We start from the raw sequence: 72,089 nt of genomic DNA, 5'->3' as shown, positions 1-72,089 counted from the left end.
ACAAATAAATATTAAATGTAATTAACTAAAATATCTAAATTAATTAAAATAAAGAAGTTAATTAGTTTTTTGATTCAGTGTGGTTGCAATTGGAGTATATGGTATGGGCATTAGATCTGGGGCGTTTGATTGAGCTGGATGGTGATTTAAGGGTTAGATTTTGAGGGACTATGGTAAGCTAGATGCGCTGAATCACCATCTTAACTCACTATCATAACAAAACACAAAAAAAACAAAAAAAACATTGTTAGCCTCACCTTCGCTCTCTCAGCGTTCCTCTCTCGTTCTCCCATGTTCTCTCAACTCTCTCCTTTCTTTTTTTCAGAACAAACACAAACCGCCACCCATCACCGCCGTGAGAACTCAGTTTCCGGTTGAGTATCAACCGGAATATTCATACATTCAAACACAAACCCGGAAAATCAACAAAACAAAAGAACTCAATCGACTCTAACCCCTTCAATTCGAACAAACACAAACAAACAGATGCATGCAATCGACTTGGTGTTTAAAGCTCGAAGCTAAGTTTACTCGTGGTTACCTTTGATCTTGATCTCTGAACGTGTATGCTTCCTCCCTCGTGTTAATCCCTTCTCTTCCTTTCGTTTGCAGGTGCGGAGGCGAGGCTTCGAGTGCTGGGTTCGAGTTCGCGGCGGAACAAGAACACCTTAGGGTTTCTGCAGATTTTCCCCGACCCCTCTTCCCTTCTGATTTCTTTTGTTTATATAGTTAGGGTTAGTATTTAGATTAGGAAATGTTAGATTAGATTGAATTAGTTGATTTGTTCTTGTCATCTTCAGCTCTGATTGTATTCGTTTCCGATTAATAAAAAAAAATTTGATTCTATTTATGTTAAGATTTGATTTGTGTTTGAATATTGATTGAAGATATTGATTCCGTTTGAAGATCCATCCATGGGCCTGGGTACGAAACTTGCATTAGGGTTTGTGGAGGTGGCCGCCGCTGAGAGTGAGGTGGTGGCTAGGGTTTCCGTGTGGGAGAAGGGTGAACAGGATTGGGTTTCGGGTTGACCCGACCCACTTGGTCCACACGCGAGAGGAGAACAAAACCGGCCCACATGACCTTTTTTCTTTTTTTCGGCCCATCACAACTATCAAACAAAAAAACTTAATGAACTCAATTAACCAATTTAATTTTTTAATTAACCTCTTAATCACTTGTGTTATTAATATTATTATTATCAAGTTTAATACGATTAATAATAATATCTAAAATAATACTAATATTATCTTAAACATTAATAATAATTAATTTAATTAAACCAATAATAACATACTAATAAATCTAAGAATTAGTAAGAAAAATAATAACATGACAAGAGACAAATGGCCCCAAAATAAACTGAATCTCAAAGGCTTGCTATCCACACCTCACTTTATTTTAATTGATTTTTTTAAAAAAAGGGTTTTATAAGAGACCAAATTTAATAGTAGACATATTAAACCATATGGCTCTTACAATTTTTTTTAACACCCTTAATATATTAAAGCGAGAATTGTATCGGGTAAATTTTGGGGTATGACACTTATAGAGAGAAATTTCCTATTTTATTCTATTTATTTTATTTTCACTAAATCTCTTAATTCTTAATTAATTTTATCTAACTCTCACTATTTTATTAAAAATCTCGATATTAACCCAAAACTTCTAAATAATTGTAATTATTGGAATTCTCTAATATTTCTAATATTTTTAAATAAATAAGCTCTTAATTTATTGTTATTGTTACTCTAAAAATAATCAATAAATATTTAAGAAATAAACCAAAAATTAAACAATATCCTAAATAAATTTTTGGGGTGTTGCACCTTACGCTATGATCATAAAAAAAAAAAACATCAATGCATGACTCAATAAATTGAGAATTATGAGTGTAACTATAACCTAATGTACCGTAAACAATCTATTTAAGTAATGCATGCATCAACTAATCGTTAATTGGTCCAGTGGTGATTGGCGTTGAACTTGGTAGGAAGAACCACGGTTCGATCCCCCGCAACTGCGATCGGGAGGGGGCTAGACCCACTTGATGCTAGAACTGGCCTCCGAACTGGACTATATTGGTGGTGTTAAGTAAAAAAAAGTAATGCATGCATCACAAATCAAAAAAGTCAGAAAATGAATAAACTTACCAAATGTGAGAAGTGGAAGCTCTTGGATTGAATATAGTGGAGTAGAGATTGAGTAATGTCCTGAAATTAAATGCAATTTCAAGAAACCTTGAAAAATGATGAAAATGGGTGATGCTCACAAGCTCTTTTTTTTTGTTATGAGTAAGTTCTAAAGAAAATGAGGAAGAGGGAAGGTCTGGCGCGATAATATAAATTAAAATATGTTCTGAGGTATCTTTTCGTAATTTTTTTACGAAAGTGTACATACTGACTCACCCTTTTATAAATACAGAGATACATTTCTGGGCTAATTTATGGCAAAATGATGGTGGCAATTAACTTACAAAGTGATGTAGTGTGAATTTTTGGATGCATCTAGAAGTATAATTCTAAACTTTAGGGACATTTATGGTTTTTCATGAAGGTGTATGATCACCACTAAGGGTGCATTTACAGCCAAAAAACATTTATTCACACCAAAACAATTATTTTATATGTGAACTTAACTAACGTAAGTTTTAATTTTAATTCTTGATGTCTATTAAGGTACAATCAGAATTTTTAATTACACTCTTCAATTCAATACTCTTTTTTTAAAAAATATAATTATTTTTTGATTGATTGAAAACATGACGTTTTGGATTGTGAAAAATGAAGATGCAAGTAATTTTTATTCAAGATAAGTGTCTTGAAGCATTGAAGGGTGAGGCATTGATGTCTGCACATCTAACAAAACTGAGAAAACCGAGATGGTTGATAAGGCCATGAGTGTTATTATCTTAGGTCTTGGGGATAAAGTTCTAATGGAAGTCGTTAGGGAGAAGATGACAATTTCGATGTGGGCAAAACTAAAATTATTCTATATGACCAAGTATTTACCTCACGTGTTGTTCTTGAAACTACAACTCTATTTATCTCGAATGGTAGAAAACATATCTATAGTGGAGCAATTGACAAAATATCACAAAATTATTGATGATCTTGAGAATATTAAAGTGAAAATGATGAAGAGGACAAAACTCTAATATTGTTAAGATAATTACTCAGATTTTTGAGCACTTCAAGGATTCCCTTGTTAATGGTAAGGAATATACTACTATTTTGGATAAAGTCCTGACGACACTGACATCCAAAGAATTTTCAAAGGCGAAATATTTGAAGAGTGACGATAGTGGTGAAGGCTTGAGTGTCTTAAAAGAAGGAATTGGGTGTGGAAGGATGTCCAAATCAAAGATATTTAACAAGTCAAAGGTAAAATGTTTTGCTTTTCAAAAAATCACTGACTTCACGAGGGATTGTCCCGAGATGATGGGCAATGACGATTCTTCAAATTGCAGTTGCCTCAAATGAGGATAGTTATGAGAGTGATGGTGTACTAGTGATTTAAAGTTTGGAGACTGGAGAGAGTTTAATCGTGGACTCAAGTTTCTTTTTTCATATGAATTCCATAAAAGAATACTTTAAGACTTTGAGGTTGGAGCAATGTGAAGTAGTTCTCCTTGGTGACAATAAGACTTGCAAGCTTTATATTATTGGTACGATCAGACTTAAAATATTCTATGAACGTTAATTTCTTCTCCATAATGTGAGGTATGTTCCAGAGCTCAAGAAAAATTTATAATTCATAAGCATGTTTGATGATCTAGCCTATTGCACTAAAAATGAACATGGTGTGTTAAATATTTTGCATTGTGAAAAGAGCATAGCTAAAGGGTCTTAAAAATGTGAATTATATATTTTAGAAGGCTTCAATAACATTGTTCATTCATCATCCTCTAGTGAACACTTGCATGACAAGAACAAGAAGCTATTTGATTTGAGGTAAGCCATGGTATATGCTTGAAAGTTTTTTCATAGCACTTTAAAGAGTTTTGCATAAGACAAGAGATAAAAATGCATGTATTTATGGAGTAAGGTTAGTGTCAAAGCAGCTTACCTAATCAATTGCTCTTCATTTATAGGAATAAAATTACAAACACCTATGGCAATTTGTAGTAGTAAACTTGAAAACTACTCTTATTCGAAGGTCACCTAAGTTTTGCCTACTATGCAAATCAAGCTAATTTAGATTGATGGTAAAGTTATGGATTGTATCATCAGGGGCTATCTAAAAGGTGGGAAAGATTATGAGCTTTTGAGAGTGGAACCTGAAGGGTCGAAATTCATCAATCACATATGTGTTACTTTTAGTGAGTCTTGCAGGAGGAAGAAGAGTAAGGATCTAAGGATGAAGCTTTTAGAAACTATGACGGAGAAGATTTAGTTTGAGGTGGAGTTTCCTACTATGGATACTAATAATAGTGAGATAATGATTACAGAGACCTCTGGTTATCATTTAACTCGTGATACGATAAGGAGGAAGATTGTACCATCTCAAAGAGACGGTTATGGTGGCCTTGGGTGTTATGCTTTGAATGTGACTGAATGGTTACAAAATTGAGAAACATGAACCTTCTAGGAGGCATTTAAAAGCAAGGAAAGAGTCCAATATGGTTGAAGAATCATATTTGTGGGCTTGTTAGATTGCCTAAGAAGGAAAAGGTGATATGAAGCAAATGAATGCAAGTGGCAAGATCAAGGTTCAAGTGTGGCTTGAATTTAATCAAAGTTATTAAATAGTGATTCAATATGGTAGATAGCAGCAAGGTGGTGTACCCACTACAACACGCTGGGGCTTTAAAAGCGCTTTTTATGGGCTTTTAAAGCGCTTAAAAGCGCTGTGAAAGCCAGCGTTGGCGTAGGTAACAAAAGCGCTTCAGAAAGCGCTCTGGTAGGCCCCCCCTATAAGAGCGCTTTTCTGGAAAAAGCGCTCTGGTAGGCCCCCCTATAAGAGCGCTTTCCTGGAAAAAGCGCTCTGGTAGACCCCCCTTTAAGAGCGCTTTTCCAAAAGCGCTTTCGTATGTTGCGTTTTTTTTTTATGCTTTTTTATTAATCTTTGGCAGCGCTTTTACTAAGAAGCGCTTTTGTAGGTGGACCTTTAAGAGCGCTTTTTAAAAGCGCTGTCGTTGCTAAATGAGGTATTTTAATGTGCAGCCTGTAATTTAATCCTCCCAGTCGACCTGTAATATTTTCGACCTGTAATATGTTTTTAACCTGTAATATTTTCGACCTGTAATATATTTTCGACGATATAATTTCAGCCATCAGTAAGACAATATATATACTAATATAATACCATTATAATATCCAAAATTATATATATACATCATTACAACATAAATAATATTATAGTTCAAATCGACACAAATCCTACATGAAAAATTGCTTAATATAATATTGACACAAATCCTCTTTGATTTCTTCCAACTTAAGTCTCGGGTACCCAGCAGCACGGAATTCGTCAAGGTACTACAAAACAAAAACATAATATGAATGATATATTTAGTTAAATGTAATAAATTATATGAAATTATCTTAAGTTATAAATTCATACCGTGAGCGGAATCTCTAATTGATTCGCCTGAAGGATTTCTTTCATAAACCTCAAAACAAAGTATCCGCAATCTGAACTGTTTCGCTGTTGCGGACACTACATAGAAAAACAAATAAGATTTTATAGTTGTCTTGTTTTATCAAGTAGCATGAATATTATAAGCAAAATTGTGAAAAATAATGTACCTGCACTTTGATCCAAGTAATGTTGTTTGATTTAGTCCGGGATACCTGTGCGTCCCGTTGACTTCGGAACACTTGTATTGATCTAATTAACAAATATATAAAAGCATATGTTTAGATCAATCCCACAAATAAGTAAATATATAAATATACACGAATATTTAGAACGATCCCACTTACAAATCAACGATTTCCTTCATAGCCGGATAATTGGTCCAGTCACCATTTACCGAATTCAGATAATACACGACTTCTCTTATAGGGTTGATAGCAAGCAACAACTAGTGTGCTCTATAAATTAAAACAATAGGTTATATGAAAATTTTGCTATACACAAAAGAAACAGAGATTAGATGAACCAAGAATGAGAAACTAACCCTACTGGTCGGGTATTATACGCCCAAAGATGCAGACTTTCTGAATTGCCGGTGGACATGAATCTATCGACTAAGAGCTGTCTAACTGATTCCGGTTCCGAAGCAATTGCCATTCCGCTGCAATAGGCGGAAGACACGAAACAGAATCTGTTAGACAATGCAGTCCCGCGCAACACTCTGTCATACAACAACCTTAAATAAAAACATAATAAACATTAGATTATTTTCATTGAAATGTGTAAATAAATTATATTGTGGGACTAATTAAATAATATATCGGATGAGTAAATATTACCGGATGTATGAGTGCATATTACCGACGCCTAGTTGTTCATGCGTAAAAATCTCTTCCAAGTCATCAATTGCAATATGTGACTTGAATTCAATACCGAAGACACTTTCATCCATATTGATTTCACGTAAAGCACCATCCTTCAAATCGGACATATCAACCATTGTTGCGAGCGTCGTCCGGTATCGAGGCACAAAAGCACCGCCTTTTTTTGCCGCTTGCTTCGGAGGACCAGTGGGTGGTACGCTACGAACTTGCTGCGTCACTTGTTGTGACTCCCGAGCGGATGCCTAAAAATCATATAAGTTAGGTAAAATAAAAAATCATGCAGATTTAGATTCAGATTATATATTAACACTTTAAATGTACCTCTTTTAGTGATGCAAGAGACTCCTCCTCCTGTAAAATCCCTTTACCCTTAATTGCGGGTTTTATAGAAGCAGTCTAAAATTAAAATGTAAAAAATAATTAATAAACGGTTTAGAATTGACATTCGAAAACTAAATGATTCATAATCGTTTTCAATATACCTCATCACTAATGGTAATGAGCTCCGAGGGCCATGCAACAAATGATCCTATTGCATCTCGCAGCAATGTCGTCTCTGAGACCATGTCAGGTACCGGTAGCATCGCATCATGATCTAATACAACATCCACCGATACTTTCAGGTGTCCATCCGGGAGCGGTCTATGGTGAAGTAAATCTCCCAAAGTGTTGTGCACTTTTCCCTTGCCAACTAGTCGATAATTCGGTGACGATAAGTATAGTTGGCAAGATGAAATGCCCTAAACCAATAGTAAATATAAAGTCATTATCATTACCTTGGGAAATTTCCTTTGACAGTTGATACTAGCCTTATCACTAGTTTCTTTCACCGATGAAGTGTTGCACTTTTCTCTCATATACATATCTTTATCTCTTTGCAATTCAGAGACTTGTGCTTGCAATTCCTGCAACTTTTGCAACACTTCTTCATTGGTAAGATTTGATCTTCTCCTAGGACTCTTGTAAAAAGAGGTTGGAGTCACACCATGACCCTTACCCCTCACCCGACCGGGATACTCAGGAGCATCTAGTGCTCTACTAAGTACGCTCCCCTCACCGGTGGATACCGATTGCGACAAGGTCTCCTGTAATTCATTTACATTTCAATAATTATTAGTGGAGATAAAAAATTATTTATATATTAAAAAACATTTGATTTAATTAAAGACACAGTATTATACTTACACATTCAGTATAAACTCTCTGAACATCGGGATCGACAGCTTGATTCTTGCCCACACGAGCTTCCTTCCACAACACATGTACAGGAAGTGAAGTTTCCTCACTTTTAGTCTCCTCTAAATATGCATTGACACAAATGATAAAATCGTCAAATAAAACATGCACATTTAGACAATTAATTAAAACGCATTTCTATTTACTTACAATTTTATCCTCTAAGCGTGCATATCCCAAACGCCCTTTTTTGTATGGATACGCGGGTTTGGATGCTCTCGCACTATTCGTGGCACTCCTTTTCCGAAAATCTTCATCTCTTTGCTTTACAAACTCAGCCTAATCTTTTTCATCAATGAAGATCTCATACTTTTTTGGCCGTCCCGGTGCCTCTTCAAGAAAGTTTCCATCTTTATCCTTAAGATAGGTGTTTGTCAAAAAAGCTTTCCACCCTCTATATCTTTTGCCGGCCAAACTAAGTATGTAGCGTCTACGATCATCTGGTATCTCAAAAGTCCTCTGCAAAAAAACATACGCATAGTGTGTTAGTATAAGTAATTTAAACAATTTATCGTCAAGATAATAACAACAATTACCCATATATGATATATACCTGAAGCTCGTCCCAAATCGCTTTTTTTTCGCATCCAACTCTAAACTTTTCAGATTCCATTTAGCTACGGAGACCGGAATATGCATACGAACAAGTGTACCAATATAACTTGTCAACTTTGCAGAATTAGGACCAATTGCTTGATTTTCAGAATTCCATTCCAATCGGTATACTAATCCTTGGTCTCTATGTCGAATGATTCCCTTCATAATGGTGATGCCTCGTGCAACTTCTTTTGCTTCAGTATCAGGTGGAGCATTTGTATCCGGAGCATCTCTTTCTTGAGCATCTCTTTCTTGTGAGTTTCCTTGTGAGTTTTCAGGTGGAGCATCTCTATCCGGAGCCATTGAACCTGTATCAAACAAACTAAAGCACATTAGTACACTATTAATAAGCTAACAATCTATACAAGTAAATCGGAAATGAAATCGGTACAAATCAAAATAAGCGTCAAAAAAGAAAGTTGTCGGAATTGAACGAAATTTACATGGCTATGGTAAAACGTCCCCACGGGCTCAAAAATAAAGTCGGTTTTCCGAAATTCAGACCCTAAGCCCGACTTTTGATTACGGGCAGAAGCAAAACCGATAAAAAAACAGTCCCGAAATGTAAAGATAAATGCATGAGCAGCTCCGGAATCGTCAAAATAGTATAGTTACATGCAAAGAAGTCAACAAACGGATACATGGTTCAAAAGTTATGTACAAAACGAGAATATGCACCAAAATTGAATAAGTACTATACTATTGAATAAAACAATCGGTACAAATTGAATAAAGCAAATTAGTCGGAATATGTATACTATTACCTTTATCACTAACGTCTCTTTCTTTTCTTGGTAGGATTGTGTTCTACGCGTCTCTTAACAACGCGGACGGTTGGATTGATCCAAATACCCTCATTATGATCATTTCTAGTACAAGATTCATTCTCATTTTGATCGTTTCTTGTACAAGATTCAATGCCAACACCATTATCACCTTGATCTTCAATGTTTTCATCAACTATTTTGTTAGATAAAAGCACTATAGACCATTTCGTACTTGTCGGATCATTGACATAGAACACTTGTTTAGCTTGAGAGGCTAGAATGAAAGGCTCATCTTTGTACCCTACCCTATTGAGATCCACTTGCAAAAATCCTGACTTATCCATTCGTATGCCACTATTATTTTCAACCCACTTGCAACCAAATACAGGAATCTGAAACTTCGCGTAATCAAACACCAAAATGCGCTCGATAACCCCAAAATATGACAAATTTGCAAATTTCGGATTTAAGTCATTCGCACTTGATATGTGCATTGCTTCAGCTACCAAGGTAACACCACTATTTTGCATAGTACTTTTATCATCCTGTTCTTTGGTATAAAATGTGTATCCATTAATTGCGTATGCGCTATAAGAAAGCACAATTACACTTGGACCATAGGCTAAACATCTCAACCTTTCTGTCACTGAAGCAGGATCAGAACGATAATTTGAATAAATATGATCCCTAAACCACGGTATGAAACTTCGATTGTGCTCTCGTACTATCCAGTTCTCATTTCTATTTGGATTTAAATCTCGGAGAACAACCTAGTGCATTTCAACATACGGCTCAACCTCAATCTCATTGTGCAGAACATACAAGTGCGCTTGATCCCGTTCGACCATTGATACTGTCACAACTTTATTTCCAATTAGCCTTTTTCCTTCTTTTTTTTCGACAATATGAGATTTGGGGAGTCCAATTGATTGAACATTTGACAGATATTCAGTACAAAACTCAACCGCTTCTTCAACAACGTATCGTTCGGCAATACAACCCTCCGGTCGACTTCTGTTTTTCACGTACCCTTTTAATATTTTCATATAATGTTCAACAGGGTACATCCATCTCATATAAGCTGGTCCGCACAATTGTGTCTCTTTCACAAGATGAACGACTAGATGAACCATTATGTCAAAAAACGAGGGAGGAAAATACATTTCAAGATCACATAAAGTAACAACTATCTCTTTTTGCAATGTCGGTAAGATCGCGGGATCGACCACCTTACTTCAAATAGACCTGAAGAAAAAACACAACTTAGTTATTGCGCTTCTTACTTTTTCTGGCAGAATAGAACGTATACCTATTGGTAAAAAATGTTCCATTATAACATGGCAATCATGCGTCTTCAAACTCTTTAACTTGAGGTCTTTCATGGACACAAGTCTTCTAATATCTGAAGAGTAGCCTTCTGGAACTTTAACTTCACTGAGGAACTTACACAATGTTTTCTTCTCCTTTCTAGATAGAGTGTAAACAGCAGGTGGCAGATATGTTCGTCTTCCTTTCGTCACGGGTCCCAATTCAGTTCTCATTCCCATGTTTACCATGTCCTTCCTTATGTTAAGGCCATCCTTAGACTTTCCTTGTATATTGAGTAACGTACCTATGACGCTGTCAAATACATTTTTTTCAATATGCATAACATCCAAGAAATGTCTTACGTACAACGACTTCTAATATGGAAGTTCAAAAAAATTGACTTCTTCTTCCACCCACCCTTGACAAGTGAATGTGCAAAAGGCTTGCCAAACTGAGTGCTCATATCTTTCACCTTTTCAAAAATTTGATCACCTGACAAAAAAGGCGGGGTTGTACCATGTTCGGCCTTTCCATTGAATGCTTTTCTCCACCCACGGTAGTGATGATTAGAATTTAAGAATCTACGATGGCCGAGAAAGACATTCTTCTGACAAAGCTCCAATCGTGTCGTATCGGTTTCGTCTTCACAAACAGGACACGCCTTTTGACCTTTATTGCTGTACCCGGATAGATTTCCGTATGCTGGAAAATCATTAATTGTTCCAAACAACATCGCCCTCAAGTTGAAACTTTCCTTCCTATACCCATCGTAAACCTCCACACCGTTCTCCCACAAAAACTTTAAATATTCGATTAAGGGTGCCAAGTATACGTCTATGTCATTCCCTGGTTGTTTAGGCCCAGAAATTAGCATAGATAACATCATGTACTTACGCTTCATACATAGCCACGGAGGTAGGTTATAAATCATAAGAATCACAGGCCATGTGCTATGCGAGATACTTTGAATACCATGCGGGTTCATCCCATCAGTAGACAATGACAACCGAAGGTTTCTTGCTTCTTTTCCAAATTCAGGATAATCAGTATCAACTTTCATCCATTGTGGTGAGTCTGCCGGATGTCGCAACTTTCCATCAATAATTCTTTCATCTGCATGCCAAGTCAAGTGTCTTGAATAGGTCTCACTACGATACATGCGTCTAAATCTCGGAATTATAGGAAAATACCATAAGACTTTAGCAGGAGACAACTTTTTCTTATATCGAGGGGCACCACATTTAGGACACTCATTCAACGCTGCATACTCGTTTCGAAACAAAACGCAATCGTTTGGACATGCATGTATCTTATCATAGCTCATGCCAATAGAGGACAACATCTTTTTGGCTTCATACGTTCGATTGGGAAGAACATTATCCTTTGGTAGCATATCTTTCATAAGGGCTAATAACTCTGTGAAACTTTTATCCGACCATCCATTGTCCGCCTTTAAGTTGTACAACTTTAACACCGCAGACAATCTTGTGAATTTTGAACAACCATCATACAACGGTTTCTCTGCATCGCTTACCAACCTCTCAAACATTTTGGGACAATCCGCAAGATCTTCTTCAAGCGCTTCTGCAATCTCTTCGACTCGATCGCAATCGTATGTGTCTGTGCAATCGTCGTTTGAAGCATACTTCCTATTACAACTCGACTCAGCATTCCCGTTACTTTTCTCACCATGCATTGTCCAACATGTATAACTTCTATCAATTCCAAACCGTAGTAAATGGGATGCCAACTTATTCCCGTCAACCTTACCCCCATAACAGCAACCCAAGCAAGGACACGGCATTCGAAGCGGGTCTTCGGAGTGCGCAACCGCAAACTCAACGAATTCCCATACCCCTTTCTCGTACTCTTTCGATAATCGGTTTGAATTCATCCATGTCTTATCCATGTCTTAATTAAGCTAAACAAAAACGGTCAAACTTTCACTCTTCACAAGTAACCCCTATGGCGAATTCAATTCACAAAGTTAGTAAGTTCATCACTTAACGATTAACGAAATTGACATCAAGAATATTCCACATGTCGGAATAATGAGTATTACTTAATATAATATAAAAGTTACAAAGTTAGTAAGTTCATCACTTAAAAATCAGAGAATATTCCACATGTCGGAATAATGAGTATTACACTCATGTCTTAATTAATTAAGCTAAACAAAAACAACTAATTATTAAGGAACAGAACGGTATAATGCATTTCTGTCAAAACGCAAAGGATACACGGAATGAATCAGAAGCAATAAAACGCAACATATTACTTTGGCGAGAGAGAACAATTAATTACCTGTATAGTAGTAAGCAACTTCTTGAATGAGATCAAACTTTCACTCTTCACAAGTAACCCCTATCTAGCAAAGATATTCCTAAAAAATATAAAATAAAAAACTTAATTGAAGAATATAAAAATTAGGTCATAATTCATAGCTTAAAAAAATCAGCATTGTATCATTATGTCAAATGCATTCAAATTCAAGTAAACTCACAAACTAACACAATTTTCAAACCAAAAATGAAACAAGATGCAAGAAGTCACATTGTACCATGAGAAATTGGGTTCAAAACAAGTTCTAAATCCCTAAACCAACATCCCGGACAGCCATGATATACGTATAAATTGGCTCTCAAAATTCACTTCAAACAAGTTCAAGATGAAAGAAAGTAAACTCAACCATAGCCAAAAGATCTATCGATCAACCAAAATCATGCATATTCAAATATCAAAGCTCAACGATGTCTTTAGAATCAAAATCAAATAATATCAATACAAAATATGACTTAATTCCACCTCAAAACATGAGATCAATTCCAACCACCTTTGAATCAATTAACTTAGAAACCGGGAAGCCACTACACCAACCTATTAACGCATACTTAAGTTCACTTCAAACATGTCTACACAACGAACTCGGGCAGCCATGAACATGAACCAAAACCAAAACTCAAAGAGAAGCACAATATCATTCAAACCCAATCTAATACAATATATGGATTATCAAACACTTAGCAAAAAGAACCACCAATAGTTATACTCAAACCCGACACATAACTATGCTAATGTGAGTATTTCGAGCCATACAAAACATGAGAATTGAAGGCGTGCTCTAAAGTAAGGTTAGAAATACAACTGCCAAGTTCTTTATGTTATAGTAGTTAGCTTTACCGGAATTCTAATGAAAGAAAAGAGGGTTGAATTGGGTATCTTTAATCAAACAAAAACGTGGGATTTTGGTAACAGCAAAATTTACTTTAGAATAATAAAAGAAGAATTGTGGGTAAGGGATGTTTTACGAAGCACTGATACAGCAGAACCAAATACAATTATTTTCTATCCCAACACTCCAATAGAGCCACACAGTCACCATTCGTAATTCATACAAGACTCAACCTTAGAGTTATCCAACAACCATTTCTACTTCGTAACAAAATACTAGGAGCTAAGTAGGGAAAATATATGCATTCCAAAACTCCTAAATAGTCTAAACCACATAGTAGGTAAATTGAATGTATCTCAGAGAAAGAACCTTTACCTGTATGTGTCTCTCGAATAATCTGAACAAAAGCCCAGAGTTGAACAAGCGACGAGCAGTGTCGTTGAGAAGAAGACGATGAGAACAAGCAAAGAGCAGAAGACGATGAGAAGAAGACGATTGAGAACGGAGAATGGTGGCTCACGATTTTATGAGATGGTGAGTTTTCTGAGTTGAAATGGTGGGCAACGATGGAAACGATTTGAATTCGATTTTCAGATGAAACGATTTTCTGAGTTTTCTGAGTTCAAAGATTTTCAGTTTTCTGTGGGCAGCAATGAAGAAATTAGGATTTGGAAACGATGAAGCGCGTTTAGTATAATTTGTTTTTAAAAATTTTAATTTTAAAAAGGGTATGACAGCGCTTTTGAAAAGCGCTTTCGTAACTAAGGCTATACCAGCGCTTTTTAGGATAAAAGCGCTCTTGTACCCCACCCCCTATAAGAGCGCTTTTGAAAGCGCTTTCATAAGCCCCCTATAAGAGCGCTTTCAGAAAGCGCTTTCGTACCCCCCCACTATAAGAGCGCTTTTTGAAAGCGCTTTCGTACCCCAGCCTATAAGAGCGCTTTTTGAAAGCGCTTTCGTAACCCCCCACCTTTAAGAGCGCTTTTTTAGCGTGTTTTTTTATTTTGTTTTTAGCGCAACCTATACCAGCGCTTTTTACTAAAAGCGCTTTAGTAGGGGTGCTGCTAAAAGACAAATTTGGTATAGTGACCAATATGTCTATAGTGACTTCTATTATGTCTTGTTTACTTTTAAGCTAAAACACTTTGCCAAGCTTCATGTTCGGGGATTGTGTGTCAGTATGTTTATGCTGACTTCTATTACTCCATTTGTAATGGTTGAGCTCTGAGATGTATAGATAGAGGCCAAAAAGAGATGACAGTAGAAAGAACAAGATACTGAGAAACTAGTGAATGGCAAGTTCAGTCGATCTCATAAATAGTACAAAGACTTAATAGACGAGTTCTTTAAGCTTAGTGTAAATTATATAACTTAATCAGATCAAAATTTTAATTTTAATTTATTTATTTTCCGGTCTAATTTCAAGTTATCTAGCTGAATTGAGTTTGAGTTATCAAATTATCCGAGTTATTTGCGAATTTTGCCTAGTCAAATTCAACCCTAATGTAGTAATTGATCCATTAGATCAATTATTATTAGGGACAACTTCACCTTATTATTATAGAAGATATAAAATGGTGACAAGGATCCGACTTGTGTGGCATATCGTCTAGCGCACCGTCCTTGGATGCATTACATAGTATGCACAAACCAAAAAGTAAACGCCACGAAACTTAAATAAAAACACTTTAAACATTCCTACTAGTACTATTTTTCTTCTTCCCAACCATGCAAAAATTCATATGCCCCTCCCTCTTGTATACACCTTCCGCATATGTTGCCAACAATCCCATCTTTCCGGCAACTATTCTGTCAAATTATACCTTCTCTAACAGACATCTCTGCTTCAAAATATTGATACTCACGCTCTTAACTTATAAATTATTAATTTATAGTTTTTACCAACATAGATTTTAAACTCTCGCGCAGTCGCATAAAGGTTTTTGCAATTTCAGTTAACATATATGTTGTGACACTGATTGCAGTCGTCAAAGTGTGAATTAACCATAATTTATTAAATAACTTAAAAACGGTAAATAACAATATTGATATCAGTGTTTTGTCGCGTTCCTTTTCCCCCGTCGCGAACGTTTTTAAAACTATAACTAACAATGAAAAGTAAACGCTTTTTCTGAAGGTGCATGCATCAATATAGAAAATCAAATAGCTATAGTATACCCTTTTTCAATCTCTTAATTCTTATTGTCCTCTTGAAAAAAAAAGAACAAGTGTCATCATACAATATTAATACAGAAGTGATACAATATCAACGTGGAACTTTCTTTCCACAGCATTCTTTCACTGTAACTTGCTTGCGCTGAATGTATATATAATCAATATATATAGGTATATCTATATAATAAATATAGTGAAGATGACACCTTTTAGGTACATAATTCCTCAAGGTTGTGACGAAGAGAGATGGCAGTGGAATGACATGGAATTGGGTTGATCATTGTGACAAGGTGAGGAGCCAGAAGGAGGAACAAAACCCTTGGGAAGCATGACAGAGAAAGGTCCTGGCGACTTCATCATGTTCTTGTTCTTGACTATCTTCTTCTTCCTATGTTTCCTATGCTTCTTCATCATCACGTTCTTGTTGTTCTTGTTTCTGTTCATCCTCCTCTTCTTGATTCTTTCTTGTCTGCTCAGAAACGTTGGAGGGTCGGCGTTAGGGTTGGCGTTCTTGAGGTAGAACACTTGATGGTAGTGAGATATTTGAGGGATGTGTGAAGAAGGGTTTCGAGGTTGAATCTGTTGGTTGTTATTAGAGGAATGTGAAGATGAAGAAGAAGAAGATGAAGATGTGTGAGAGATCATGAAGAAGAAGATGAAGAAGATGATGATGCATTTGAAGGGAAGAGTGAGATTTGCCATGTGTGAGAGAAGAGGGTATAGGAAAGTGGTGCATTTGTGTGGTAAAGGAAAGAAGAGTTATGGAAGTGAGGTTGCACTAAGATTGAGAATTTATGGGAATTCCAATGGGTTAGTGTGGCTTTTTAGATGAAAAATAAGTAAGCAAAGAAATGGTCAACTTGTGGGATCTTGATCAATATGAAAAGTTTATATCGTATGATTCAGTGTTAAACTAGAAAAAAATTCAAACATTGTGTAATTAGGTTTTAGATTTGAATTCAAATTAAGATAAGAATATTATTGTCTTCTAGTTCGTTAAATATTTTTGTAAATCATATTAAAGTGTTAGTAATAGACTTACAAGTATAAATTAATTTTAACACATTTTCTAATTGGTTGTGAAAGTACTAAGAATTATCTCAAAAAAATTATGAAACCCTTATTAAAATAAAATAAATTAACTTACAATTATTTTAATAAGTAGATTTTTATTTTATTTTTCTTAAGATTTAGTCATTTTGTTTGATTTTTATTTAAGAATTATCTTGAATTGGGCCCAATCCTTCATTTGATGAGTTGAAGAATTGGAGCTCAATTTTTTTTTTTAAAAACAAAAGCAAGTACAAAAATGAGTGTCTGAGTAAAGGCAAAACCTCAAACCTTGCAAATTTCAAAATTAGGTAGATCTTGTTTGTTTCTCCTGAAATCTATTAGATAAAATTTAATTTTAAAATTATGATTTGGAGTAAGTTACTCTTAGAGAAAGCTGATCCCCAATATATATATATATATATATATATATATATATATATATATATATATATATATATGGAGCGTATCCGGTGAGAACGATATCTATTGTGAGAAACAAGAATTAATAATATCAATCATCGGATTTAATTAACGCTTAAGATTTATTTATTCATATAGAGAAAATATTTTCTATTATACTTAAGATCTTAACAAGAAAATCTTCTCATAAATATTTTTCTATTTGTTATTCTAATATTTAGAATAAATCAAGGACTAACTTTTTTTCTATTTTTAGATTTGACAAAATTAAATAAGTAACAGAATTTAAATTTTTAATTTTTCCCAACATCCAATATGCAGCACAATTACTATAATATTGTTAAAATGGTGGAAGTTATTTGAAATTCTCCAAATTATAGAACTTATATAAATAAATAATATCCTAACTTGCAAATAAACAAATTAATCAAACTAAAATATATTATCTAATATTTTTAATCAAATTAAAATATAAGTAATAAATAATTAATGTATTTTTATTAAAAATGGTCACGATAACAAAACTTGTAAACATAAAAAATTTCCTAACTTGTAGATAAATAAATTAAGCAAATTAAAATATAATAATTTCACATTCTTTAATATATTTAACCAAATGAAAATATATCAATGTGTTTTTATATAAATGGTCACAATGGTAAAACGTTCAAAATAAAAAGTTGATTTTATTTATAATATTTTTAATACTTTAAAATTAATATAAGCCTTAATTTATATTTTATAATTATAAATTTTATTCATTACATAATTATAACTATGGGTCTGTTTGGTAAAAATAGCAGTTGACTGATAAGCTAGCTGATAGCTTATAGCTTATGAGTAATGGCTGATGACTGATGACTTATAGCTTATAGCGGATGGTTGAGACTGATAGCTTATAAGCTCATTGAAGTGTTTGGTAAAATTGGCGGTTTAATTAACTTATAAATGTAAAATGACATAAAAATATTTAATAGATAATTATTTTATTTTAAATTAAAATAAATTATAAGGGTTAAAAATGAATTTTAATTAAAATAATAAGGATAAAATAGGAAGAAAAAATAATAAGCTATAAGACATAAGCTAAAACGCTATTTAAAATAGCGTCTGGAAAATAAGCTATAAGCTAGTAAAATAAGCTATAAGCTCGTGATGAAAAGACCGTTACCAAACGGGTCTAAATTATCATATGAGCTTATAAGACATAAGACATAAGCTTTTTTTTTTTTGACAGAAAATAAATGATATTCATTCATTCAAATCGATAGAGTACATCGTTGCAATACAAATTCAAAATCGCCAAAAACAAAAAGGATGAATCTGCGAACAAATCCACAGCATCCATGTTAATGGCATAAAACAGCAAATTGCATATGCCTACAAATATTAATGTATTGACTGTATTGAGATGTCCGAAATATTCATGCTTCCGGATCTGTAGCGTTGACGGCACCAAAGTCATTGATTGAATCTGCACTAGATCGAAACTAATCTTTCAACCTGAAACAAATGAACACCGCACAAAAACGGAAAAACAAAATACCCGCACAAAAAAGAGAAACCAAAATACACCACAGAAATATGGGAAATCAAAACAAACGATGACCCACGAAATCACAAAAAAGACAAAAAGAAAAGGTGTGAAAATCACTTATTTAAGTAATAGATAAACAAAAACGATTTGGAGGGGTGATTTTGGATCAAAATTGATCATAAATCACCCCTCTTTGAGAGAGAGGAAGGAAAAAGAAGAAAAGTGACGGTTAGGGTAGAAGAGGAGGAGGAAAAAGAAGAATTTTATTTGAATGACATAAGACATAAGCTATAAGCTCAAAAAGATGTCTTACCAAACAGAGCTTATATTGATCTATAATTTATTTTCATGAAAAAAGTTGAATGTTCTAATATATTGATCTATATTTTACAGTATAAATAAATATATGATAAATAAAATCAACTTTTTATTTTTGAATGTTGTACTATTGTGACTATTTTAAATAAAAATTCATTATTGATTTATTGTCGATTTATTCATTTGAATAAAAATATTAAAGCATTTTAGGTGATTAACTATTTTTTTTGTTTTATTTTTTTACTTTTAAAAGTTCTATTACTTTGATCCTTTTAAATAAAATCACATTATTGATTTATTGCCTATTTGCATGTTAGGATATTATTTATTTTTATAAATTCTATAACTATGATCATTTTAACAATATTTTAATAATTGTGGCGTGTATTGGATATTTGAAAATTAAAAATTAAAAGCCTACTATTTATTCAATTTTGTCGAATAAAATAATAGATAATGTTAGTCTTTAATCTATATTAAATATTAGAATAATAAATAAAAAATTATATATGGTAAGATTCTATTATTATAGAATTTATAAATTAAACATAATTCGATAAGGTGATCTCTGTATGGAATAAATAAATCATAATCGTCAATTAAATCTGATGGTTCAGATTGTTAGTTATCGTTTCTCACAACTGATATCAGTTCTCACCAAATACGCTCCCTATATATATATATATATATATATATATATATATATATATATATATATATATATATATATATATATATATATATATATATATATATATATATATATATAAACTATTATTATTACTTATTATTTTAAGGATTAAGATTTTCCCAATATTTTTGTACGGCTGTGATTGCACCGACCATTTTATGTGGTCTAAAATGAATCCAAAATTGTATAAATAGGGGTCATGTGTTATTAAGAAAAACATCTTACAATGCCTCAGTTTTTGTTTAGGGCATAAGTGTATTTCAACGAGGTGAAACCTCCCGTTGAGTTTTTACTCACGAAGGGTATCACATGTCTCGGCGTCTTGAGATCTAAGTTAAATGATATGTTGCCCGACACCAAGAATAGAAAAGTGAGTAATATCGAGTTTATTGCACCATGAATTGATACTGATGGAAGTATGAAATATGATCGTATTGAGCATAAGAGTGATAGAGATTTGAAGGGTTATGTCCAGAACATATCATCGTAAGTTAGCTAAGACCAATCGAGTTTAATGCAATAATTACTAGATATGTCGACGACATAATCAAGATATTGAAATGTCCATAAACATCTGATAATGTTTAGGTTTTCTTATTTGTTATTGTTTTGTTAAGTTATGTAATCGTATGTCTAAGTTATGTAACAATTTATCATATGTTAAGTTATGTTCAGCACACATCTATGGAAGTGCCAAAATGTTATCTAATAAACCGTGATGTGCAAAGTGTTGAATATTATTGAATGTATAGAACTATATTTCTCTAAGATTGTGTGTAACTCAACTTATCTAATGATAAATAGTGTTGAATGTAGGTTCTTAAGCATTTGTAACACTTGATGTACTAAGAATAAACTATTTTCTGTTTGTTGTTATTTTTCTCGATCCTTGCTATAAGCTTAATTAGTATAGTAAAATGATGTTGGTTATCTTAAACCCTAGATGACTTGGTCAAGATTTGGGCCATGAAAAGATTATACAATGTGGGCTGTAAATTAGGTACACATGAATACAAGATTAGGACAAATATAAATACAACATTGACAATAGGGGTGGCAAAATAGACTGTGGCCCGCTGAGATTTTGGGTTCTTCGTCCACCAAAGCTCGTCCTGCCAAAACTCGTCGCCCGCCAATGATCGCCCCGCCCGCCAAAACCCACCCCGCATATTCGTTCAGCCCATCCCGCCTTAAACCCGCTATTTTTTAGTTAATTCTAGTAATTCTAATTCTTGATGGTTTCACTTTATAAATTTATTTGTGAATATATTCAACATTTTTCTAAGTAAAATTTGTTAAAAAGATGCTTTATAAAAAAAAATTCTAAATAAGTGAAATATTTAATTGAAAGATAAAAATCTATTAATCTATTAAAAAATGAAAAAATATGCAGGCAAGCCCGCCAACCCGCCACCTTGGCGGGGCGGACTTGATTTTTATGCCCATTTCTACTTGGCGGGCTTGCCCGCCGCTTTTTTTTTTGCGGGCTTAAGGCGAGGCGGGGCAGGATAGGGTGGGCAGCGCGTTTTGCCACCCTTAATTGACAACACCGGTAAAGGTGATTTGAACCTACATACAACTAAAAAAGATGAAGTGTAATTGATTATTTGAGCGAGTTTTGATTTACCCCATCCATAATTAAAAAACGTTAAAAAATTATAATTTTTTTAAATTAAAAAAAAATTCACGTGGATTTTAAAAAATAAATAAATAATTAAAAAATTCCACCTAAACAAAAGCCACGTCACATAAGGGGCCAAATAAATGAAATTTAAACATTACAAGGGGAAATCCAATTTTTTTATTGGGAGATAAATCGAAACTCGCTCATATTGCAAGAGGTAAAGTCTATTTAACTCCAAAAAGTGAGTAATATTCATAGAACCATAGTTTCGATCACCATCTTCATTAACAAAATGTGTCTCAATCCTTATATTTTTATTTTCCAGTGATATTTGTGTTATGGTGTACGACAAATGCGACTCCAATGACCTTTTCCTCAACAAAGATAACAAATATTTTGTTTAGCTTTTCTACTCGGACTACTCTTTTCATTCTTTTCAAATATTTTTCCAATTTTGGTGAAAAAACATGTTCTTATTATTACCATTGCGATTGTGATCAAAATCAAGACCACGACAAAAATTTTATTATTTTGTTCGACCATAATAAGATATGATATCAAGTCAAATTCTTTTCCTCGATATTGCTGTTGCGGGAGCACAATGGATACATGAAAACTGAAAAATATTTTTTCTAACATATCATCTTCAATTATTTTTTTTCCACATAATATCAATTTAGAAGTTATTCTAAACATTGCAAAATTATAATCACTAACACGTTTAAAATCTTGCAAACGTAAATGCAAAATTATTTGGTAGAATATATTTTTTTATGATCATATTTTCCGCAGAATATGTGGGTCAGTTACATCAAGATATTCATTTTTAAGGTCCTCGTACGAAGGAATATCATGATTTTTTCTTTTTGTTGATTAAACTATATAATTCCCCTTTAATAGTATCATCGTGACCTTTTATGCTTAAATGGATTTCAACTTCTAGAGCCCAAGACAATAATTATTTCTCAAAATGTCAAGAACTCCAAAATCAAGTTTTCTAAGATTTAACATACTTAGTTCTACCCTAAATTTAAAATTAAGAAAATATTTGTTACAAGCATTTTTAACCAGCATGCACTTAAGAAAATAATTTTAGCTAACACCTAACATTTTTAATAAGCATGCATTTAAGAAAATAATATTAGCAATTGCAAGAGAAAAATTATATTAAGGAATCAACTTTAAAACATTTTTATGTTCTTACAATCCATCCCAGATAATAGTGTTGTACTTCATGGAACTGCTTTTATTATCATCGTTTGCATTATATTAGAATTGCATTTCAGCACTTCGCATTCAAGATAAATCATTGTGGTGTTCATGTTCTAATTGGTTGATGAGGGGTTTATGCGGATCGCTGATATTTCATGTGGATTGATGAGTTGACGATATCTTGACCATTGTTACTTTATAATTAGACAACAAAGATTCGTTACTTATAAATGAAAAAAGATAAAATGTGTTATCAAATAGTTTTCCCCCCGGTTCCTCGGTTGGAAGTTCAATCGATGGAATATGTCATAAATAAAATATTAAAAAAATTAAATGCCTAAAAATGTAGTTGCTGAGATTCGAATGAGGTTGATCAAAATATTTCCCTTCAGTTGCCAGCTCATCCAAGGAAATAAGTCATGAATAAAATATTTTAAAAAGTACGCTAAAATGCAGCTACTGAGATTTGAAGGGAGATTAATCAAAACTTTTCCTCTCGATTAGTAGCTCAACTGACGGAATAAATAGTATTTTTTAAATTGAAATGTGGCGCGCCTATAATTCAAACCTCGGCCGTTTAATGGTTGAGGTGAAATCTTTGTCATATAATATATTATTTGTTGTAGTGACACAAGATTTCAATTTAATAATTAGGTGAAAAATGAAAAAGGTGAAGGATAGAAAAACACTTAGAAAGGGGGGGTTTGAATAAGTGTAGTCTTAAAAACTTGAAAGATAAAAACAATTTGCACAGTTATTTTTATCCTGGTTCGTTGTTAACTAAACTACTCCAGTCCACCCCCACGGAGTGATTTACCTCACCTGAGGATTTAATCCACTAATCGCAACAGATTACAATGGTTTTCCACTTAGCCCACGACTAAGTCTTCTAGAGTATCCTGATCACAACCTGATCACTCTAGGAACAAATGCTTAGACACAAGCTAAGACTTTCTTAGAGTATCCTGACCACCATGTGATCACTCTAATTACAACTGCTTAGACACAAGCTAAGACTTCCTAGAGTATCCTGATCAACACTTGATCACTCTAGTTACTTACAAATTAATGTAATCAAATAAGAGTTTTACAATGCTTCTAAAAAGCTATAATCACAGCAGTGATATTTCTCTTAACGTTTAAGCTTAATCTCACTAATATATTACAACAGCAATGTAGTGAGCTTTGATGAAGATGAAGTTTCTGAGCTTTGAATTTGAGCAGCGTTTCAGCAAGTTAATTGTTAGCGAAATCGTCAACCTTGCTTCTCATCAGAACTTCATATTTATAGGCACTTGAGAAGATGACCGTTGGGAGCATTTAATGCTTTGCGTGTTCCGTACAGCATTGCATTTAATGTTTCATGCTTTTGTCAACTACCTCGAGCCTTGTTCACGCTGTGTCTACTGACGTTGCCTTTAATAGCTTCCAACGTTCCTTTTGTCAGTCAGCGTAGCCTGCCACCTGTACTTTCTTCTGATCTGATGTTTGTGAATATAATATTTGAATATCATCAGAGTCAAACAACTTGGTGCATAGCATCTTCTTGTCTTCTGACCTTGAAGTGCTTCTGAGCGTGATACCATGAGAACTTCAGTGCTTCTGCTTCTGATCTCAAGTTCTTCTGATGCTTCCATAGACCCATGTTCTGATTCTGCCTTGACCATCTTCTGATGTCTTGCCAGACCATGTTCTGATGTTGCATGTTGAACCTTCTGAGACAAAGCTTCTAAGCGCTGATTTGTGCATACTCTTTATATATTTCCTGAAAGGGAATTTGCAATGTATTAGAGTACCACATTATCTCACACAAAATTCATATCCTTGTTATCATCAAAACTAAGAATATTGATCAGAACAAATCTTGTTCTAACAAAAGGGAGTCAATGATTTCAATATTAAAATATGGTACCTCTCAAAAGATTTCAAATTTGATCTTATTTCTATTTTCTGCCATCCTTGAGTTTGTTAGTGAACATGATGACTCTGTTTAGATCATGGCTAGTTCTTCGCCACAAAAGTCATTTTGGGTTTCGAAGGCTTGCCTTTTCTTATCACTTTCATGGACATCTTCATCTTTCCCTTATGCGTGTGGAGTGAACTTAAGGCCCAAGTCAATTTTATCGTTCCCACGGTGGGTATCAATTGTACTTGTGAAATATAATAAGAGGAAAATGGATCATATAGTAGACAAGGGTTTGTTGAGAAACAAGTGACCCAACAATAGTATTATAGCCGATAGTTCGAGATAGAGATCGACTCCTTGTATTGAAAGTCTTCCTGATATGGTGGTGGTCAGGTTGCGTGTCCCGTCGAAGTGTCCATGATGAGATAAGGGCATCTCTAAATGGAGGTACACACATGTCGATGAAAAAGCTCCCGCTTTAGAAGGAGTATAGTGGATGAATGATAAATGGTTTTCACATCGTATATGTTAATTGTTTTCCTTCTTCTTTTTTTTTTTTACTATTTTTCGTCCAATTATCTTTGTTTTTATCATGTTTTATGCTTTGTATTCTATTTCTAGTGTTTTTCAAGCCTAAATAAGTGTTACGAATGAAAGAGGAATCGAAAGAAGAAAAATGCAAAAAGTCAAAATTTCTCCATGCATTTTCCAGAAGGCTCATACGGGTGGCCGTAACAGCTGTTACGGGCCGTAGCAGCCATTTCCCTAGTCCCCTACAAATTCCACATCCCTATTACAGGTAGTCGTAGCAGGCATTCGAACTCTCCCCTCTTTTTCTTTCCTTTTCTGGATCTTTTATTGTTGTTTTAATATTTATGTAGTATTGGATTTGAATCATTCTGATTTTTATAGGCATTGAACACTATTTAAGTTTTCCTTTCCTAGAATTCGCTATAAATTCTCATGGTTTGTATGAGTTTGGGATATCTCTTATTTTAGTTTTTACGTACAATTTAGAATTTAACAAAAAGCTATTGTGCTGAAGTCTCCTTGGAGCATTTGAATTATTATTATTTTCAAGTTAATATGTTGTTAGTTAGGTTTTATTTATCCCTTTTATTATAATTATCATATTATTTATACTATTTATCATGATTTCTAATTCGATTATTGTTTTGTTTGTAATATTTCTCACCATGAGTGAGTAGTTCTCTAGGGACAAAGGGTCAAGAGACTTGTCTCATGACGTATCCATAAGGATTCTTACAAATCGATTACGAGAAAGTTGTCTACGATTTATTTTAAAACTTGAATTTCTAAAACTATATGTCTTACGAAAGTAAAGATTATCCAGGTACCGATCATACACTGAAAGGGTATGCTTCAGTACCAGAGAGCAAATTTTTAAGCAACTGAGTACGAATCACAAGAGTGCCCGAACTCGACTGAGAAAAGTCCCAATTTTTATAGCCGTGTGGAAAAAGAATCTCTGATAAATAATTTGGCTTTGCAAAAGCAGACGAATTATTTATCTCAAATAGGATAACATGTTGCGGAGAGTACGTGTTATCCAAAATTATCTACTTTTCTATAATCGTACCAAATTTCTCATAGTTGAAATCATATAATACATGGACGTGTCTGAGCAAGAATCATGAACCCTAAGTTCTATTTGTCTCATAATATTTAAGTGCTTTTTGTTTAAGATATTTTCAATCAAGTGCTTTTTATTTAAGTTGTTTTAAAAAAATACAAATTTTCATTCGCTTTAGATTTACAAAAAAAAAAAACGATTCGATAACTCAACATTTGGTCTCTGTGGTTCGATAATCTTTTTATACTACTTCGCATTAGTGTACACTTGCAGCGTGTCAATGGACTCACACTTCAGGAGGAGATTATTAAGAAACAAGTGTGAGTTGTGTTGAGAAACAAGTGTGAATTCTAAGTCCCACATTGTTTGGAAAAGTGAAGGTTGAACACTTTATAAGTGAGAGAACCCATATATATCTATCACCTTAAAATTTTGGGTGAATATGTGGCGTCTCTCTCATTTGTTTGAGCGTCTTTGACATTTAGTTGAGTGTTTGACCCAATGTGAATATTTCTCCCTAAGTGATGACCCATCAAGATTTGGGTCAGACTATCTAGGTTGCAACCGAGTGACCCAAGATGACGCTCTCTCGATTCTTTCTTTGCTTTTCAGACCGTTTCTCTTCAGATCCTTTGAACTGCTTCATTTTAGGTCCAATAAAGTTATCGATCCAAATATCATAAGGATCCTTTCAACCAATTTGAGAACCTGTTGACTTACTATTACACGCTTTTCAAACTATTTCTCTCCGTGTTCTTTGATCTGCTTCATTTTATGGAAAAATTCTTAGGTGGACACGGACATAAGAAATTGTTTTACACACAACCCAATCACACAATTTTAATTAATTAAAAAACAAATCAAGAGTTTTATCTCTCCTTCATAATCTCAACCACCCCATGAATCTAATTAAAAACAAAATTAAAATTAAAATAAATTAAAAAATTACTCTCTTCTTATTGATTGTTCATAAAAATATGAATTTAAGGTCGTTTCTATGCCAAAATTTCTCTCATTTTATATCCAATAAAATTATCGAACCAACTATCATAAGGATCGTTTGAACCAATTTGAAGACCTGTTCACTTACTATTACATGATTAAATACAATTAGGCTATGTTTGGGAGTTTGGAGGGGAGGGGAGGGGAAGGCTTCCAAAAATAAAATTTTAACAAAATATAGAAAAATATTTGGCATTTTTTGAAAAAATGATTTTGCTTAGAATGATAAAAGAGTCATTATCATTAGGGGTGCTCGCGGTGCGGTTTGGGCGGTTTTGACAAAAAAAATCATCCGAACCGCAAGAGAAAAAATAGTGCGGTTTGGTTTGGTTCGATTGGCTTTTAAAAAAAATCCGAACCAAACCAAACCAAACTAATGCGGTTTGGTTCGGTTCGGTTGGTTCGGTTTTTTACAAATATTTTTTTGAGCCATACATACACATATAGATCACAACATAATTTTGTATTTAGACATTCATACACTATCAAATAACAACAAAACTCGTCATATTTTGACAACAATTTTCCATTTAATATGTAAAAATTAAATTAGACAAAAGTGGAATATTAAACATAAAATAATAGCATAAAATAATATAAAAGTTATTATAATGAAACAAAAAATAAAAGAGACGAAAAATTAGTGAAGGTGAAAAAGAAAAAAAATGAGAGATTAGAGAAGAAGATGTGCGATAAAAACGAAACTGAAATACGGAACATTTACATAAAAATGAGAAAGTGAAAAAGAAAGAATATAAGAGAGTAGAGATTATAGAAGAGGAGGGAAGATGTATGTGGCAAAGAAGGTGTGATAATGTTATTAGAGATTTGAGAAGACCGGGACTGAAATTATATGTGTAAGGATGAAAAAATTGTTCGTAATCATAAGGCTAATGTATAATAGGTTTAAAGTTTGCGTTGGACGTGAGTTAAGTAAAATTTAGGTTGTAACATAATGCGGTTTGATTCGGTTTACAAAATACAAACCGCAAACCGAACCGAACTGTGCGGTTTTGTTAAAAAATGACCCAAACTAATCCGAACCAAATGCGGTTTTTTGCGGTTTCGGTTTGGTTTGGTTTGGTTTGCGGTTTTCTATTGGGTTGGTTTGGTTTTGATCAGCCCTAATTATCATTACTAAATTTTTAATTTTCAAAACACTATAACAACCTAAAAGATATTTGGAAAATTTATGTAAGCCCTTCAAAACCCTCCAAAACCCTCCTTCAATACAATTTTTGAGTTCCGCCATTTTATGGGGTTTTTGGTGTTATGAATAAACTCAGAATTTTTCTTCACCCACCTCCTAACCTTCTTGCCCACCCTTGGTGAATTTACCACAATACCCCTTGTTTCGGAAGTTCATTTCCGAAACTGTACTTTTTTTCTTAAAAAAGGTGTTTTCGGAAATGTATCTCCGAAAACGTGTTTTTTTTAATATAAAATATTGATTTCGGAGATGCATCTCCGAAATAAAGTTACTTTTCAGAAAATGTGGTGTTTCGGAAGTTCATCTCCGAACGCACCCCCCTTGGAGAATTCGGAAATGAACCTCCGAAAATATGTCTGGACAGAATAAAATGAAAAACAACAACAATTCGCTTTATTTAATCGGGTGAAGATTACAACGATAATATTACATAAAATTAAAGTTACATATTGTTGAACACGGGTAGGTGGGGATGAGAGAGTGGTGGGGAGAAAAAAAGGCTTCCAAATTTCAAAAGGTGTACTACTGTAAGTAACAAATGACGGAGGAGGTGTAACCGGGGCCGGAACATATGACGGAGGAGGTGGATGTCCGGAGGAAGAAGAACCGGAGGTACGTCCACCGCGAGACAAAGGAGCCAATCAATGTAAGCTATAATTTATCATTATCATCAGGGGACGTCATTACAAAAAATTGGGAAAAAAATCTTATTATTTTTAATCTTGATTTTTTAGAAATGACGTCCCCAGATGATAATGATAAACTATAGCTTACAATGATTGGCTCCTTTGTCTCGCGGTGGACGTACCTCCGGTTCTTCTTCCTCCGGACATCCACCTCCTCCGTCATATGTTCCGGCCCCGGTTACACCTCCTCCGTCATTTGTTACTTACAGTAGTACGTATTTTTATTAACATGATAAATCCAATACAAAAACATTGTGCGATACAATCCGAAATCCGAACAAAACAAAACAAAACACGTCAAACAAAACAAAAACATGTTATTCTGCCCGACGAGCGTTACAAAATACACATCAAACAAAATAAAAACACGTTATTCTTCTCGACGAGCGAACTCCTCCGAATGAAGATAATTATACCAATCTTCATCCCACTCAGTATCAGAACCATCAGCGTTGATCACGCCTGAAGGCTGAGCCTGCGCGTCCGAGCCATGGACTCCCAGGGGACGAGAAGTAGAACCAGTCAAAAGCTTCTTCTTCTCCTTCACCTCCTTCACCTCCTTCACCTCTTTCACCTCCTTCTTTGAAGAACCCTTTCTTCCCTTAGCGCCCTCTTTAGAAGACGCAGTCCTGCGTGCTTGTTGGTTGTCTGACATGTTCCTGTAAACAGTTGAAATCGATTAATATGCGAGACAAAATAAAAAACAAAAAAATTTGAACTTCTGATACAATTCGGAAGTTCATTTCCGAAAACTGGGAGGGAGGTGTTTTCGGAAATGAACTTCCGAAACACCCCTGCGATGCACTTTTCTGCAACTTCCATGGCAGACCCCTAAACCAAACTTCAAACCAAATCAAAATGCTTCTAAACAACCTAAATACTACTAACAACCTAACCATATACTCCCTCCGTTCCTTTTTAAGTGTCGTTTTAGCAAAAAGCTCTTCAACCAAGATAGTGGATTATTAGAGTTACTTTTCCTATTATACCCTTATTTATTTTTCTCTTTCCAAATAAATTCAATCATTCACTCTCTTTTTTCAATAATTAATGGAAAAATTTGAGGTGGAGTTATTGAGAAAATAAGGGTATAAATGACAAATTGTAACATTAAATTATAAAACGACACTTAAATAGGAACAAAAAAATTCTTCTAAAACGACACTTAAAAAGGAACGGAGGGAGTATCATTTATGCAATTAAAACCCTAAATAACATGCATTTCAATAATAGATCTAAAAATTTCAAAACTTACAAAGTGTTAGGATTGAGGGCTTTTGAATGTTGTTTAGCAGTGTGATTGGAGCCTTGATGCAGCTTTGGAATTCTGTTTGCACAAATTTTCGCCTTTGCCACTTTTTGTTTTGATTTAGGGTAAATGATTGGGGGAGGGGGAGTGTTTTGATAAATCTGCAGAAATCGCAGTATTTCGGAAGTTCACTTCCGAAATAATGTTTTCGGAAATGAACTTCCGAAATAAGTCAATTTTAAAAAAAAAACGCTTTCGGAAATGAACTTCCGAAGCAGGGGTATTTTGGTATTTTCGCTGGGGGTGACCCCCATAGGGAGGTGGCCAAAGAAATTTTCTAAACTCAAACCCTCCAAAATCCTCCTACCCAAAATCTTTTTATCCTTTTCACTCCATTCTTCTTATTTTTCAAAGCCCTCCCCTCCCTTCCCCTCCAAACTCCCAAACATAGCCTTAATGTTGCCTTATTACCATAAAAATTGTCTAGCTCGATGACAAGGTTAAGGTCCATTTGATGCAAGGCTAGTTAAAAGTTGCTTTGTCTTCATAGCAAGGCTAAACGTTGATTTGATGCATGGCTAATTCACTAAAATAATGATGGGGGCTCACCACCATTCAATGGAGCAACTAAGTGCTTAGGCCAATAAAAATAACACCTAGCTAATGACAATTATTTATCAATGACTTGCTCCATTGAGCTCTTTAAATATTTGAAACCCTTTACTAATGGTTTATTACTGATTTTAAATGTTATACACAGCTTATCAATAGTTAATAACTATTATAGTAAATGTTTTTCAACAACTTTATTGCATTGATTAATTTTAATATCTGAGAACACTTTCTTATATTTTTTTATTCGCGGTGCGGTTCGAGCGGTTTTGACGTAAAAAATATCTAAACTGTAATGAAAAAATGCAGATCAATTTGGTTCGATTGAATTTTAAAAATAAAACCAACCAAACTAATGCAGTTTGGGTTTGTTCGGTTGATTTGATTTTTTACAAAAGTTATTGAATCATATATAATGACAATATAGCTTTGTATTTAATTATTTATGAGCTATCAAATAACAACAAATTTTATTATATTTGGACAACAACATTTATTTAATATACAAAAATAAAATAAGACAAAAAAAGAATAAAAAAATATATATAAAATAATAGCATAAAACAATATAAAAAACATTATAATAAAATAAAAAAATACGGAGATTAAATATTAGAGAAGATGTAAAAGAAAGAATACAAGAAATTAAAGAAGAAGTACATTTAAAATGTACTTAGAAGAGAAAATAATAAAATAAAATAAATATGATAGAAAAGAAAGAACATAAGAGGTGATAGACTAGAGAAGAAGATGCAAGATGTACTTGAAAAAAATGGGAAGAATGCGTAATTGCGCTATTAGAGATTTGAGAAGACTTAAACTGAAACTTTAAGTGTGAGAAAGAAAAAAATCAATCGTAATCCTAAAACTAAAGCATAATAGATTTGAGTTTGAGTTGGATGTGTGTTAACTGAAGTTTAAGTTGTAACATGATACAGTTTGGTTCGGTTCGGTTTGTAAAATACAAACCGCAAACCAAACCGAACTGCCGTTTTGTTAAAGAATGACCCAATTACATCGGAATTATTCACAATTTTTTACAATTTCAATTTGAATTGATTCAATTTTATAATTTTCTATTGGACCGATTTAATTTTGAAAACCTCGAATATTTTTTACTGGCATAATTTTATCCAGATTGCGAAAGAATATTGACGAGATACACCTAATAATAACCAGCTAGAAAATACATAAAAGAAAAAGGAAAATTATAACGTTAGTCAATGCGAAAAATAAAAAAAACGAGGAGATATAATAATCTGAAAGCACCTCGCAAACGGTGATCTCAGACACTGATTCTTGTTGTCGCGTTACATTCGATTATGCTACACACTTACATGCTCCTCCGCAATTGAATTTTCATATTCACCTAAGTTGTTGTTGTTGTTGTTGTGTTCCGATTAGAATTTGTTGGATCTGATCGGATTGGGGGATCCAGCATGTCCAAGTCTCTGCCCTACTCCAGAAAAGATGTTGACTACGATAACGCCAAGTTTCGTCACCGTTCTTTCTTCAAGGTTTGCTTCTATCTTCACTCTTCAATTCATTCAACACCGTTTCTGTTTCTCTTGTACTTTTTTACTTTACATCAATTTCGTTTTTGCTGATTTCTGTTGATTCGATTAAGTTTGGGGGCATGTTCATAATTCCTCATCTAAATTAGTTGCTTTCTATGTTCTGGAATATTCTAATATATATGTACTTGTTTCATTGTGAAATTCTAGTTTACTTTTGATTCAATGGCTGCATAGCATAACTAACACAAAAGGATTCTTGTGAGATGAGATGAGATGATACTTGTGAGATAAGATGAGATGAGTCTCTTTGAGCTTAACTGGTGATCTCGGGTTCAAATTAGAGTCTTGTGAATGGACCTGCTTTAAAATCCTTCCGGTTAAGATTCATCATCCATATTTAACACATGTGAGTTTTTATGAGATGATCTGATCCGAGTCTCGTTCAGCTTAAGGCGTGGCAAAGAAAAGGAAAAACAACTCAGGGAAATAAGGGAAAGAAAAAGCTTATGAGGTAGAAAAAGGAGAACTTAGCCCTTCTTATGCCGATCTTCCATCTCCAATCACCACCGACCTTTTACTTCAACTTCCCATCAAGTTTATTTTAATTTGTAAACGTGTTTGTAGAACACAGAATACATTGATGATCCACATTTTGCCAACAAATTTCTCTTTCAGGTATAGCGATATGGTTTTTGATTCTCACATTTTGGCAACAAATTGCTCTCGGAAGCAATATGTGAGAATAAAAAAACTATATGGTGGTACCTTAGGAAACAATTTGTTGGCAAAATGTGAGAATCTAAAAACCATATGGTTATACCTCAAAGATCAATTTGTTCGCAAAATGTGGATTTGAAATCCATGTGTTCCATGTTCTACAAACACATTTACAAACTAAAAGAGACTTGATGGGAGGTCGAAGCAAAATGTCCGTGGTGATATGAGATAGAAAATCGCGAAAGAAGCGCCAAGTTCTTGACTTTCTACCTCATCAGCTTTTCCCCCCTCTTTTCTCAGTCTTAGCTGAAGCCACCGAGTCACTTTTCCTTTTCATAGCCACACTTTAAGATGACACGTGTCTCTTTGAGCTTAACTGGTGATCTCGGGTTCAAATTAAAGTCTGGTGAATGCACCAACTTTAAACTCTTCAAGTTAAGGTTTATCATCCATATTTAACACATGCGTTTTTATGAGATGATACGATACGAGTCTCATTCAGCTTAACTAGTAGTCTCAGATTCAAATCTATGTCTTCGGAAAGTAGCAGTTTTAAAATTCTGAACTTTAATATTTATAACTCATATGGTCCTACCAGCTCAAGTAATAGGAATACGTAGTTGCGTGTGCGGATATCTCATTTATACAGAAAATATATATGTGCATAACTACTGCCTGCCTATAATCTTTTTTCACTTCCCTCGATCTTTTAAATTTTACTTAATGCTCATGTGTTGTTAGTTTGAGGAGTGATTTATTCGGAATGTTACCCTTCTTGTGTTAAATACTAGTATGTTTTTTGTTGCTTCTTGAAAAGTAAAAGGAAAGAGACAATTGTTTTCTTCTTCTTTATTTTCCAGGTTATTACTCAGACCTTCCTCACAAGTAACCGAAAGCGTGATTGTATTAGCTGTAGTACTGGGAAGTTTCTGTTCTTGATATTGATCTTTGGTCTAGTATATGTTGGGCTGACACATAACCCAATTCCAAGTCGTGTAGTTTCTCGAGATCAAGTATTTGGAATTAGAAAGAATGAAGAAAATAACAGCACTACTAATAATGGTGTCGAAAGGTTAAAGAAGTTCTGGAGACGGGCGCCGAGGCTTCCTCCTCAATTACCACCCGATACTAAAAGGAGTAATAATGGTATTGATCATGTACCTGAAACTACAGATGTCAAAGCATTGTGGATTACTAGGCAACAGAAAGTTAAAGAAGCTTTTACTCATGCGTGGTCGGGCTACAAAAAATATGCAATGGGTTATGATGAACTTATGCCGGTTAGCCAACATGGAACGGATGGATTGGGGGGACTAGGGGCGACAGTAGTGGATGCTCTTGATACAGCTATGATAATGGGTATTGACGAAGTCGTTGCTGAAGCGGGATCCTGGGTTGAAGAAAATCTTTCCGAGAGAATTAGCAATAAAGGCCAAGTAAATTTATTTGAAACTACAATACGAGTTTTGGGTGGGCTTTTAAGCGCATATCATCTAAGTGGAGGGGAAAAAGGAATGAACATAAGTCATGCCGGACCTAAACCGTCTGTTTATCTAGAAACTGCTAAGAATTTGGGTGACCGTCTGTTATCTGCTTTCACATCCAGTCCGACTCCCATTCCATTTAGTGACGTTATTCTGCATGATTCTTCATCACATCCAGCTCCTGGTGGATTGAGTAGCACATCTGAAGTTTCCACGTTGCAGCTCGAGTTCAATTATCTCAGTTTTGTATCTGGTGATCAGAAATATAGTGTGGAGGCAATGAAAGTCATGGAACACATAAAGACTCTTCCAAAGGTTGAAGGACTAGTTCCTATCTACATTAGGTTTGTGTTCAATTGCTTCTTTTATTGCCTTAGTTTATTTTGTTGCTTTCAGGTGTGGATCTTCCTTTTCTTTCTCATTATATTTCTACTAACATTTAGATATTTCTGTTAACTAAATGCAGCCCTCATTCTGGCGAGTTTAGTGGAGACAATATTAGACTCGGATCTCGTGGTGACAGTTACTATGAGTATTTACTTAAAGTATGGCTTCAGAATGGAGCTAGTACAGATAACAGTACATCGTATTTATACGACATGTATAAGGAAGCAATGAATGGTGTTAGGCATCGTCTTGTTCAGAAATCTGTTCCAAATGAACTAGTTTTTGTTGGAGAATTGCCTTCTGGACCAAATGGTGGTTTCAGCCCGAAAATGGATCACCTGGTAGGTATTTCCTAATTTTGTAGTTTGTTATTGCATGAAATTTATTTAGTGCTTTAGTTGATTGAACATATAGTTGAGTAGAAATAGTGCAAAAGAACTAAAAGACTTATTGCTCCGTATGTAGTATACCACACTTGTTATGTATTTGTCTGATTATCTTCAACTCTGATCATTTTTTTTTCTTTAGAAGTTATCGATTTGTATTTATGTTCATGAAGTATCTGTTTCAGTTTTGTTTTTGCCTCTGATGTCATAATACTCTCAACCTATGGGATGACTTTTAAACCTAAGACATAGCATAGACTTCTGTCACTGTACTGTAGTTTATTATATACCCATATAATGCTATCTCATGCTACATTATGTCCATGGTTTAAACTTCATTCCATAAACACTTGAAATGTCTCAATAATATGTTTTACGTGTGAGGAACTGGATTTTATAGTTATGGGAAAGTATTTTAGTTATTTAAAAGTTAAGCACCAACTCGCATTACGTTTTGTCACATAAGTGTATCATGTTTAATCTTGTAACAGTCTTTATCTTTCTCTTCTCCTTCTTTTTCTAAAACGCATAACTTCAACCATAACTAAGAGGTACCTGGTTAATGTTGACATTGACCTACTAACATTGAGGTAAACTTTGATGCTGTCTACGCAGGTTTGTTTCTTATCTGGAACTCTTGCACTTGGTGCCACTAAAGGCCTTACAAAGAAACAGGCAATGGAAAACAATATGCTTAACTTTGAAGACCTAGAAAACTTGAAGCTTGCAGAAGATTTAGCTAAAACATGCTTTGAGATGTACTCAGTGACTTCAACTGGTCTGGCTCCTGAAATTGCTTACTTTCATACCCAGGTTAGTAGGACTTCTATGACATTTTGGACTTATTAAATTATAGTAGATCACATTCAAAATCAGCATCAAATTTCATTATCTACTCGTGTCTTCTTCTCAACGATGCTGCTCATGATTTTATTTTCTCATGCTGCGTTATATATAGTAAAAATGGAGACCTAACATGTAGCCTCTGATGTATGCTTTTGAAACCCAGGAATTTTCTGAACAAGGTCATGAAGGAGGAAATAAGAGCTCAGAATATATTAACGACATCATAATAAAGCCTGCTGACCGCCATAATCTCTTGAGACCCGAGACTGTGGAGTCGCTCTTTGTTTTATACCGTATTACAGAAGATCTAAAGTAAGCTTTCCCCCTCTTACTTTAATGTTTTTATTTCTCGTCACCATACACAAGAAACAGAAAATATGGTCTTCCTTTGATTTTTTCCTAAAATAATCATATATGTATGTATTGTTTCACAGATATCGTGAATGGGGTTGGCAAATCTTTGAAGCCTTTGAAAAGTACACAAAGATTGAAACTGGTGGATATAGTTCTTTGGACGACGTAACTATTATTCCTCCTCCTAAAAGAGATAAAATGGAGACTTTCTTCCTAGGAGAAACACTTAAGTATTTATACTTGCTTTTTGGGGAAAGCTCCCATATTCCATTGGACAAATTTGTTTTTAACACAGAAGCACATCCTATACCAATCAATTTGAAGAAATGAGTTTTATTCATTAGAGGCTTTCAATAGACGGTTTTTAGAAATCCAGATTGCGTTGGCACAATGTTAGATGCTTCTTTGAAGTTACTATGGCATCTCTCTGACTCTGATCAAGAGTGCTTCTGGTTGTAAAGGAGTTAAATAGCTTGGATCTCAAGGAAAATAGAAACTATCCAATATTGTTTAAAACATACATTACATCAGCAAACATGCTGCAGAGGCTGTCACTCAATTATATGACTTTTTTTTTTCTTGGATTTACTACTAGACTTCTTGATGAGTGTAAATTGTTTCAACAATCATAAACCAAGAGCACCTTTTGTAATTGATTTGTATGATTTTCCAATATCTTGATGGAATACTTGGCATTTTCAAAAGTAGATTATACCATTGTCATTATGTTCCTAAAGGTACTACTTATCTTCCTATATACAATGTTAACGTCATGTACTCAAATTGTCGCTATTGCTGCCTAGAAGAAAGAGATGGTCTCCATCTCGAATGACATCAATATCGTCTATCTCTGCATTCTCTTCATTAATTACTTTTATGGCTTTGAAGCCGCCAAATTTTTCACCTGCAATTTTGCAAGTTAATAGTTAGAAGTAAAAAAGTAAGTTGTACAACAAAGTTATACATTCTGTGTTTAGAATTGCATTTGATTTTAGCAGCATCACTCTTCCCTTGTCCCGGCAAAAACCATAAGAAGAAAGAGAAAAACAGATATCACACTCCATTCTCTCCCGTGTGCGTGTGTTTGACTAATTACTGCTTCTCGGTTATAGGTTGATCGATTAATCTTTTTTGGGACTTGTGTGCAATGCTTACCAGCAATTTTGAGCAACTCTTCTAATGAATCTGGTAGGATTATGAGTTTTCCGTGTTGCTCATGCGAGCTACTTCTCCATCCACTTGGTGAATGGATTGTTACCCTCTTCTTGGCGAACCTTGCAATTTCTATTTCACCCGGACAATTTGAATTTCTCGATTTGGAGTTTGTGTATGCTTTCTCTAATGGGAAGTTAATAGTTCTAATACCATCATCCTGTTTACTGTTTCTGGTCGAGCCATTCCTGCCAAGTTTAAGAAGTTGTGGTTCAATAATCTCTATTCTATGTTCATCTGATTTCTTCCCGCTTTCACAATTCATCGTAAGATCAGAAACACTCTTGTTTTTTAACTGTTGTACTAGAGCTTTTTGAGTCCACCCTATGTTATTCGGGATCTTTGCTTTTGCATCTCTTTCAAGCAGGATTTCAACAATATCTAGTTTCCCCTTATGCAGAGGCAGCACAGCAGCATGAAGATCACTTTTACCATCCTCAGGTATCATGTTATTAGCGACTAAATGAACCTCATTAGTCACTGTATGCAAATTATTCTGCGAGTCTCTGATATTTATGTGTTCTCCTTCATGCATTAACGAATGGCCAGATGGATTATTTGTACACTCTTGAGAAGAGTATTCTGTTGTGTTACATCCATGAAGCAGTTCATGTAGAACCAATCCATGATCTGTATGTGGATATTCAAAGCCGAGTCCTTCACGCCCCTTTAATCTCTGTCAAATATAGATCAGAAATTATCAGAGGGGTATATGATTGATAAATATAGTTTATACACTTTATTCTCCGTGTTGAGTTTAAGGCTTTGAGTATCCTAATTACCGTTAGAAGGTTATCCATTATAATCTGTGCGTCTGCTGGATTTGCTTGTAAAACATTCATTAAAGATGTTTTGTTGACTCTTAAAATCTGAGAAAGTTCCGTGGTACGAACGGTGAAAGGCTGCAGTACATGATACAAAACTCCGAACTCTCCAAATGTATCAACTGCAGTTGCCTTGCCAAGAACCACCTGAATTGTTAATATTGAGATAGGAAGTTATAATCAGTTGTTTGATTGTTTAATTTGAAGAGACAAAAAAACACAATCTGTTTGATTATTAGGATGACATACTTGATCGTTCCCATCGTTGTAGTGAACGAAATTCTGCAACAAGTAATCATTGAAAAGATTTTTTAGAGTTAGTAGACATTCTTTAAGATTCGTGTAATGTTACTAGACTATCGATGCTTTAGTTAACTCACCACTGCTCCTGTAACCAGTATATAAAGGTCTGTCGGAGACTCGTTTTGTAGTATCACATCTTCGGTTGGTGGAAAATATTCTGCTTCCATTTCTGAAACCTATATTATATTTATTGCAGGAAGGAGAGGAGAACACATAAGGAAAAGTTAGAAAAAGCAAAAAGCGAAAGAAACAACATGACATGCGGGGTATTATTACCAGTTGGAAAATGAAATCGTGAGAGACTCCTTGGAAGAGGTAAACCTTCTGCATGGCAGGAAAATACAGATGGTGCGCTATGCTTGAACGAATAGCCTTTGGAAGATCATTTAACGCTTCTTGCTGCTTCAGTCCTTCTGTTTTGAACCTCAAACATATGTGTGCCAACATTTGATTGTGTACGCGATGTGGCAGATGATTTCTTGAAGCAAACTCCGAAGCTGCTTTGACGGTATCCCTCTGTGAGAAAATGAATCCTCTCTTATTTATAGGGAAGAAATAAATTTCCTCTTATCTGAACGATTTTTGTTTTTGAAAAGACACAATTAGCTTTTTGAACATTGGTTTGATAATGACTTTGAAGGGCATTGTTGAAAGATAATACTGAGTTTAGTCCAAAATATGTGTAATATAAATGAAAACCGTCTTAACAGGTGGTTGGCACAGGAAAACGGAGCAGCAGTAGAAGAAGCTTTTAAGATTGAAAGTACTTACAAAATTTCTGGTGCGGCTTGTCCAGTGAACTACAAGGTTAGTCATGTTTCCAATGATGTATGATGTTAAACCCAAGTTGAACAACATATAAGCGATATCAAACAACATCTCTATGGTGTTCTCTGCATGTAAGTCTCCATAGCCAGTCGTAGTAAGCGTAACAATGGACCAATATATTGAAGTTACATATCTGTCCCAAAGACTCTCTTGTTTAAAATTCGGAAACATAGCACCTATCCAAGTTCTCTTCGAATCAGGGTACCTATCTGCAATGAGATAGTTAACGCATCCTGCACAGTGCACTGCAAACAAGGTTACCTGAAATTTTTTGAAAGTCGTAAATTCAGTTGTTGGATGTATCTTGAAATTCTAAAGAAAGAAAGAAATTTATGAGGTTTAGTAGCTTACAGCAGTGAGCTTTGTGCACCTAACCCAGAAGTAGTTGAAGCGAATGTCCTTTTCGAGTCTGAAACAAAGCAAAGGTGTAAGTGAACAAGCACCGGCATATTCTAGTAAATAGAAGAATCGATGAAACCAGAACAATGAAGTTAAATATGTTATGCCGGCAAACCTTGCAAACAGAGAACTGACTCGTCTCAGGCGCCATAGTCGCAACATGTTAAGAAGTTTGAAACCGAGCTCACTGTTATAGTTAGTGAAGAGGAGGCTAATGGTCTCAAGTGGTGCTGTGGAGCAGATATCCAAAGCAAACCAGGTGGATAAGTAACTGCATGTTGTGTAGAAATACGAAAGTAAGTAAGGTTTTTGGACATTCACTTTAGTTTTTAAGGAAGAAAAGTTTTATATCGATATATGTATATATCACCTGGTTGCAATTTTCTTTGGATCATCGATGAGAAGATACGAATGGTTATCATGGTATGCAACGAAGAATGTAAGCACAATGTCGATGGCGAAGAAGCCATTGACAATGTTGTCTATGATGAATAATCCATTTTGCTTATAAATCAGAAAGGCAAACTCAAAGGGACATATCCAAGCTGAGTATATGACTAGAACAACCAGCAACAACTCCCAAACCCTGCAATATATATACGAAAACTTGAGAAGATGTATCACAATATTCACGAGTTATGTTATATTGTGACAATGTAAAAGGTCATCATCACCTATACTTAGGATTGAACGGATAGATAACGTATTTTCGGCGTTTAGTTTCCTGGTTTATTTGAGCGCCAAGAGACGGTAAAAGATCACTAGACAAAAAGCTACTATGTGTATAGCTTCCCATTTCCATTTCGTCCAACCAGAACCTCTGGAAGAAGGCTCTGACTCTCGAAAATGGCATGTTATGAGTTTTGAATTCGAATCCTCGAGGCTACAAAAGAGGTATATATAGTAGTTTGGTGTCTCAATTCTTGAGGTTGAATCCTATGGACTAGGCCGTATTTATAGCCATGGTTTTAACCATGTCACGCTTTTTCTTCTGTTGCTGAAATAAAGCAATAAGCATGAAGATTATGCATCTAATCTAATGACAAATAAAGTTTAACAAGAGTGGTAAAAACGTGTAGGGAAAATCTTCCACTTTGTCTCAACAAAATAAAGCCTTCGAAGAAAAAAAGGTATATGGTAAAGTTCTGCTAGTGGCAGACACAAGATTTTCTGATATATGCAGTTGCAGACAATTTTGTATGTCTAAGAGAAGCTACAATGAAGAAGCAAATAGTGTTTGTTGTTCTATATAGGTTACTCTAATGGTGGTTGTTCCATTCCATCAAGTGAAATGGAGGAGAAGATTATATATATATAAAAAAATGAAAAATGGACCCTAGTTTTGAAGGAACAGATTCAGTTTGAGACATATTGGTTTGTGTTTACATTTGATATGATATCTAAAGATAGACCAGACAGACAACCATAGCAGAATTAGTATGGGTTATTAGCAAGTATCACATGTGGACCAATGAGGATTTTTTTCCAAGGGTTGTAACACACTAACACTTGTCTAAATCCCACTAACAAAAAAAAAAATACAATTATTAAGCTTCTGATTATCTTAGTCCACGTTGATCAATCTCTGAAATCGTTCATGTTTTTCTCTGAAGATTGCTCTTATTTATAAACATATATTCAGATCATATCTGATTCGACATATGGCTCTTAACAAGGCCGGCCGGCCGGCCATGTGACCCACACATATGATTAATTGATGTTCTATTAGACATGGATTCTATTTTGTGAGTTTGTAATGTTGTATTAGAAGTTTAAGATAACAATGTCTAATTAGGAATTTTCTTTCTATTTCTATCAAGTCACTCTCTTTTGCCTTGAAGCCACATGTTGATAGAAAGGAATTATAAATAGTTTGTCCCATGTTTGAAGAATTTGATTGAAAGGAATAAAGCTCAACAAAAAAATTCTTACTTTTGATTGGAGAAATTCCAAGTCATGAAGTATTAATAAAGTTAGTATAAAAATACAAATATTGAATGAGAATTCCTTTAGATCTTTCATTAGTTCATTTAGCATGTGAAAGATGGCCATTATCTCAGTACTGGTCCCTTATGAATATCTCACCAGAATCTTTCCAAAAGATAATTGATGGGAGAGCTAAACCCACTTGCTTGAGGTACAATACTGAGGTTCTGCCAAAACTGAGTTTTGAAAAAGCAGAAATTCTGCAGCCAAACAGGACTTTTACTCTAGGGTAGTAGGGTAAATCCTCCCTTGTCCGAAACCGAGGCTAATCCCTCAAAATACATAGTCGTTTAAACGACCGACCTCTTCCAATCGATGTTCTACTAGACACAGATATACTACTACAGACAAAACATTTCACTTCATATTTATAGATTATGAAGCATTGATACAGACACAAACGCAACACTGACACGTCAACATCAGTAGTAATTTTAAGAAAAATAAAATATTTGAACGTTAATAATACATTTGAAGTTGTCTGATGACACTGACACCGATACTTGTCTGATGTCAAACACACATTTGAAGTGAAGTGTCAGTGTTTCATAACTTACTTACAAATATGTTTTTCTACTAATCATAAATCCTTTCAAATGAGCATAATTTGCAATTGAAGCAAAGGGACCAGAAAGAACACATTGCACAAATAAGCATTTACCAAAGGAATTATCTTTTTAATGAATGAATTGTGCAAAACATGAAAGTGGGGTTAAGGCAAAGTAATGAATGTTTGTTTGATATGGTGGCACCAATAGGCTGCATTAAAACCCCACCTCGTGGGAACCATGTTATGAAGTTATACCATAAAAGGTACAAACAATGTCATGTTCACATGGACTACCTAATCAAAGAGATGTTATCAAGGTTGTTTGATTAGCAAGAAATCATATCAAATTTTGTTACATTATGTGGTTAAGGATTGAAATTCTTGAGTGTGGTTTAGTTCTGTAAAGGGATATGATACCACATGAATCATGATGGTTTTTGAAAATACTATCTGCAAAAGGTTTACAAGATGTTGACATGCAGAGGCAAATCTCTTATCAATAATGTGTGATACTAACAGATTAGTATTTCTCACCAACTCTAAAGCATATATACTGTTTTGGTCACAAAATGTGGTTTGGATTTTTGATTAGCAGTTCCACTAGAGCAAAGGTGCATTGTAGTTGGAGCATTATTTTTTTGTATAATTGGGAGATTTTTAGTACATATGAGCCAAAGTTCAATTTTCTGACCACATGTTTAAGAAACTTGAGTTGCTTACACTTAAATGACATCAGTTTCATGTGTTAAGTTTACAAGTATGTATGTGGTGACAAGTTTTCTGAATATTTTTCTTTATTATAAAGGTTCATGTTGATACTAAGACTAGTGATCTAATGAAAGAAACAATTCAGAAAAAGGTCCATACAATAGGTGTTTTTTGAAAAAAAAATCCTCCCCATATGATCTAAAACAGTCCCATATAGTTTCGAAGCCCATCCAAAATTCATTATGTTGTTTAATATTTTTTTACTATATTGCTCATGGATTTTCCTAGTCTAGGTTAGTTTTGTTATACATAGTCTGTCTCAAATCTCAATATAAGGAGAGGGTTGTGTTAGATAGTCGACAGTCAACGTGAAATTTTATCGTATTTTTATGACATGAATCAACTACGAAATAATGTGAATGCTAGGTTGTTGCCCGGAAGCAACACACTGTATGACTTGAGTATAAAGTCAAAAGAGCAAGGGTTGTTGCATCGCCGCCTGGATGTGTAACACCCCCATTTTATTCGCTATTATTTTAGTAATTATATTGTTTGGCATTTTTAATAATTCTTTATTTATTTAGTTATTATGTGATATAATAATTATTTAAGTATTTAATTATGAGTGTGTGTTTGTGTTATTTGGCTTAATTGAGTAATTAGAGAGATATAACTAAATGGGCCTAAGTGATAGAAACATAATGGATGGATTGGTGGGTTAAGCCCAATTGACATAAGTGAGATAGTAAGAGAAGGTTAGGGTTTTAGAGGTTACTATTTTTATTTGGGGGAAAAGATAGGAAGAAGAGAAAAGAGGCAAAAGGGAAAAGAACAATGGTGGAAGAGAAAAGTTAGAAGAAACCTCATTTTCGCAGCAAGTTTCAGCATTGAGTCACCTTAGCAAAACGGATGAATCTCTCAATCCAACCGTTGGATCGTCGCGTGGTTTTGACACAACGTTCCTGACTCATAGAGGTAAGTTCTGACCGGAGCGATTTTGATTTTGAGGATTTTAAGTTCGTCTGATAAGCTGATTTCCGAACTAATTTTTATGTGTGTCTCTAAATTATGTTTGAAGGATTTATTTTGGAGAAAAGCTTAGAGCAATGGTGAAAGAGTCCATATTTGCCAAGGTAAGGGTGAGGTTCTTTCATGCTAAAGGGTTGTATGATAGTATGTTATGGTGGATTTGATTCTATACTTTGATATCCATGTTCTTCTATGTTGCAATTTTGGGTATTTGATGATTTGTTGGAATATGATGGTATAAATGTGATAAGTTGTGTGCAATTGACAATCTATGTGTATTAGAATGTTGTGTTTGTTGTGGGTAAACCATTGATAGTGAAATAATGAGTTTTGGTTGTAGAACTGGAAAATGATGGAATAGAAATATAATAGTTGAATTGAAATTAATATAGTTTGATTATTAATTGGATAATTAAATTATTAGTTGAATTAATTCCAATAAGCCTATGTGATTGGAATATACTTGGACTTGGACCAATTATTCGGTTTATCGGTAAATTACAGTATTTTGAGAAATTGAGCGTAATTGTGTTTTGGTTGAATATTCAAGTTGAGAATAATATATTGTTATGCCAATGATGTTGTTTTGATGATTCACATTATTTCTACTTGATTTAGTTGATGATTAAAATTCGATTTGATTTACTTGACATATTGGCATATTGAGATTATTTTGAGAAATTGACCGTAATTGTGTTTTGGTTGAATATTCAAGTTGAGAATAATATATTGTTATGCCAATGATGTTGTTTTGATAATTAACATTATTTCCACTTGATTTAGTTGATGATTAAAAGTCGATTTGATTTACTTGACATATTGGCATATTGAGATTATTTTGAGAATTGACCACAAATTGTGATTTCGGTTTGGATGTCTTTGTTGCGAGTAATGTTGTGATTGCCAATATGATTATTATTGTGCATTGTTATGTGATTAACCTTATGGTATGAATCCTAGCTAATTGTCGTTAGTTTAGTAGATTATGATGATAATTGTGATGACTGTGTTAATATGTGAAATTGAGTAATTGTGCCGATGTGCCGAAACATGATGATAATTGTAATGATCTTGATGATATGCGAATTGTATATTTGTGACGATTTTGTGAATACGTGATGTTGTATATATTTGTGAGGATGATTTTGTGACTAAGTGAAGATGAAATATTATAGTGACGTGAATTACCTCGAATAAATGGTAATGTGATTGTGATATAGGCTTATGCCTCGTGACGATATGTGATTTTGATGAGTATGTTGTGTTGTCTTGGTTGTCGAGTTACATTCCATATGCATACTCTGTGACGGCCTGAAAATTATGGCAAACATGACGGCCTGAAAACTATGGCAAACATGACGGGCCAAATGGCAATTGGTGACGGGGGCTGAAGCTCCGATTGGTACCACATGCATATGCATAGTTTGAGTCGCATTCGAGTTTGTATACCGAGTTGCATTCGATTCATTGTTATGATGTGTGGATGCATAGTTTGTGAAGTTGAATTCATTTGATATTGATTATTGATGTGTTGTAGATATGATGTACGTGAATGAAACATATATGACGAGACTGTGAATATATATGTATTAATGATATATGTGTATAAGTTGGAATATATGATCCATGTTGTTGTCGTGATGCAAATTGCTTATATTGAGAAGTGGTGAATTGTGTATGATATCATCTTGCTATATCTATTATCATACTTTCCTTTGTACTGTTTGATATCTCACCCCTTCTGCTGATGTTTCCCCTACCATGGGAAATGGGCAGGTACTCAAGTATAGCTGTGGAAGTTTGTAGCTTCATCGTGTCCGGTTGGTGTGTCGCTCTGATACGTAGCACTCGGGGGTTGTCTATATTGTTGTTTCTATGTTGTTCATGTTTTAGTTGTTGAGTTCCAAATTGGATAATGAGAAGTACTATGATATTTGAAGTTGTTTCCGATTAAATAAGATGATTTGTTTATAATGTCGAATGTTATGATTCCGCTGCATATTAAAATGAAGTTGGTTTGTCTAAGAGCTGTTATAAGTTGTTTTGTCCTTCTCTGAGATTAAAGTGTTATGTATCTGTTGTTGAAGCGGTAAAGCGGCAAGCAAAAAAAAGATTTGGAAATATTTATCCGGGAATTATCGTGTCCACAGAGATTGGTTGAGAAAAATTGCCGTTCGACTATCTCGCGTTCTAAGTTTCATGATTGGGTGCGGAAAGGTAAATGCGGGAAAAGTAAATAAAAGCAGATAAACAATCTCAATAGTCTAAGAGAAATAGTTATGGAATTGTATTTCATTCTACCCGTCGAATACTTAAATCTTAAGATCTATCGCTCGACACTCACAATACGCATCAACATCACCGGGCATCACTCGAGATGCCACATCGGTGTCCATGTCTGTAACACCGACGAAAGCTCAACCGTACTATTCACATCAGCGATTTCTCCACCGATACAAATAACACGGAGGCATTAAACTCGATACCCACTACGATTGTTAGTCCTAAATCCATGTCTGCAACCCAGAAACTAACAGTTATCATTCCTAATCAAGATCTATGGTGTCCATGTCTGCAACAACACAAATCCACAGCATTTAAGCAAAAAGATCAAGAACAACAACAATGATGATTTGTAAAGCGAATATATAAACGATCCCAAGATCCACAAATATACATACAATAAGAGTAGAAACATACATACAACACCCACCATTGGAATGAAACAAAGGGAAGAGAGAAGATGAACCTGAAAGATCTCACCGGTACAATGAAATCGAGACAGATCCATGATCAATCCACATGACGTCGCACCCAATGGTGTTTCCTAAACCTCTAAACTATCAAAAATGGATCAGAGCTCAACTTGTCAAGAAGAGATGATAAAAAACCCTAAAAATGTGATTTTACAACATATATACCAAAACTGAAGTCGCAGACCGCGCTAAGCGCGCCCAGCGCGCTAAGCGGGCTGCCCTTTATTTTTGCTAAACCGCCAGAGCGCGCTTAGCGCGAAAAACTCGCGCTAAGCGCCCAACTTTCTGCCAGTCTTGGTCTTCAAAATCTCCAGACCGCGCTAAGCGCCACAAGAGCGCGCTAAGCGGGCTCAACAGAACAACAACTTTTATTTCATTAAAAACGCGTTCGCCACCGTGTCTTCGACACTTTATTCCTCGAAGCTCCGAACATGCATAAATACCTACAAAAAGACATCAAAACTCTCAAACGGTATATATTTACACGAAAACGTAACAAAACACAAACGATACAAATATACACAAAAACGGGGAATTATTCAAACGGTATTAACAAAAAGTATCGATAAGTGCCACTATTTACAAACACAAAATAACTACATTTTGGCACTTAACAACTCTCCCCAACTTGAATTTGTTTGTCCTCAAACAAGGCCAAACACTCAAATCGCAAAAGTTAAAATCAAAGAATCAAGAATCAACAAGATTAGGAAAAATGAAACAATTGTACGGTTCAAACAAAAACGTACCAATAAAGTAAATACTTACCACAATCCTACAACGACAACATGAAAAAGAAACGAATCCTAAGTACAAAAATCATACAAAACATTCTAAAACAAAACAAGCTCAATCACGAATCACGCCTAGCAAAAATTCATCGGTAGATGAAAAATACCGAAAGGAGAGGACTTTGACACACACCCGACAATCTTGCAAACAATAGACAAAATTATGCGTTCATCCAAAAATAGTATCAAAAATGCAACGGCACGAATCACAAGGGCTTTAAAGGTTGTAATGTGGCTCGGTTAACAAACAAGTGATATAGCTAATCGAAACAAAAACTTGCCTAAACCTAAGGGACTAATTACTTCCACAAAGTTTCAAACAAAGGAATTTCAATTAAACTTCTTCTTCCTCACATGTTTCACACCAAACACAATACTTATTAACACAAATCTTATTCCAAACTCTTTTTGTTCTTTTCTTTTTCCAATTTTTTTTCTTTTTTCTTTCTTTTTCACATTTCTTTCTTTTTCACATTTCTTTTTTTTTTCTTTTCTTTTTCTTTTCACAACCTCACACCAACCACAATATAAGTAAGCAAACATCCTCTCCCCAACTTGAATACAACTATCATCATAATAAGAATACTCCCTACTTTCTAAGACAAGGTAAAAATTCAAACTATAAATCATAGTTGAGGGTTCAAGAAAACAAAGAATCAACATCCATACACAAATGAAAACCAAACGCTCATAGACAAGAATTAAGCAAAAACAATATGGATATTGACAAAAAGGCTCAAAGGGGGTTACTAATGGTCACACACTCACAAGGTGAATTGATATTTGGCTATGGTAGTTGCGCGCTCAAAATCAAACAAGTGCCTTGATCACTTTTGTGCATTCACAAAATCAATACAAACGACAGATTAAACATAATGATATCCAGTTAAAACAAGAAATGTCGGTCACTCGCATATGTACACAATGGAAAGCCACCTCACATTTATGGTAAAAAGGGGAAACTAATGTGATTCAAGTCATGAGCAAGTTATGCAAAAAGAATGAATAATATGAAAATTGTACAAATGAAAAGTCTCCTAAACATGTTATGCTATAGAAAGCGATAAATGAGTACCTTGCTGTGTACAAATTCGAACAATCATTACCGCACAATTGGCATGTTGAATCAATCAAAATTAAAGAATTACCAAATGCGACTTCAAGTAATCGAGCCAAAATTTGAGTCTAAACAACAACAAAAGAATTAAAATTATAACTATAAAATACATACTATAAAGCCTTGGTGTAAGTGGGAAAAAGGGCGAGTCAAATGAATCATTAAAAAGAATTCATTAGCCAAAAGCTACAGACCGCGCTAAGCGCGGTCTAGCATGCTAAGCGCGGTCTAGCACGCTAAGCGCGCTACACCAGAAAGACAAAAGCCAGTGCAACAAAACAGAAATTCCAGTGTGCCTCCACTTAACACATATACATCTCATTTACAGAAAAACAGAAAAATAAAACCGTTGGGGTGCCTCCCAACAAGCGCTCGTTTTACGTCGTTAGCTCGACGCCTTTTATTGTTTCGCGAATGGTAAGAAACTTCCTCGCGGTACGCCAATGCTTTCGCCTCAAACGCCACCTAAAGAAAACGTCCTGCCCAAACACTTAACAAACGAATCAAAAGCAAAAGTATATACAAGTATGTGTAAAAACACAAATTTACATAAAACGCAAAATTTACAAAATCCTTAATTGGCTAAACAAATTGAAAAGTGAAGATCTAGAATTTACGAACTATCCGAGTTCAATTTGTTTAGCCAACTTCACCTTGCAAAATAGCACAAGTAAAGAGGAACAAAATCAAACACAAACATGTACACATATGAAAACATAAACATGTATCAATATACAAAAATAAACAAGTATGAGAATATGTACAAAATATACGATATGAACATATTTACGAAACTTAAAATGCGAAACCATCGCAATGCGATTAATCTCAAAACCAATCCCCGGCAACGGCGCCATTTTGTTGAAGCGTAAAGCGGCAAGCAAAAAAAAGATTTGGAAATATTTATCCGGGAATTATCGTGTCCACAGAGATTGGTTGAGAAAAACTGCCGTTCGACTATCTCGCGTTCTAAGTTTCATGATTGGGTGCGGAAAGGTAAATGCGGGAAAAGTAAATAAAAGCAGATAAACAATCTCAATAGTCTAAGAGAAATAGTTATGGAATTGTATTTCGTTCTACCCGTCGAATACTTAAATCTGAAGATCTATCGCTCGACACTCACAATACGCATCAACATCACCGGGCATCACTCGAGATGCCACATCGGTGTCCATGTCTGCAACACCGACGAAAGCTCAACCGTACTATTCACATCAGCGATTTCTCCACCGACACAAATAACACGGAGGCATTAGACTCGATACCCACTACGATTGTTAGTCCTAAATCCATGTCTGCAACCCAGAAACTAACAGTTATCATTCCTAATCAAGATCTATGGTGTCCATGTCTGCAACAACACAAATCCAGAGCATTTAAGCAAAAAGGTCAAGAACAACAACAATGATGATTTGTAAAGCGAATATATAAACGATCCCAAGATCCACAAATATACATACAATAAGAGTAGAAACATACATACAACACCCACCATTGGAATGAAACAAAGGGAAGAGAGAAGATGAACCTGAAAGATCTCACCGGTACAATGAAATCGAGACAGATCCATGATCAATCCACATGACGTTGCACCCAATGGTGTTTCCTAAACCTCTAAACTATCAAAAATGGATCAGAGCTCAACTTGTCAAGAAGAGATGATAAAAAACCCTAAAAATGTGATTTTACAACATATATACCAAAACTGAAGTCGCAGACCGCGCTAAGCGCGCCCAGCGCGCTAAGCGGGCTGCCCTTTATTTTTGCTAAACCGCCAGAGCGCGCTTCGCCCCAAAAACTCGCGCTAAGCGCCCAACTTTCTGCCAGTCTTGGTCTTCAAAATCTCCAGACCGCGCTAAGCGCCACAAGAGCGCGCTAAGCGGGCTCAACAGAACAACAACTTTTATTTCATTAAAAACGCGTTCGCCACCGTGTCTTCGACACTTTATTCCTCGAAGCTCCGAACACGCATAAATACCTACAAAAAGACATCAAAACTATCAAACGGTATATATTTACACGAAAACGTAACAAAACACAAACGATACAAATATACACAAAAACGGGGAATTATTCAAACGGTATTAACAAAAAGTATCGATAAGTGCCACTATTTACAAACACAAAATAACTACATTTTGGCACTCGGGGGTTGTCTATATTGTTGTTTCTATGTTGTTCATGTTTTAGTTGTTGAGTTCCAAATTGGATAATGAGAAGTACTATGATATTGAAGTTGTTTCCGATTAAATAAGATGATTTGTTTATAATGTCGAATGTTATGATTCCGCTGCATATTAAAATGAAGTTGGTTTGTCTAAGAGCTGTTATAAGTTGTTTTGTCCTTCTCTGAGATTAAAGTGCTATGTATCTGTTTATGAGTTGTTATATGAAGTAAATGTGATATCCCAAATGCTTGTTGATAGTTTTTAAATACTTTGATTTCCCGCATGATATTTTCGGGTAGAATTTGGGGTGTTACATTAGTGGTATCAGAGCAGGTCGGTCCGTCCGGCCAAGTTGTCGAGTCAGTTGAGTTGTGTGACAGTTGAATGCTGTTAGTATTTTATTCCTTAGTATGCGACATGTGTGTGAAACACTGTTGGTACTTGTTCATTTTGTTGCAGGGTTAGTTTGAGCGAAGTAGGGGAGAAGCTGTGCTTCTCGGATATGTTTCAGTTGTAAGTTATTGGTGCAATATATTGCTTAAGGAGACAGAGCAAGCAATGTAGAAGTTTGTTGGTTTCCGAATTTGAAGGTAACATGGATTTAAGATTTTGGTTGTTTAACAAGTCGGAACGTCTTGGAATAAGGATAATTGTTATAAGGTGGAATTTAGGAAGTTTCCATATTCAACATTATTGGTGGACTGTGAAGTTATCAGTTTAAGTAACCGTTGCGTAGGATGTTGACGTAAGAATAATGATTAAGCGACAGATTGCGGTAGACCTTGTCAAGGGATTCTTGGCAAGAGATTGGAAAAGTTGTCGAGGTTGTTGGAACGTTCAAGTCGGAGTTAGAAATGCGAAGGGACGAGTATGATTCCAATAATAAAAAGTGTTGATAATGGTGAAAAGGAGTTCTGTTCTAATGTTATCACAAGGTGTGTGTTAGCATGTTTAGATGATTTTGGGAGTTATTGAAGTATGGTACTTTTGGTGACGTAAAGGATTCTATTGCAGTTAAGTAACGATGGTTTACGCTACCATTATGGTTGTCGGCTATCTATTGACAAATTGAGGAACTGATCACCCTTAATCTCTTGTTGATAGTAGACGGGATCGTATTGGATGTGATAGACTTATCTTGCCAGCTTGATAATATTGGAAGTGAATGAGTCTGTGCAAGATGGTGCGATGTTGTTTATGTTGTTGGCAACTTTGGATGTTCATGAGAAAAGAATGATTGATGAATTACCGATAGCTTGCGCATTTGCATAAGTGTTTCCTAAAGATGTAAGTGATTTACCGCCGAAAAGAGAAGTTCAATTTTTGATTGATTTAGTTCCTGGAACCAGTCCTGTGTCGATGGATCCATATCAGATTTCAGCTTCGGAGTTGAAAGAGTTGAAGATTCAACTTGAGGGTTTGCTTGATAAGAGGTTTATTCGTCTGAGTGTGTCGCCGTGGGGTGCACCTGTTCTGTTGGTTAAAGAAGAAGGAAGGTTCTGTGAGTTTGTGTTGAAGCAAAAAGGGCAAGTGGTAGCTTATGCTTCAAGGCAACTTAAGATTCATGAGAGGAATTATCTGACGCAAGATTTAGAGTCGGCCGTCGTTGTTTTTGTTTTGAAACTTTGAAGGCACTACTTGTTTGGATCGAGATTTGAGGTATATAGTGAACACAAGAGTTTGAAGTAGTTGTTTGATCAGAACGAGTTGATAATGAGGAAAAGAATATGGTTGTAATTATTGAAGGACTATGATTTTGGTTTGAATTACCATCCGGGAAAAGCGAACGTTGTAGCCAATGCATTGAGTAGGAAATAATTGCATATGTCTATGTTGATGATTCAAGAATTGGAATTGTTGGAATAATTTCGAGATTTGAGTTTGGTATGTGTAATACGGTGAACTGACTTTTTATCGATCGAAATGTGCGGTAAAGCAAGAGTCGCCACCGACTTTTATTTTATCCAAATATTAGGAAAGGCTAAAAGAAACAGAAAAAAACCTTTTAAAGAAATCTAAGTTCGGGGGGTAATTTATGCAAAGGGAAGGTGTAAGGCACCCTTTGCATCCATGGTTTTCCATGGGCTCTTAATTGCTTTGCTTGCTCGTTTTCAGAAAATGTAGATGAAAGAGGAAAAAATGGACTTTAGCTCGTAAATGAGCGTAGCCAGTTTTTGAAGAATTTTGAGAAAGAATATAGAAAATAGAGCATGGCAAGGCAATTAGGGGCAATTACCTTAAACTCAGATGATAGGTCTCTTTTTAGCCTTTCAGAATGAAAGGGTCAGTCCTTGCCATAAGAGGGCAGGAAGCCTTTCGTTTGGAGGTAGAAGGGTCATCGAAACATCCTTTGCCATAAGACTGTCCCATGCCATAGGAGGGCAGGTAGTCTAAGGTAAGGATCAGAATAAGCCTTATTCGTAGGCAGCCAGAAGATACCTCAGCCTTTTTCCGTAGGCAACTTCCGAGGGTCGAGGTCATATTGTGTATCGAAGGCAGCATCATTTAGGGTCGTATGACCTTTAGTATTCGAGGCAACATGGCTGAGGTATCTTCGAATTCGAGGGACGTGGCTTATTCTGCAAAAACACAAAGGCAACAGGCAACAAGGCAACAGGCAACAAGGCAACAGAGAGGGTTACCCAAAAAGTGTGCGTGTGTGCACCAATCACGTGATTATGTTCAGTTATGTTATCTTATAAAATTACGTGATGCTAATTCAATTGATAAGTTGCACTCCCTATAATTACTAACCACACAATAATATAACAATAATAATGGGGAAGGGAAATTGTAACCAGCGGAGGAGAGGGGAATTGAAACCAGCGGGATATAAAAATAAAAGGCAAAAGGTTTAACACAAGTAATAATTTGTAAATAGGGTTTAGGGTTACCAATACTCGTAGCTTTGGCAGTTGACAAACCCTGAAAATTGGAAAAGACAGAATAAACAGAGGGGTGAGTGCATTATCGGTTCGGAGGCAAACGTCACTAATCCTAAAAATAACGAATAAAGAAATTTAAAATAAACAAAGTAAATAAATACTTAGCTTCGAATTTGATCTGATATGGTTGGTTGGGCGCCTTTAGGGTTGACCCTGAAAGCGGCAAGGCAAAGGCAGAAAAATAGATGGAATGAATGTATGCATAGTTCAAAATATAAGGGCAAACCCTAAAATCAAAGAGAACAAAGTAAACTTTAAAATTTAAATGAATACTTAGCTTCGTATTTGACGCGGCGCGTAGTCGGAAGGTACTTGACAAGACAATCCTGAAAAGGCACAGAAGAAGAAGATTTTTCAGTGTAGGGATCGATCTCCGTAAACCCTGATTAGGGTACGAATTTAAATAAGAAAATAGGAAAACAATTTAATTAATTATTGGTCTTGCGACCTAATTAATTAAATCGAGGGAAGAAAAATAAATAATCGGAAAAAGCATTTTTATGATTTTTATGAGTGAACATAAAATACCTATGAATTATTGAAAATATTTAAATAAATTCTCTAATTAAATAAATAAATAAATAAATAGTATAAATAAAATAAAAAGAACTAGATTGAATAAATTAAAATAATAGTACTATTATAAAATAAAGGTTTTTTAGAAAACTAATATATATTAGTAAAAACAAAAAAAATATATATATAAATATATTAATAAAAAAAACAAGTTTATATAATAATAAGTAAAAAATAAAAAGAAAAACTTAGCTGAGGATTGTGTGGGGCAAGCTTGGGAAGGTCTATGGCATGTCTGCATCATCAGGGGCGTAGGATCCTCCTTGATGATGATCCGAAGGCCATTGTGTGAGGCTGCACCGTAGGTATGCACAAGCAGGAAGCACTGGATCTATGGAAAACATGATAACGCAATGCAAAAAAATAAAAAGAATACATACTCCCATGTGGATCGAACCGCATCCCTCTCGGTCACGCGCGAAACTACCTCTCTTGCCAATGGTGCTGTTTGTTTTAGTTGTTAGTTGCTGCAAACAAAATCGAATTAAACAAAAACAACGCCTTTTGAAAAATCTGAAAAGCCCGCGCCAGATCATCTTCTTCGCTGGGATTTTTTTGCAGCAAAGGCAACGTTTTGCCTACGGCTTTCTTGCGTTGCCATAGACCCTGTAAACTCAAAACCTAACAAAACCAATCATAAATCAAAACCAAAGCCATAGATTGACTAGAAATCATCCGATGAATCCAATGGTACCATCAATTTCATCTAATTTTACCTCTAACTTAATGATCCTAATTCGAAACTCAAATAACCTAACAATGGTGAATCGTTCTAATCGCAACGAAAATCGAATTAAACGCACAGAAACAATCTAAACATCAATCCGAAAACGAATGCATAAGCAAAATCCATTTATGATGCATGATGATACGTAATCGAAACTAAGAAAAATCATCCAAACCGTGAGCGTAGATGATGATGATTCCGGGTGCGGCGGGCCTCGATTCCGATTGGGATACGATCAACAATGTTCCTGCAATACGTTTGATCCTCCAAAAGCCTTTGAATTGGTCCCAAAGTCCAAGAACGAAATTGGCTTTTCCTTGAAATTTTATGAGTTCTTCACGTGTTCTACAGGGCTGCAATCCTTGTCCTTTGGCATTTGATGGAGTTGTATACTTATAGGGGAATGGTCTAGGTCAACAAAAGTAGAAGGAGATCAAATAAAATAATTGATTGGAATTTTGATTGAATTTTTTTTTATAAAACCTTTCCAATTTGATTCAATCTCAATCTTGTATCTATTCCCCACGTTTTTTGCCTTTGGAAATCAGATTTTATTGGCTTCTAAAATGGTTCCAAAGCATAATTTGTGATTTAATCCAAATATTTCATATTTTTATAATTTATTTAATATTTAAAATGAATAAAAAATTCAAATCAATACTAATAAAAATCATAAAAATAAAAATATAAAGCAATAGGATTAAGGCTTCCCTTGAGGTCATGGGCTTTCTTGAAGGTAAGATTTGCCTTCTTCTTTTTGTACCTAAACACTTTAGTAAGAGCAAACAAACAATATATTAAAAAAAGATTTTAAAAAAATGGCTTAATAGTTTTATACTAAAATTCAATTTAAATTAAGATTGAATTAAATATTAAACCCATAAACCACGATAATTAGTAAATAAAACTACAGCCATTAAATCATACACTAGAATAGAAATGCGTAAAATGAACGTATGTATGAATAAATGCACAGTTACGCAAATAATAGGCAAAGCCTAAACCCGTAGAAATAAAATCGGGAGGGCAAATTTTGGGGTATGACAGCTGCCCCTGTTCAATTATCTTAAACCTGAAGATGTAGAGTGGTTTGTATGCCAGTCGGTATCTGAAGGTGGAAGATGATTGAACACTAGAATACCAAGAAATTTGCCCTAGCTGAAGTAGGGACTTTTGTCGGAGATGGGCTTAAAGATGCCATCCAGGCCTTGAGAGAAAATTTATTGGAGATTGATCATGTCAGCACCGTTCGTAGTAACTGAATTAGATCTAACTCTTTTGAACTATTCATGGAGGATGCTCGAAACTAAGTATCAGAACTAAATCGTCGTCTTGATTATCTCTGAACTATTTTCAAAATAATTGTCACAATTAAATCTCTATCTTGATTATCTCTGAACTATCTTTGGAGGATACCCAAAATTAAGTGTCAAAATTAAATCTTCGTTTTGATTATCTCTGAACTATCTTTGGAGGATATCCAAAATTAAGTGTCAAAATTAAATCTTCGTTTTGATTATCTCTGAACTATCTTTGGAGGATATCCAAAATTAAGTGTCAAAATTAAATCTCTGTCTTGAATAAGCGTCAGAATTAAATCGTCGACTTGATTATCTCTGCACTATATCTAGAAGACAATGTTTATTTGATTGTAGAAATAAGCTGAAAAAAGAAACATTAGTTTTATGCAATGTCGTGATGCATGCATTGTAATGTTTATGAATGAAAGTGTTATGCATAGGCAATGAGGCGTATGTATGTTATGTATGAATTTACTATGACACATGATATATGAAAATGATTTATGCTATTTGGAGTATCTTGAGAAAATAAATCTCTGTATCATTGTGATTTTGACGTTCGATCTTGTCTTGAAGAAGTACAGCTGGGGATTTATGATTTATGCTTAGGGATGATCAGAAATTTGATGTACCCTGATTGGGGACAAAAAGTATTAGTACTCCATGTTGGAGAAGAGGAATGTGTCGGGGAACCGGCAATGTTGAAGAGGTAAACTCTGTTGAGGAGCTATGTCTTTTGTTGGACGAGTATGTTTGAAGATATCTTTTTGAGGATTACTCTGTGGGGATATGATCTCGTGAAGTCGAATCTGTGGGGTAGCATGGATGCCTTGAACATTGCCCCCCTAGTGATTGTAGCATTTGCCATTCTTGGACTCGTATTGGTTGGAAAACACCAATGAATGTTGATCGAAGCGTTGAACATGCCTTGTATACTTTGCCCCCAGCTAGTAGGAACTTGAAGAGATTCACCTTGCGAGGACTTTATGAGATGTGCACTATGGGAATCATGCCCCTCGTAATCATAGGCCCATGACAATGCCCCACGTTGGTTGGGAAGTAGATTCAGATTTACTTGGATACATGCCCCTGATTGTTTTTGAATCCTTGAGAGATTCTCGGAATCTTGACTTGATTGCCCCAGATTGATTGGGCAAAACGTGCCATGCCCCTTGTATACGTAGGAGACATTGCTTCTTGGAGTAATCTTGTCTGTCGGGATAACTTTCAGTCATTAGTTGTACCCTGTGCAAGTTCTTTCTGATGCTAACATTTGAAATTATGTAGCAGAATTTATTTAATAATGAATTCATGAGATGCAATGCATACGTTTGTCTTGAGTTTTTGAAAAAACATTAAAACAAGAGATGTAAAAGCGTGATATTTGTAAAAACGTGATGTTTGTAAAAATGAAATATCAACTCAGCATTTTTGTAAACCTTGAGGAGTCGGGATACCTTTTTGGTGACAGTATGCTTTCGAACTAACCATGCTTCAGTTAGGACTTTCAAGGGTTGTAACGTGGCTTGGTTCACGGTTTAAGAAACAAAGGATAATGGCTCAAAATTTGATTGTACCCACCCCTCTTCGTGATGATCTTCAGTCCTAAGCTCCGTTAATTCAACTTATGCATTTCCAAGAGACTTTTGGATTTGCAACTTTGATAATGACGATGGTTCACAAGCAAAGAGAACTTTGGAGATGGCAATCACTTCTTCCTTTTGGTAGTCACAACTTTGAGTTGTTCAAGAATTTATTGACTTCCTTCTTCTTTTTTTTTTGATATCCCTAACTTTTGCCTAAACTGTCTCTTTTGAGCTTACAGTCAGCGGGACGCCTTGATTTTTGCCTAAGTCTTTTTTTATTTTTGACTTAGCAGGCTTTTCTTTGTATATATGTTTCTTCCATTTTTTTTTGAAAGATAGTGACTGCCTTGTTTGATGATTGATGAACCATCATTGTCTTTTGATTGACATCTCCAACACTTCTTTGATGTGTGCGGATGAACGCTTGTGATTGAAACCTTTGTTGAAAGGTGTATTGAATGATTCTCTTAAAATAGAATGCACAACCAAATTTACTGAGAACTACCCTGCCCCAGGTTATGATCAAGGGTTTTTAATTAGTACCAGAAAGAAATTTCTACTTCTTAGGCTCAAAGGGGTTGACGAGGGATTAACATCCTTATATCTCCACTGTTTAGGAATTGAAACAATGCCTGTACATCGTCAACATAGTCCGTTCAAAAGCATACTGTATGAGGTTGCGGTATCGCTTTCGTCATCTTCCCTCAAAAGGCTTACAGCTTAGCAGGAGTTAAATAAACATAAAACATATGCGAAGTAAATATAAAATTTAAAATAAGTGATAACGAAATAATGTATTTAAGACAAACATATGTAATGCATTGATGATAATTATTAAAACAGATAATGTCTATCATAAGTCGAATGTTTAAACAAACAGAATAGAAATTGCAAATGAAAGTAAATCTAATGATCTAAAAAGTTCATCCTTCTAGCCATCCATAGCATTAGCAATCTTGTTGGGAGCAGTGATTACATTGGGAGTTGCAGGAGGGTCGAACTCAATTTCACCAGCGTCGATCATATCTTGGATCTTATTCTTCAACGGCCAACAATTCTCCGTGTCATGTCCAGGACTGTTAGAATGATATGCGCACCTCGCGTTGGGCTTGTAACTAGGAGCAGAGGTGTTAGGATTTTTAGGAGGATCCCTCAGAGTGATCAAATTTGCCTTTTGCAGATGTTGTAAGGCTTGAGCTAGCGACATATTGATCTTTGTGAATTGACGTCTGGGTTTATCTTGTTTGTTTTGACGACCCTGTTGAGGCGCCGGTGTGGAGCTCAGAACTGCCCCAATAGATTGATCATGGCTTATGCTTTTCTGCCCATACACAACATTGGAATCTGACCTCCCATTGGAATGCTTCTTTGTAGTACCTAAAGATGTAGCCATTTGAATCTTACCACTTCGAATACCACTCTCGACACGTTCCCCAATCAGTATGAGTTCAGTGAATCCAGATGATGAACTCCCCAATAAATGACTATAGAAAGGACCAGTCAGTGTACTCATAAATATATCGACCAATTCTCTGTCAGCTAAGGAGGGTTTGACTCTTCCAGCTAGATCTCTCCACTTTTGAGCATACTCCTTGAAACTTTCTTTAGGTCCCATGGACATGCTTTGTAGTTGCATGCGAGTTGGTGCGAGATCGGAATTATATTGGTATTGCTTATAGAAAGCAAGAACTAAATCTTCCCAGGTATGGATGTTGGTACTTTCCAGTTGATAGTACCATTCGAGTTGAGTTCCAGATAAGCTTTCCTGAAAGAAATGGATCCAGAACCTCTTATCAGCAGTGTGAGGCTGAATCTTCCTTACATAAGACCTCAAGTGTAGTTTAGGACAAGAGACTCCATCATACTTAGCAAAGGCGGGAGTTTTGAATTTTGGAGGAATAACGACCCCAGGCACAAGTCCAAGCTCTTCAAAATCCAGCCCAGGTACCTTCTGAATTTCCACACTTCTCAGACGCTCTTCTAACATCTTGTATTTGTCATCGGGATGTTCGCCCTCATGGTCATAGTCCTCTTCTTCTTCAGAGAGTTTGGCAGAATCGTGGTTACCTTTTGCATCGGTTTTGATACTAGCATCATCATCTTGCTCATCCTCATCACTATCTTCAGAGGTTTCAGCATCCCTGAGTTGCAAGATTGGTCTAAGCTTTTTTACTCGAGTCTTCTTACCCTCTTTGGGAGCTTCAGCTTCTTCAACCTTTTTGAGAGGGCCTTTGAACCTTCTTCCCAGATTGAGAACACCTTTAGGTTTCTTGGTCTTCTTTTCCTTCTTAGTCAGAAGGGATTTCAGCTCATCTTGCCCCATGGACAAATTCAGAATCAAGGCTTGGAACTCAGTGTTTTGAGCTTGGAGATCCTTAACTGATTGTTCGAGATTCATGATGCTGAAATAAACAGCGAGGAAGGATGAGAGACCTATTGTAGGAAACCTGTTATGCGATGTTATGAATGTAAATGCAATGCTTTCGAGGATCTATAGGAAATTTAGTTTGCAACGTTTAGACATTGAATCAAACACAGCTATGTCTAGAGAATTTTGGCTTTCGTCTTTGGACGTCCTTCTTTGAGAATCAAGCTCACCATATCGAGTGGGTCATCGCCTCTGATTCGGGATACTTCTGAATTTGAAGGTACATGGCTAGAGGAAAATAAATCCTCTTGCCCCTTGATAGGTATCGAGTCTTTGAATCGGAAGGTACGTGGCCAGAGGAAAATAAATCCTCTTGCCCCTAGATAGGAATTCAGTCCTTGATAGGAGCACCTGAAATTGTGCACCCTAAATTCCTAAGATCCTTGAAAGGGTTAGTTGATCATGTTATGCTTATGATGTCATGATGCCATGATGTTATGCGAATGCAGTTCATTAGTCATAGTGTGAGATAGTAAGGACAAACAAGTCCTTTCAACAAAACCTGCGAGGAAACAGAGGTTAGTAGCAAACACAAGCAAGTCGCACAAGTCACATAAGTCACACAAGTCACAAGATTTTGCCTTAAGGTTAGGCTTGCATGTAGTCCATAGGTATGTACCCTCCCCCTGAAGTTTAGTTGGTTCAAACCTGTCCTATATAAAGATCGGGTTCTAGGGAGCTCATATCATTGACCTTTCTCGAAGGCGCTTATCTCAGTTCGGCAATCGAATCGCCAACCGAAAAGGTCCTGAAAGTCCAGTCCATATGAGTGTAGCTTCGAGTATCAACCAACTTCGGTCGGAACCAAAGCCAGCCATCTCGCTACTTTCTAATAGGCCAAAGTCAAGTTCGACTAAGGTTCTAAGGGCAAATTAGTGCTTAATGACACCACGCGGCAGCCAAGCATTTCCTCAGGTCGGATCCCAAGGAACACCAGGACAAACCAATGTGTCACACTAACGATGGCCATCAGATCAACCACATCAGTATACGCTGTGCAGTCTCATTGATCTCATGCCATTTACCTAAGGTACTCAGATCCGGGTTAGGATCTTTCACACAGCAAAATACCCAAAACAGCCTTGCAAAAATAAAGCAAACAAAGCAAACAATAGAAAACAATTAAGTGAATCCTAAACTTTTAAGGTAACCCCTCTTTTATCGAAATTTATCCCCAGCAGAGTCGCCAGTTCTGTAATACGGTGAACTGACTTTTTATCGATCGAAATGTGCGGTAAAGCAAGAGTCGCCACCGACTTTTATTTTATCCAAATATTAGGAAAGGCTAAAAGAAACAGAAAAAAACCTTTTAAAGAAATCTAAGTTCGGGGGGTAATTTATGCAAAGGGAAGGTGTAAGGCACCCTTTGCATCCATGGTTTTCCATGGGCTCTTAATTGCTTTGCTTGCTCGTTTTCAGAAAATGTAGATGAAAGAGGAAAAAATGGACTTTAGCTCGTAAATGAGCGTAGCCAGTTTTTGAAGAATTTTGAGAAAGAATATAGAAAATAGAGCATGGCAAGGCAATTAGGGGCAATTACCTTAAACTCAGATGATAGGTCTCTTTTTAGCCTTTCAGAATGAAAGGGTCAGTCCTTGCCATAAGAGGGCAGGAAGCCTTTCGTTTGGAGGTAGAAGGGTCATCGAAACATCCTTTGCCATAAGACTGTCCCATGCCATAGGAGGGCAGGTAGTCTAAGGTAAGGATCAGAATAAGCCTTATTCGTAGGCAGCCAGAAGATACCTCAGCCTTTTTCCGTAGGCAACTTCCGAGGGTCGAGGTCATATTGTGTATCGAAGGCAGCATCATTTAGGGTCGTATGACCTTTAGTATTCGAGGCAACATGGCTGAGGTATCTTCGAATTCGAGGGACGTGGCTTATTCTGCAAAAACACAAAGGCAACAGGCAACAAGGCAACAGGCAACAAGGCAACAGAGAGGGTTACCCAAAAAGTGTGCGTGTGTGCACCAATCACGTGATTATGTTCAGTTATGTTATCTTATAAAATTACGTGATGCTAATTCAATTGATAAGTTGCACTCCCTATAATTACTAACCACACAATAATATAACAATAATAATGGGGAAGGGAAATTGTAACCAGCGGAGGAGAGGGGAATTGAAACCAGCGGGATATAAAAATAAAAGGCAAAAGGTTTAACACAAGTAATAATTTGTAAATAGGGTTTAGGGTTACCAATACTCGTAGCTTTGGCAGTTGACAAACCCTGAAAATTGGAAAAGACAGAATAAACAGAGGGGTGAGTGCATTATCGGTTCGGAGGCAAACGTCACTAATCCTAAAAATAACGAATAAAGAAATTTAAAATAAACAAAGTAAATAAATACTTAGCTTCGAATTTGATCTGATATGGTTGGTTGGGCGCCTTTAGGGTTGACCCTGAAAGCGGCAAGGCAAAGGCAGAAAAATAGATGGAATGAATGTATGCATAGTTCAAAATATAAGGGCAAACCCTAAAATCAAAGAGAACAAAGTAAACTTTAAAATTTAAATGAATACTTAGCTTCGTATTTGACGCGGCGCGTAGTCGGAAGGTACTTGACAAGACAATCCTGAAAAGGCACAGAAGAAGAAGATTTTTCAGTGTAGGGATCGATCTCCGTAAACCCTGATTAGGGTACGAATTTAAATAAGAAAATAGGAAAACAATTTAATTAATTATTGGTCTTGCGACCTAATTAATTAAATCGAGGGAAGAAAAATAAATAATCGGAAAAAGCATTTTTATGATTTTTATGAGTGAACATAAAATACCTATGAATTATTGAAAATATTTAAATAAATTCTCTAATTAAATAAATAAATAAATAAATAGTATAAATAAAATAAAAAGAACTAGATTGAATAAATTAAAATAATAGTACTATTATAAAATAAAGGTTTTTTAGAAAACTAATATATATTAGTAAAAACAAAAAAAATATATATATAAATATATTAATAAAAAAAACAAGTTTATATAATAATAAGTAAAAAATAAAAAGAAAAACTTAGCTGAGGATTGTGTGGGGCAAGCTTGGGAAGGTCTATGGCATGTCTGCATCATCAGGGGCGTAGGATCCTCCTTGATGATGATCCGAAGGCCATTGTGTGAGGCTGCACCGTAGGTATGCACAAGCAGGAAGCACTGGATCTATGGAAAACATGATAACGCAATGCAAAAAAATAAAAAGAATACATACTCCCATGTGGATCGAACCGCATCCCTCTCGGTCACGCGCGAAACTACCTCTCTTGCCAATGGTGCTGTTTGTTTTAGTTGTTAGTTGCTGCAAACAAAATCGAATTAAACAAAAACAACGCCTTTTGAAAAATCTGAAAAGCCCGCGCCAGATCATCTTCTTCGCTGGGATTTTTTTGCAGCAAAGGCAACGTTTTGCCTACGGCTTTCTTGCGTTGCCATAGACCCTGTAAACTCAAAACCTAACAAAACCAATCATAAATCAAAACCAAAGCCATAGATTGACTAGAAATCATCCGATGAATCCAATGGTACCATCAATTTCATCTAATTTTACCTCTAACTTAATGATCCTAATTCGAAACTCAAATAACCTAACAATGGTGAATCGTTCTAATCGCAACGAAAATCGAATTAAACGCACAGAAACAATCTAAACATCAATCCGAAAACGAATGCATAAGCAAAATCCATTTATGATGCATGATGATACGTAATCGAAACTAAGAAAAATCATCCAAACCGTGAGCGTAGATGATGATGATTCCGGGTGCGGCGGGCCTCGATTCCGATTGGGATACGATCAACAATGTTCCTGCAATACGTTTGATCCTCCAAAAGCCTTTGAATTGGTCCCAAAGTCCAAGAACGAAATTGGCTTTTCCTTGAAATTTTATGAGTTCTTCACGTGTTCTACAGGGCTGCAATCCTTGTCCTTTGGCATTTGATGGAGTTGTATACTTATAGGGGAATGGTCTAGGTCAACAAAAGTAGAAGGAGATCAAATAAAATAATTGATTGGAATTTTGATTGAATTTTTTTTTATAAAACCTTTCCAATTTGATTCAATCTCAATCTTGTATCTATTCCCCACGTTTTTTGCCTTTGGAAATCAGATTTTATTGGCTTCTAAAATGGTTCCAAAGCATAATTTGTGATTTAATCCAAATATTTCATATTTTTATAATTTATTTAATATTTAAAATGAATAAAAAATTCAAATCAATACTAATAAAAATCATAAAAATAAAAATATAAAGCAATAGGATTAAGGCTTCCCTTGAGGTCATGGGCTTTCTTGAAGGTAAGATTTTCCTTCTTCTTTTTGTACCTAAACACTTTAGTAAGAGCAAACAAACAATATATTAAAAAAAGATTTTAAAAAAATGGCTTAATAGTTTTATACTAAAATTCAATTTAAATTAAGATTGAATTAAATATTAAACCCATAAACCACGATAATTAGTAAATAAAACTACAGCCATTAAATCATACACTAGAATAGAAATGCGTAAAATGAACGTATGTATGAATAAATGCACAGTTACGCAAATAATAGGCAAAGCCTAAACCCGTAGAAATAAAATCGGGAGGGCAAATTTTGGGGTATGACAGTATGTTGAAGCTTACTTGTGGTATTCTTGATGAGATTAGAGAAGGTCAGAAATCGGATTTGAAATTGGTTGACAAGATGACATTGATTGATCGAGGATAAGGTGATAATTTTCGGATTGATGAGAACGGTGTCATGAGATGTCGTGATTGAATTTGTATTCCTGATGTTTCGAATTTGAAAAAGAGAATTTTTGGGATGAAGGGCATCAAAGTGGTTGAGTAATTATTCTGGTGCTACTAAGATGTATCAAGACTTGAGAAAGTTATTTGGTGGCGAGGTATGAAGAAGGATATTGCGGAATTTGTGTATTCGTGTTTGACTTGTCAGAAGTCAAAGATTGAACATCAGAAACCGTCTGGTTTGATGCAACCGTTGTCCATTCCTGAGTGGAAGTGGGATAGCATTTCTATGGATTTTGTTTTGGGTTTGTCGAGGACATTGATTAATTGTGATGCAACTTGGGTCATTGTAGATGGATTGACAAATTTTGCCCACTCTATTCCGATAAGCAGGGATTATCCGATGGAGAGACTTGCAAAGTTGTATTTTGCAAAGATTGTGAGTTGGCATGGTATTCCGTCGAGTGTTGTTTCTGATAGAGATCTGAAGTTTACTTCTAGATTTTGGAAATTTTTGTAGAGTACTTTGATTATTAAGTTATGTTTGAGTTCTGTTTATCATCCGCAAGCTGGTGGTCAAACGGAGAAGACGATTTAGTAGCTTAAGGATCTTTTGAGAGCTTGTATTTTGAAGCTTGGTATGGCCGAAGGTGTGGAATGCCTTTGTGTTCGTGTGAGTCTGGAGAGAGTAAGTGTAGTTTTGGCGATGAGATGGTTGTGTCGATTGTATTTTCGAGGACGAAAATATTCTAAGTGGGGGAGAGTTGTAACACCCCCATTTTATTCGCTATTATTTTAGTAATTATATTGTTTGGCATTTTTAATAATTCTTTATTTATTTAGTTATTATGTGATATAATAATTATTTAAGTATTTAATTATGAGTGTGTGTTTGTGTTATTTGGCTTAATTGAGTAATTAGAGAGATATAACTAAATGGGCCTAAGTGATAGAAACATAATGGGTGGATTGGTGGGTTAAGCCCAATTGACATAAGTGAGATAGTAAGAGAAGGTTAGGGTTTTAGAGGTTACTATTTTTATTTGGGGGAAAAGATAGGAAGAAGAGAAAAGAGGCAAAAGGGAAAAGAACAATGGTGGAAGAGAAAAGCTAGAAGAAACCTCATTTTCGCAGCAAGTTTCAGCATTGAGTCACCTTAGCAAAACAGATGAATCTCTCAATCCAACCGTTGGATCGTCGCGTGGTTTTGACACAACGTTCCTGACTCATAGAGGTAAGTTCTGACCGGAGCGATTTTGATTTTGAGGATTTTAAGTTCGTCTGATAAGCTGATTTCCGAACTGGTTTTTATGTGTGTCTCTAAATTATGTTTGAAGGATTTATTTTGGAGAAAAGCTTAGAGCAATGGTGAAAGAGTCCATATTTGCCAAGGTAAGGGTGGGGTTCTTTCATGCTAAAGGGTTGTATGATAGTATGTTATGGTGGATTTGATTCTATACTTTGATATCCATGTTCTTCTATGTTGCAATTTTGGGTATTTGATGATTTGTTGGAATATGATGGTATAAATGTGATAAGTTGTGTGCAATTGACAATCTATGTGTATTAGAATGTTGTGTTTGTTGTGGGTAAACCATTGATAGTGAAATAATGAGTCTTGGTTGTAGAATTGGAAAATGATGGAATAGAAATATAATAGTTGAATTGAAATTAATATAGTTTGATTATTAATTGGATAATTAAATTATTAGTTGAATTAATTCCAATAAGCCTATGTGATTGGAATATACTTGGACTTGGACCAATTATTTGGTTTATCGGTAAATTACAGTATTTTGAGAAATTGAGCGTAATTGTGTTTTGGTTGAATATTCAAGTTGAGAATAATATATTGTTATGCCAATGATGTTGTTTTGATGATTCACATTATTTCTACTTGATTTAGTTGATGATTAAAATTCGATTTGATTTACTTGACAATTTGGCATATTGAGATTATTTTGAGAAATTGACCGTAATTGTGTTTTGGTTGAATATTCAAGTTGAGAATAATATATTGTTATGCCAATGATGTTGTTGTGATAATTAACATTATTTCCACTTGATTTAGTTGATGATTAAAAGTCGATTTGATTTACTTGACATATTGGCATATTGAGATTATTTTGAGAATTGACCACAAATTGTGATTTCGGTTTGGATGTCTTTGTTGCGAGTAATGTTGTGATTGCCAATATGATTATTATTGTGCATTGTTATGTGATTAACCTTATGGTATGAATCCTAGCTAATTGTCGTTAGTTTAGTAGATTATGATGATAATTGTGATGACTGTGTTAATATGTGAAATTGAGTAATTGTGCCGATGTGCCGAAACATGATGATAATTGTAATGATCTTGATGATATGCGAATTGTATATTTGTGACGATTTTGTGAATACGTGATGTTGTATATATTTGTGAGGATGATTTTGTGACTAAGTGAAGATGAAATATTATAGTGACGTGAATTACCTCGAATAAATGGTAATGTGATTGTGATATAGGCTTATGCCTCGTGACGATATGTGATTTTGATGAGTATGTTGTGTTGTCTTGGTTGTCGAGTTACATTCCATATGCATACTCTGTGACGGCCTGAAAATTATGGCAAACATGACGGCCTGAAAACTATGGCAAACATGACGGGCCAAATGGCAATTGGTGACAGGGGCTGAAGCTCCGATTGGTACCACATGCATATGCATAGTTTGAGTCGCATTCGAGTTTGTATACCGAGTTGCATTCGATTCATTGTTATGATGTGTGGATGCATAGTTTGTGAAGTTGAATTCATTTGATATTGATTATTGATGTGTTGTAGATATGATGTACGTGAATGAAACATATATGACGAGACTGTGAATATATATGTATTAATGATATATGTGTATAAGTTGGAATATATGATCCATGTTGTTGTCGTGATGCAAATTACTTATATTGAGAAGTGGTGAATTGTGTATGATATCATCTTGCTATATCTATTATCATACTTTCCTTTGTACTGTTTGATATCTCACCCCTTCTGCTGATGTTTCCCCTACCATGGGAAATGGGCAGGTACTCAAGTATAGTTGTGGAAGTTTGTAGCTTCATCGTGTCCGGTTGGTGTGTCGCTCTGATACGTAGCACTCGGGGGTTGTCTATATTGTTGTTTCTATGTTGTTCATGTTTTAGTTGTTGAGTTCCAAATTGGATAATGAGAAGTACTATGATATTTGAAGTTGTTTCCGATTAAATAAGATGATTTGTTTATAATGTCGAATGTTATGATTCCGCTGCATATTAAAATGAAGTTGGTTTGTCTAAGAGCTGTTATAAGTTTTTTTGTCCTTCTCTGAGATTAAAGTGCTATGTATCTGTTTATGAGTTGTTATATGAAGTAAATGTGATATCCCAAATGCTTGTTGATAGTTTTTAAAATACTTTGATTTCCCGCATGATATTTTCGGGTAGAATTTGGGGTGTTACAGGATGCAATGAAAAATAAGCAAGGGTTTCCACATTTTAGTGAACGGGTGTAAATAAAGAAGTTAGTTCACGAGAGTATGACTTATTTTGGACCATGGAATATATGCACGTTTACTAGAAAATCTATGAAAATATGGACATTATGGTTAAGAGGAATATCAATTTTATGTGCCTACAAGAGACTAAGTGGCGAAAGAACTAGACATATCGAGATTTAAACTTTGGTACATAGGAGAAAATAGATCGAGAAATGGGATAAGGATTATTGTGGACAAGGAGTGGAAGAAGGATACTATGGATGTAAAAAGGGTAGGAGATCAAATTATAGCCTTGAAATTTATAGTGCAACAAGACACCTTTAATGTTAGTAGTGCTTATGTACCTCAAGTTGGGTTAGCAAAACACCTTAAGGTAGAATTTTAGGAGGATTTATAGGGATTACTTTCGAATATACCCCAAGGAGAGAAGCTTTTTATAGGAGGAGGTCTAAATGATCATGTAGGAAGAGTAGCAAAATATTTTAAGAGCGTGCATAAGGGTTATGGTCTAAAATGACCTAAGACATTAGAAAACTGACTAAAGAGACGTTGGGAGAATTAAGAGGTTTTGAACCTAAAGGTAAAGAATTGTGGTGGTAGAATGAAAGTGTTCATAGTAATGTTAGAGTAAAAAATGACTGTTTAAATAATGGTCTAGGTGTAAAAAATAATAAACTTGAGAAAGGTATAAGAAAGAAAAGAATGAGAGCATGAAGGTGGTGAGTGAAGCAATAACCCAAGCTTTTGGAGGATTATATCAATATTTAGGAATAAAAAAGGAGAAAAATCTATACATAGGATTGCTAAAGGAAGAGAAATAAAGATAAGATATTTGGATCAAATAAACTGTGTTAAAGATGAAGAATAAAAAGTTTTGGTTCAAGAAAAAGATATGAAGGATAGGTGGAAGACGTATTTATATAATTTATTTAATGAAGGATATGATATCTCACCACACTCTAGCATACTCGTCATTAGAGAAGATGATTGAAACTATAATTACTTACTACATTCGAATTCAGAAAAAAAGGTAAAAAAAGTATTGAAAAGGATGAGTAACAATAAGACAGTTAGGCTAGACAATATACCAAATGAAGTATGGAGAATTCTTGGAGAGAGAGGTATTATGTGGCTCACCAAAATCTTTAATGAAATTATGAGGTCAAAGAAAATTTCGAATGAATGGAGAAGAAGCACTTTAGTTCCAATCTATAAGAACGGAGGATTGTACAAACTATGGAGGTATTAAATTATGAGTCATACCATGAAGTTATGGAAAAGAGTAATTGAACTGAGACTAAAAATAGAGACTCAATTAAGGTAGAATCAATTTGCTGTTATGCCTTAATGGTCGACCATAGAGTCGATCTATCTACTATGACATGTGATGTAGCAATATCAAATGAACCAACAAGACTTGTTCTTAATTTTTATTGAATTGGAGGTGTATTATAGAGTTTCTAGAGAGATTTTGTTGAAATCCCTAGAGAAGAAAAGAGTTAGAATTGCATATATTTGAGCTATTCAAGATATGTATGAAAGGGATATCGACTAACGTGCAGACACAAGGTGGGGATATGATTTCTCCATTACTATAGATTTGCATCAAGGTTAAATCCTAAATCCTTACCTTTTTTACCTTTATTTTGGATGTACTCACGGAACACATCCAAGAGCTAGCACCGATATACATGCCTTTTGCAGATGATATAGTCCTACTTGAATAGTTGAAGGAATATTTAAATGAGAGATTTGGGATATAACAACGAGCTTTAGAAACACATGGTATTTGCCTAAGCAGAAGAAAGACAAAATATATAGAATGTAAATTCAACAAAAGAAGAAGTATTTCTAACCAAGAGGTGAAAGTTGGAGACCATATCATTCGTCAAGTCACACAGTTTAAATATCTTAGATATATAATACAAAATGATGGATAAATAGACGGGGATGTAAACCATCAAATTCAAGTTGAGTTTCTGAAATAGAGGAGGGATTCAGAGGTTTTATGTGATGCAAAGGTACCGCTAAAGCTGGAGGAAAATTTTATCGAACTTTGGTAAGACCTGTGATATTGTACGAGACATAATGTTAGGCACTTAAGAATCAACACGAGAATAAAGTAAGTGCAGTAGAGATGATGATATTGCGTTGGATGTATGGTAAGACTAGAAAGGATATGATTATAAATAAAAATATTATAGAGAGTATTGGGGTAGAACCTATAGTAGAAAAGATGGTGGAAAATATACTTAAATGGTTTGATCATGTAGAGAGAAGATTTGTAGATTATATGGTAAGGAGAGTAAACCAGATGGAGAGAAGTCAAACAACTAGAAAAAGAGGAAGACCTAGAAAGACTATAAGAGAAGTTGTTAAGAAAGATCTTGAGATTAACAATTTGGTTAGAAGCATGGTTCTAGATAGAACCTTATGATGAAAGTTGATCCATGTAGGCGACCTCACTTAGTGGAATAAGGCTTAGTTGTTGGTTATTGGTATTGCTCATGGATTTTATTTATAATACAAACAATTACAAGTTATCTATACTTGACTTTTTTTGATGTTACTTCTAGTGATATGACATATTCAATCACGTTTTCTTATATGGATTGTGAAAAGGAGAAAAATGTTACTTGACATTAGATAGAGGCAACCCTAGTTGAAAGAAGTGTAAGAGTAGGCTCTTCTGTCACCAAGAACTTTTTTGCATAATAGAGGTATGGGGGAGGGGGTGTTCTATATTTGGTGTTTTAGCAAATGGATAGTGGAATTTCCCTTAATCCATTATTAGGTTTTGTTGATTTTTTTATGCTAAGATTTTGTACAGAACCTTCATGATTGGGAACCATGTATATTGTTATGTGATGTCATGATTAGGGGTGGCAAAACAGGCTTGGCCTGCGGGGAAAGTCTGTTTTGCCCGCACTTTAAATTTAATATCAGAGAAAAAAGTAATTAAAAGATCAATTTAATATCTATTTAGCTTTAAAAAATTTAGTAGAAAAAAACTTTAAAAAGTTATTTTTGGCAAAAAAAAAAAAACTTTATTTAGAGATGTACTCTTCCTTTTATCATCTTGTGAAAGCTCTACTAAGC

The 72,089-nt window shown here is 35.0% G+C and overlaps 3 protein-coding genes and 1 long non-coding RNA gene across 5 annotated transcripts; 1 reads left to right on the top strand and 3 right to left on the bottom strand.

The window, feature by feature from the left end:
• Positions 1-7,246: 7,246 nt before the first annotated feature.
• LOC131599966 (uncharacterized) lies at positions 7,247-8,165 on the bottom strand. Its single transcript, XR_009282963.1, has 3 exons — positions 7,847-8,165; positions 7,650-7,762; positions 7,247-7,549 (listed from the first exon to the last, which is right to left on the bottom strand). It is a non-coding gene; the product is annotated as an uncharacterized LOC131599966 (long non-coding RNA).
• Positions 8,166-15,944: 7,779 nt separating this feature from the next.
• LOC131598091 (uncharacterized) lies at positions 15,945-16,421 on the bottom strand. Its single transcript, XM_058870725.1, has one exon. It carries the CDS (start codon positions 16,419-16,421, stop codon positions 15,945-15,947), a length of 477 nt encoding a protein of 158 aa, XP_058726708.1.
• Positions 16,422-32,054: 15,633 nt separating this feature from the next.
• Positions 32,055-37,228, top strand: LOC131595544 (mannosyl-oligosaccharide 1,2-alpha-mannosidase MNS3). Its single transcript, XM_058867909.1, has 6 exons — positions 32,055-32,350; positions 33,928-34,895; positions 35,018-35,279; positions 35,940-36,137; positions 36,334-36,482; positions 36,605-37,228. Exons 1-6 carry the CDS (start codon positions 32,273-32,275, stop codon positions 36,852-36,854), a joined length of 1,905 nt encoding a protein of 634 aa, XP_058723892.1. The 5' UTR covers positions 32,055-32,272; the 3' UTR covers positions 36,855-37,228.
• LOC131595543 (potassium channel KAT1-like) lies at positions 37,154-41,596 on the bottom strand. Of its 2 annotated transcripts, XM_058867908.1 has the most exons (11): positions 40,765-41,593; positions 40,461-40,676; positions 40,206-40,361; positions 40,043-40,100; positions 39,635-39,952; positions 39,140-39,379; positions 38,941-39,039; positions 38,810-38,842; positions 38,519-38,707; positions 37,680-38,412; positions 37,154-37,428 (listed from the first exon to the last, which is right to left on the bottom strand). In XM_058867908.1, exons 1-11 carry the CDS (start codon positions 40,941-40,943, stop codon positions 37,295-37,297), a joined length of 2,355 nt encoding a protein of 784 aa, XP_058723891.1. In that variant the 5' UTR covers positions 40,944-41,593; the 3' UTR covers positions 37,154-37,294. The 2 variants fall into 2 exon arrangements, with proteins under 2 accessions (XP_058723891.1, XP_058723890.1); XM_058867907.1 differs by lacking the exon at positions 37,154-37,428 and having other exon boundaries at positions 37,436-38,412; positions 40,765-41,596.
• Positions 41,597-72,089: the final 30,493 nt, after the last annotated feature.

Source organism: Vicia villosa, linkage group LG4 (genome assembly GCF_029867415.1).
Source record: "Vicia villosa cultivar HV-30 ecotype Madison, WI linkage group LG4, Vvil1.0, whole genome shotgun sequence".
Classification (NCBI taxonomy): domain Eukaryota; kingdom Viridiplantae; phylum Streptophyta; class Magnoliopsida; order Fabales; family Fabaceae; genus Vicia; species Vicia villosa.
This window is presented reverse-complemented; position numbering and strand designations above follow the sequence as displayed.

Coding starts and splice junctions, on each gene's coding strand:
- LOC131595543 (XM_058867907.1), bottom strand. CDS start 40,943: ATGCCATTTTCGAGAGTCAGAGCCTTCTTCCAGAGGTTCTGGTTGGAC. Junction 40,677..40,764: donor CCGTTCAATCCTAAGTATAG/GTGATGATGACC, acceptor TATATATTGCAG/GGTTTGGGAGTTGTTGCTGG. Junction 39,953..40,042: donor GGTGCACAAAGCTCACTGCT/GTAAGCTACTAA, acceptor AAAAAATTTCAG/GTAACCTTGTTTGCAGTGCA.
- LOC131598091 (XM_058870725.1), bottom strand. CDS start 16,421: ATGGCAAATCTCACTCTTCCCTTCAAATGCATCATCATCTTCTTCATC.
- LOC131595544 (XM_058867909.1), top strand. CDS start 32,273: ATGTCCAAGTCTCTGCCCTACTCCAGAAAAGATGTTGACTACGATAAC. Junction 35,280..35,939: donor GCCCGAAAATGGATCACCTG/GTAGGTATTTCC, acceptor CTGTCTACGCAG/GTTTGTTTCTTATCTGGAAC. Junction 36,138..36,333: donor TTGCTTACTTTCATACCCAG/GTTAGTAGGACT, acceptor TTTGAAACCCAG/GAATTTTCTGAACAAGGTCA.